We start from the raw sequence: 69,590 nt of genomic DNA on the forward strand, positions 1-69,590 counted from the left end.
AAGGTGTTCTTGTGTATAAGTTGATATTTTTCCCCACACTCCCTAATGATTTCTTTGAACTCTTTGTTTTGGGTGATTGTTAGTGTGTTGTCATTTTCTTCTATTACATTTGTCATGAAAGTGCACCTTTCTTTCATAATCTTCCTCTCTTCATCGAGTGATTGCTGGCAATTTTAAAGGGAACACTCTAGTCCTTAGGTTTCATAAAGCTTGAAGTATCTATGGGGGTTTGTTCCAAGATTATCTCTAGTAGTTTTGATCATGTTTAGTGGTCTAATCACATACAAACCTTTATCTTTGAGATAGGTAAATCCTAGATATTGTTTTACCCAATCTTTGGTCACTAGTTACTGATTATTTGTTGTTAACACATTATTAGTGTGCTTTTAATGGTGACTAGTGGAAAGCATGTGGACTTATTCTCTATTTGTTCCACAAGCCAATGCCCTCTTGCTACTTTTTTAATCAAAAACAAAGGTAATTAAATAGTTTTAGAAAAACTATCCAATCAAAGATTTTCAGAGCGGTTGGGCTTAGAATAATATACTAAGGTAAATTAACTAAATTTTTTAAATAAATCATTTAAAAATAAAAGAATGAATATTCATCAAAATAACTAATATTTAATTAATTTTTTGAATTCAAATTTAAGTACATACACCATGAACTACATGTCATTATGATCTTAAGAGCAACAAGTGGTATAAACATGTCTTGCCTATTGCAAGTCATTGTCGCATTAAGGTCGTGTAGTTTTTTTTCTATTTCAACGTTCACCTCTACTACAAAATTTATTTCATATCTTCTTTAGTTCATATTAGCCTTTCAATATGGTGGTTTAAGGCAAGACAATGATCACTCAATAAGTACATCTTCTGCATATAAGTCAATGTATATCACTTTGAAAACATGTGCATGTTTTCTATGTAACTTGGAACATAGAATGATCTCTTCAAATCCTTTTCAATTAAAAGTATGATCTTAGAGTTTCAACGTGTATTTCCCTCTTTCACTTTTCTTGGACATTTTTTGTTTCTAGGTTGACCTATGATCCCCTTGGTTAGGTTTCATCTTTCTATAGTTAACCCCAAATAGAGCAATGCTCCTTGAATCTCTACTTTCTTCTTTTTTCTCTTACTATATATATACACACACACCCCTTATGCATTTAGCCAAAAACACAAAAATATTATCGATTTTGGGTGAAATTACATTGGCCTCATAAAATTCATAAGCATATTCATTATTTTCTCTCTTTTAGCCAAGGTAAAAACCATTCAAAAACCAAAATAAAAACAAAAATTGATATTTGCATGAGAATGAGAACCCTCAAATCATAGAAGGATAAAATGTTAGGACGAGGCACTTGTAGAATTTTGTGTTGATAAAATGCATCTTATTGAGGCCTTCCTTCATGTTTTTTCAGCATGTTTGTACTTACCTCTTTTTGGGGGAGGGTTTTTCCCATGCGGTTTTCCCTCTTTCCCTGTTATTAGAGGTTGCATTTCTTTGCATTTGTACATAGGTACCTAACATGACCTAGTTGTTGGGACCCATTATGCATTTCATCGTAGCTTTTGTGAGTTTAAGTGCATTCTCCTAAGTTGCACTTAAGGGGGGGTGTTAGTGTAAATTATTATTATTTACACTTTATTTAAGTTTACTTAGGATAAATGCATGTATTTATTAGTTGTCATTTAGGAGTTTTTGACAACACAGGAGTTTGTTCCTACCTAGTCATACTTATCTTCTCACCTACGTGGAGGATAATCAACTTTTTGTGGACGTATGCTTAGTTGTCAACCTTATCTCCTAGCTCAACCTTATCTCTCTAGCTTGTTCTACAAGCTTCCTAGAGGCCTTTATAAATAAGCTCTCCCTTTGCATTTTTGTATAGAAACTTACATTTTATCTAAGAATACAATTTTCTTATTTTCAAACCAAACCCTTGCCTCTTCTTATCTTTTTCTTCTCTGTGATAGGTTTTCTACAAATACTGAACAAGCTACAACAGATTTGGCTCTGATACCATGTTGGATTTGAGCAAATATGCAAATCAAATCCACAAGCCCTCAAATCACTTGCACATAGAAAACCTATCACAAAGAAGAAAAAGATAAGAAGAGGCAAGGGTTGGTCTGAAAATAAGAAAATTGTATTCTCAGATAAAATGTAAGTTGCTATACAAAAATGCAAAGGGAGAGCTTATTTATAAAGGCCTCTAGGAAGCTTGTAGAACAAGTTAGAGAGAGCTAGGAGATAAGGTTGACAATTAAGCATACGTCCACAAAAGGTGGATTATCCTCCACGTAGGTGAGAAGATAAGTATGACTAGGTAGGAACAAACTCTCATGTTGTCAACAACTCCTAGATGAAAACTAATAAATAAATGAATTTATCCTAAGTAAACTTAAGTAAAGTGTAAATAATAATAATTTACACTAACAATGCATAGAAAGGAAAAACCATGCCATGTTCTTTTATTAAACCATTTGACACATTTGGTATCATGCATACAGGATTCTACAAAAATGTAAATTACATTGAACTCTTTCTAATAAGGTTTGCTATTGATACAAGTTCAAAAATATGAAAAGCATTTATACTAGCACTTGCACCTAAAGGAGGTGCAAGGGATATGTCGATAGGTGTTTGATTTGAAAGCGTAATAAATATTTACATAGAAAAAGTACAAGCATATCACCAAATATTTATGGGTATATAAGTCATTCTTTTTACATAATAGCATCCATTTTGAAAGAGCTAAAGTTATAGTAAGGTCCTATTATGACTTATGTATGTCCTAAGAAAACACAACGTTTAAATGCATGGGAACCTCCAAACAAAAATACCCCAAAATAAGAGATGGGAATTTTATCTTATCTCAATTATTGAAATCTAAGAGCATTTTCCTCACCTAAGCCTTGAACAAGCCAAAGGATTTCATCCTTAGATGCAATAAATTGAAGAAACTACTCAAATCTAAAAATTGGATACCAAAAAGATGGCCTAAATGATCATGAATGTTGATCTCTCTAAATATTGTTGTCTATTAGTGTCAGACACTTGGTCATTTACTAGGAAGAGTCAAATGGTCATTACTATGATCGAGGTACTCTATATAGGCTGAGTCATGTATATAAACTTGTATATACCGAGCTCTATAGGAGTCAAGCAAGTATATGGTCATCGAGTATTTTCAATGTAAGCTAAGTATAATGTTAACCGAGTAGTTTAATTATGTAGAAGCCAAGTTATACAGAAGGTACCAAGCATAATAGAGACCAAGTGACATCAACATATATAAAAAATGTTGAGTGTTAAAAACAAAAGTTTCCAGCAATGTAGAATTTGCATTCAAGTCATGAATGATGCAAACTTTGAGGTAAACCATTTTCAAGCCGATATGAATGTGATATTTAATACTTGTAGAGTTTGTTACAAATAATTTTACGTGTTTTATGACATGTATCACAGATCCCTATGTTCTTTGATGAATGAATCAAATGGAGATGCAAAAGAAGGAAGCAACTAGAAAAATCTTTATGGAATTTTTAAATAGGGTAGAACTTGACATATTTTTGTATAGATGAAAAAGTATGGTATGGTAAAGATACAAAGGAGTGAACAAAATATTCATATGATTCAAGTGTGATTGTGTGAACATTGCAAAAGAGGAAAAGTGTTTTGTTATTTCTTCACAGAGCAAGCAACCTAGTTAGAGTAGTGAAGGGGTAACAAAGTCTTATCCAAATAGAGAGAGGATCAGTTTGTAAATAGGAGATCCAATATCAGTTTATCAAAGAAAACTAATTGAGGATTAGGTACTGAATTAGTTCTAGTTAATTGAATCTAGGTAAATCTCTTAATAGAGTGGTCTTATTAGCTCTTTGTAAATATCCTAATAGAGTCCTTACTTTATTGTAAGTGTGAAATCCTCTAACAAGGTGAGATCTAATAGTCTCAAAATATTTTAATAGGGTATTCCCTTCTCAAGGTAGATCATTGATATGATCAAAAGTATAACCCTAAAAAGTTAACTTTATTACTACAGTAGTGAAGATTTGTCGGTGTGATCCCCACTCTAGTTTTACCTTCATTTTGAACTATTTCTAGGTAACCAAAATCTTTGTGTCATGTAATTTCTTTTCATGCATGTGATTGATAGATTAGATCTATATGTTATTACAATTTTATTATATAAGTTATGCATGCATAAGCAATTGGATATGATATGGTAAATATGGTGAATGCATTATAGAATTTTTAAAAAGGTTAAAGTGTTATAGATCTTGATTCACACCCCCACCCCCTCTCACCCTCCTCTTAGTATCTTGGTGTCTAATTAAGACTTCCAAAATTTGGTATTAGAGCCAAGTTATCCTAGAGAAGTTTAACAACTTGGAGTAAAGATCTTGGAGATGGAAACTTTCATATTGGACAAAACTATTGACAAGCAAGTGATTGACGTCAAGCACCTACTGCAAAAACTTGAGACAAGTAGACAAGATCTGAAGAAATCCCTGAACATGAGAAAGGAATTGTCTATTCAAGACAAACAGTTTTCTTATGAAGAAGTTTAAACTAAAGGACTGTTTGAACCAATAAATTCAAATGACATGACAACTGTAGATCTACTAGATAAGAATAGACTCCTGAATGAAGAATAAAAGGGGAACATGAGATTCAATCAGCAAGGCTATGTGAAGTGACTGAGCAGAAGAAGAAAGATGAGGAAGACAAGGTTGTTGTTGAGGAAGAAAAAAGGACAATGGAAACTAGACTTGAAGAAAGGATATCTGGTATACAAAAACTCACAAATACTCAACTTGACATGATGAATCAATTGGTGTTTACAAATCAAGAGTTGAATAGAAAGCATGTGGAAATAACACATTTGATATCACAAAAGGATCTATTGAAGAATGAACTAAAAATTGAAAAATAATATGTGGAAAGATTCAACAAGCCAAATGAAGCAATGAAATATTTTGAAGAACTTATGAGGTCATCTAGTAGCACTACTGGATCATGACATTCATCGACCGAGCAAGGAGAATCATCAAGGAATGGATAACTGAGAAATGCAAAGTCAAAGGAAAAACCAACATGTTATCACTGTGGAGAACTTGGTCATACTACAAATATTTTTCGTAGCAAAAATGGTATGCAAAATCCTAAACCTAAGTTTATTAGTTATTGTTTTCACTATAAGAAGCAAGAACATCAAATTTATGAGTGTAGGTTGAGAATGAAGAATGTATCTACTACACCTAGATTTGAGGGTTATTGCTACAACTATCAAAAGTATGGACATAGTGATGCAGTGAGAATCTAAGGGTACCCCTATTGGAGATAATATGGATCTCTGCAAACAACCACATAGTAGAAACACAACACAAAAACAAGATCTGATACCAAATCACAATACTTGTTTCATAAAACAATTGTTTACATGCAATATGCCTAGGTGGAAGGCCTTCTGAGTTAGGGCCAAATACAAAAGAAATTACAAAAATAGTTCTATAAGATCCCTTAAGATCCAACTCCACACTAATCCCAACTAATCCAAATCCACACTCTGGTAGAAAACTTCAAGGAAATCTTAACTTGTGCTTGCAAGTCCACCAAGAAATCTCCTTTTTTACCAAGCCTCAAGTACTAGCCCTTCTCAAAATTCACTCCAACACTTCATCCTCTTCTCCAAGCTGGATGATCTACTAATCTTCCTTAAGACTCCACAAAACACCCCTCCTTATACCAAACTAAGCCACAGATCAGCCTAGCTCATTACAATTAAAATAAACCCTTATATTAAATGACCATGCAAGCCCCAAGTTGGTTGCGACACAAATTAAATACATATAACAAAATTAAATGCCAAGGTCAACTCACACTAAAGACAACTCAGGCACCACAGAGACCAAGACATGACTGAGTGTCAGAAACCATGTCGAGTGTCAACATCCACCATACATAACCAATTTCCTTCACTGATCAAGCACCAATATGTGTTGAGTCCTCCAGAAGAAAATGAGTCCCTTAATTGATTGAGTTTCTCAAGAAACACTACTATCGAGCTCCTAGTGTAAACTGATCTCCCAGTATCTGTCGAGCATCTTCATTAACCGAGTCACTCAATTAACATAGCAACCAAACCAACTCAGTATTGATTGAGTTACCCTTCATTATTTGACCAAGTCCTCCAACTCCAAGGTCAAACCACACCAACATGCATGATTTCTAGCCAACCAAGGATGCTCCTACATTAGACATGTCAAGTTTGAAAATATGTTCTTAATAGCTAGAAGAACATATTATGGGATTCAGTACATAAATCCCAAATTGGTTCTTTACATAGATATCCTCCAAGTCCTCAACTTTTACACTCTTTCCCTTGATCTTCTTTTGCTTCTTCACATCCATTCTCAATGTACTACAAGTTCTACTTTCCATGTTGATCTTGAACCCTCTTAGAATCTACCAACTCAACTCAGCTTCCAAAACTCAGGTTTCTTCTACCGAGCTATTCACTCTACAAAGGAATCAGAAAATGCTTCCTTCCACCTTTCATTATTGTAAATACATTCTTGACACATTCATGCACAACCCTGCAATCATATTGCCAAGGTCTACCAAGCAACATATGAAAAATTTTCATGTCCACAATATCACACAACACTCGATCCTTATCCTTCCCAAGCTGGAAATCAATAAGGAATTCCTCTCTCACTTCCAAAGCATGCTCATCTTGCAACCAGCCAATCCTATAAGGATAAGGATGTCTCATTCTCTTCAAACCAAGTGTTTTTGAACCATCTCCCCAGTAATAGGGTTATCATTACTACCACCATCTACAATCACATTACAAACTTTACCACTAACAAGTCCTGAATACACTAGTCCTCTCACAAGAGTCCAATGTCCTCTAACCAACCAGTACTCACCAAGCCAAACAAGTCTCTCCTTTCTTAGGTTGATTGACATGATCCTCAACCTCATTCACAATAGCAACTCTTATATCACCAACCTTAGGACATTCATAAAATCTATACCCTACTTCTCCACATTTGTAGCAAGTACCCTTAAACTCATCTCTACCTATCCTCTTCTTATCAATGGATTTTGGTTCATCTTCTTCACTCAGTTTAGCTTTTGCCAAGCTATCCTACTTCTGCTTCCCTCCGGAATTACCTTGACTTTTCCTCTTCAACTTATCTTCTGCCTTTAGGGCATACTGATAAGCATCCTCAACCGAATCAATCTTCAACATACCAACCTCATCTTGGATATTGAATCTCAAACCCTTAATATACCAAGCTACCTTCTCCTTTGATAATTCTCTATGCCCAGAATGAATAGTTAACTTGTAGAACTCCTCGGTATAACCTTTCATAGTCATATCTTTTTGCTTCAAATGTTGCAACCTCTTGAACAACTCAAGTTCATAATCAGTAGGAATGAACTTAGCCTTCAACTTAGTTACCATCAACCTCCATCTAGTGATCTTCATTTCACCTTCCTCTTCTTTGTCTATTTGCAGTTCTTTCCACCAAAGAGCAACATGTCCTTTCAACTTAGTTTCTGTTAACCCTACTCTAAGTGGATCCTCAATATCCTCAAGCTCAAAGTAGTTTTCCAATTCACCAATCCAATTAATCAATTCTTCAGGAGTCAAAGTACCTAAGAAATTAGAAACCTCCATCTTATGCTTCAACTTCTAGGCCTAGCAAACTGACCAACACTAGTTCCAATAGGCCTTTCCACATGATTAGTTCTTTCCTCACCACTTGATCTAGCAACTTCAAAGTCTTTAGCAAGCTCTTCATAACCATCTTCAATACCTATAGCACTCACAATTTCAACAATCATGTCACTCTTCATCAATGCTATCTCAGATCAGAATTCTGCTTCAATCTTCTCTGAGATCCTTTCCTCCACAACATCACTAAGATCATCAATTTCCTTCGGGTCCAATCTTCATGGGGGCATCTTCCAAGATTTTTGCAAACCCTCTGTGAAAAATCCACAAATCCAAAAGATCAATCAACTCCACAAGATCAACCTTCTCTTCTAGCCTTCACCTAGGTCCTGGTGCAAATTGCCTCAACTTTGGTGCTCGGTCTACACATTCAGGAACAGTTGAGCTCTAATACCAACTGATGTAGAAAGAATCTGAGGGTGCTCTTACTGGAGGTAATCTAGATCCCTGCAAACAACCACACATTGGAAACACAACACAAATGCAAGATCTGATACCAAATCATAATACTTGATTCATAAAACAATTGTTTACATGCAATATGCCCAGTTGTAAGGCTTTCTGGGTTAGAGCAAAATAAAAAAGAAATTACAAAAATAGTTCTACAAGATCCCTTAAGATCCAACTCCACACTAATCCTAGCTAGTCCAGATCCAAACTCTGGCAGAAAACCTTAAGGAAATCTCAACTTGTGCCCACAAGCCCACCAAGAAATCACCTGGTTTACCAAGCCTTAGCTACTAGCCCTTCTCAAAATTCACTCTTGCACTTCATCCTCCTCTCCAAGCTGGATGATCTACTAATCTACCTTAAGACTTCACAAAACACCCCTACTTATACCCAACTAAGCCACAGATCGTCCTAGCCCATTACAATTGAAATAAACCCTTACATTGAATGCCCATGCAAGCCACAAGTTAGTTGCAACACAAATTAAATACATATAAAAAAATTAAATGCCAACGTTGGCTCACACTAAAGAAAACTTAGGCACCACATAGACCAAGACATGTCCAAGTGTCAGAAACCATGTCGTGTATCAGCATCCACCAATATGTGTCTAGTCCTCCAGAAGAAACCTAGCCCCTTCATTGACTGAGCTACTCGAGCAACACTATTGTCGAGGTCCTAGTGCAAACTGAGCTCCTAGTATTTGTTAATCATCTTCATTAATCTAGTCACTCGATTAACATAGCAATTAAACCAACTCGGTATCGATCGAGTTACCCTCCATTCTTTGACTGAGTCCTCCAACTCCAAGGTCAAACAACACCAACATGTAGGATTGCTAGCCAACCAAGGATGCTCCTACATCACATAGAGTATATGAATGCGAATCATAGACAAAACCCTACTAGACTAATCAAAGGCAGAACCATGCACCTAAAAATGTGTGTTCCAAATGTCACAAGTTTGGACATTCAAGCAAATATTGTAGAACTCAAGTACCAACAGAAATTCACAACAATGCCAAGGGCAAAGGAAAAGTGGACATTGATCAAATAAGGAAGGAGATGGACTAAACATGTAAGAAAAAGACAAACAATGGAAGCAGTGGAACAAATGGTGTTAAGGTGACCCAATTTAATGGAGAAGTTGGATCACATCATCTCAAACTAAGTGAGAAAGGTATGTTTGGAACTATATATCTAATGATACATCTTACATCAATTCCTAACATAAAATGTGCTAAAGTTCATATTTGCATAAGTAAATACACAACATATTTATGAAAGAATCAATGCAAAATAATTGTGTACACGGACAATGTCGAACATCAGTAAAACTATTGATATTGACCAAGCATTGAAATATGGATCGAGTACTTCAAAAGCTAAACTGGTGTAGAGCTCGAGCTAGATGGATACCAAGTTGTATAGTGAAGACCTAGTTTGAAGGCATAATATCGACCAAGATAGCTGGCTTCCACCTACCTGAGTACACAACATTGATGGAAACCCTAAATCAAGCAAAAGGAAGTATATATCAAAATTTGAAGGCATTATTTCACACCATGCATATAGAATTTGAAGAACACAAAAGTGATTTAAGTGAAAAGAGATTTAAGGTAATTCAAGAGAAAATCTAAGACAATAAGATTGATCGAGTGAAGATATAAGTCATGACGAGTGATTCAGAGGATAGAAAGTTTATGAACCCTAACAAAGAGAAAATGGAAGCTTCATCATCCGCAAGGAGGAGTCAAGGATAGAGGTTAGTAAGATTCAATTAGTGAAGAGTGACGCTTGTCCTCCACCCATATTTTATGCTATTCTTGAGATTGTAATGAGAGGTGACTCAATGGATGTGCTATCCTCAATACCACCCAAGATAATCATGATACACGATGTGTGTAGCTACTACATGTGTAAGATTGGAAAAGTAGGAGATTATGAAATACATGCAGCATATGAAAAACCATGCAATCAAGGATTTTTTAAGGAAGAGTTCAAAATTGTTGAAAAGAAAGGGTTAACTTATTCCCTAGAATCCCCAAGGAATTTCAAAATTGAATGGATCAAGATTGTGTTGAGCAAGATCCATGACATGAAATTTTGGCTACACAATGGACCAGTTGAAATATCTAAGAACATGATTCATGAGGTTATTGGCTATCCTACATTGGATAAGAAGAAGATAATGAGAATTTTGAGTTGAGAAGAAGTTGAAGCAACTAGCAAGAATGAATGAGGGATGTCCATCACAAACATTCCCAATCCATTGATCATATTTGCAATGAGTTATTTCTCACAAATTCTATCAATCTTGCAAAATGAACAGTGTGCCATGTATGGCAGTGGACCAAGCATGGAAGATTGTAATAAAAGATCATGAATATGATCTGTCGAGCTGCAAAAGCTACAATTAGCAAAAAACCTAACAACTATTAGGAAGGCAAAGAACTCAATGTGTAAGTTTAGTTCACTTATCATGTGTATTTTATTTTACATTCAGAAGTATTTTCCTGGTATTGGAAACATTATTTGGGAACAAAGAAAACTTGTAACAAGACAAATTAATGAGTATATAATTCAGTTAGGAGAGAATTTTGAGAATGTTATGGATACATATTTTGAGGAATTATGATAGAGAATGAGATAGGATGAGAATACTAGAAGATATGGTAATGAAATATTATAATGATCTATATTTCTTGGTAGACACAAACAACACATATGTGCAGGCAATTAAGCCAAGAAAGGCATGGCTAACAACATTTGACTATGAGATTGATAGTGAGCTTGTGAATGCGAACATTGTTGCATTATTGAAAAAAGACATTGACAATGAAGCATAACCTTTTGGGGAATATGAAGAAGTTAAGGCTAGAATTACTACGAACATCAAAATAGCTTCTTAGGAAAATAAAAGAAAGAAAATGATTGAAGACCTAAAGGCAAAGCTAGGCACCCAAGGCAAGAGCAAGGAACCTTTGTAGATAACTCAAGGACTTGGAGAAGATAAAGAGGGTAGTGGTGATGAGGAAGATGGAGGAGTTGAGGGTAAATCCTTAGTGGTTGTCACGCCACCTAGAAAAAAGGCTAAAAGAACTACAAAGAAGTCAGTGGTGACACCCCTCTCTCCTCCACCACCTACCAAAGCAAGGACTAGGGCAGTAGCTAGTGTCAAGCAGAATGCAAAACAAAAAGTAGTAGAGACTACTTAGCCTAGTGGATCAAAACCAAAGAGAAGAAGATTGGTCAAAGGACCACCCATAGGGAGAAAAAAATCTATTGATAAGGTGTATGCCAACCTTAGAGAATCTTTAGCATTATCCAGTTTTAGATTAGTGAAATATGACACATTGGATAATACTGGTAGAACAAAAGTTGAGGTTGTGATAAATATTATTTTCAATCATAAGTTATCTCAAAATGAAGTAGAGAAGAAGATATGTACAGATTTGTATGATAGACTTGAAAGAAGGTGGAAGCAAGAAGAAGTAGAAGAGTAGTCAAGGTTATGCCTGATCTATCACAAGATCATAAATACAGGAACAAATTTGTTCCTAAGTATAGAATTTTTATGATATTGCAAGGTAAAACTGATGTTGTAATTCAACAAAATGAGTTGCTCTAGAAGAGTATTTTTGGTCTCACAACGAAAATAAAAGACCATGAGACAGTTACTATGCTGGATAATGAAAGTGATGAGATGTGTTTAGGAGGGTGGAGTCTGCAAGGCAGCATGTCACAAATGCATGTTAACACCCCTGACACTCCAGAAAGGCCCTCGGATTCAGACAAGGAGGAGCAAGAAGAACCTGATAAGGATACTAGTATAGACATTTATACCAAAGGTCAAGAAGGACCAACAGTGTCAGAACATCACATTGAGGAAAATAAGGAGGAAAATAAAATAGAGCCCAATGCTACTATTGTTGTCTCTAGCACTGATGTACAGACAAAACCAAGTGGTGATACCCCCTCACCATTTCCCAAAGCAATTTCGAGCAGCAGCACTTCTACACCTTGAGCAAAGAAATCACTAAAGGATCTCTCTCCTGATATTGAAGTTAGTCTGGATAAAGTTATTGAGATGCCACTATTGGATTTGGCAAATCTCACTCTTGAGAAAAGAATTTTTCTATAAGAAGTTTTAGCAAAGAAGAAGAGACAGAAAGAACTGAGGAGAGAACATTAACAAAAGTAAGTATTGCATTATGTTAAATATATTTTTGTTAAGGCCTTTGATATTCATAATTTTTATGGGCAAGCCCCAATAATTTCTCAAATTGTAAGTATTGTTGAGAAAATAAATGTTGGTGATATTGAATCTAATGACAAGTTGATGGATTGGTCTACAAAGAAATTTGAAAATAACGTTGTCGATAAAGTTTCTACAACAATTGCCAAGCAAAAAGTACAACTGCAGGAACATGTGCGGAGGACAACTAAACTAATTCAAAGAGTACAACATTTGTACACTATTTTATGTGATGTGCCAAGATTCACAAGTGATCTTCAGGCCAACATCCAGCAAATTCAGGCTAACACAAAGACAACAAGAAACACCATTTTGTAGCCAGTTGAATCTAGCACCCAAAACTATAATAAGTTATTGAATGCTCAAGGAAAATTGGTTGAGCTACAGGTTGCTAACAGCAGCATGAGATCACAATTGATCTCTATTCAACAAAGTTGATACCTCATTTGGAGGTCATGCAAATAGAAGTCAAAACATCCCAAGATCTTATCAATGAAGATTATAATCTTTCAGTGACTGATAGTTTAATTGATTTGGCAACTAGGCTACAATTGCAAAATCACACTATGGAATCAACAAAGACCATTTGGGATCATGGACTTGCTATGATCACCCAAATACACAAACCTTTTATTGAAAAATATTGTTTGATTCCACCCATTCAACCCCAGCAACACCCATAAGTGATAAAAACAAGTGGGGATGTAATGATGATTACATCTCTTGAATGGAGAAAAGATGAAAAGAAAAAAGGGGAATGTAACAGAGTTAGAAGACTATCAGAGTTCAAAGTTCAAAAGAGTTCATAATGCAAAAAACAATCAAAGTATGACATTGAAGCAATCAGACTACTTAGAATCATGTGTATATATATTGTTCAATTGCTTATTTGGCATAAGTCAAATTTTTTGAAGTTCTATTTTTGAACTAAGTCATAGGCTTAGGGGGAGTACTCATTTTAATATTGTAATGATGTAATCATGACAAAGTATTTTTTTCCACTAATGTCAAAGGGGCAGATTGTTGGTCTCTCTAAACATTGTTGTTTATTAGTGTCCAACACTTAGTCATTTACTAGGCAGAGTTAGATGGTTATCACTGTGACTGGGCTACTCAATATAGGCTGAGTCATGTATATAAAATTGTATATACCGAGCTCTATAGGAGCCAAGCAAGTATATGTCACCGAGTATTTTCAATGTAAGATGAGTATAATGTCAATCGAGCATTTTAAGTATGTTGAAGTTGATTCATACAGATGGTACTAAGTATAATAGAGACTAAGTGATTGCAACATATGCAATGAATATCGAGTGTAAGAAACAGTAACTATCAAGCAATGCAAAATTTACATTTAAGTCAGGAATGATGCAAACTTTAAGGTAAACCATTTTCACGCTGACATGAACATGATATTTAATACTTGTAAAGTTTGTTACAAAAAGTTTTATGTGTTTTATGATGTGTATCACAGATCCCTATGTTTTGTGATGAATGAATTAGATGGAAAGGCAAAACAAGCAAGCATCTAGAAAAATCTTTATGAAATCTTTAAATAGGGCAGAATTGGACCTATTTTGATATAGATGACAGAGGATGGTATGGTAAAGATACGAAGGAGTGAACAAGCTATTCATACAATTCAAGTGTGAATGTGTGATCATTGCAAAAGTGGCAAAATGTTCTATTATTTCTTAACAGAGCAAGAGCAAGCGACCTAGTTAGAGCAATGAAGGGGCAACAAAGTCTTATCCGATCAGAGAGAGGATCAATTTGCAAAGAGGATATCCAATATTAGCTTATCAAAGAAAACCAAGTATCAAAAACTAAACCAGTTGCAGTTAATTGAATCAGACTAAATCTCTTAACAAGGTGGTCTTAACAAATCTTTGTAAATCTCTTAACAGAGTCCTTACTTTACTGTAAGTGTGAAATCCTCTAACAAGGTAAGATCTGACAGTCTCAAAAGCTTTTAACGGGGCAAATCCCTCATAGGGTAGATCATTGATATTGTCAAACATTGTAACCCTAAAAAGTTAACTTTATTACTGCAGTGGTGAAGATTTTTGGGTGTCATTCCCACCCCAGTTTTACCTTCATTCTGAAGTGTTTATGGGCAACCATAGTCTTTGTGTCATGTGATTACTTTTCATGTATGTGATTGATAGATTAGATCTATATATTATTATAGTTTGATTATATAAGTTATGCATGCATAAGCAATTGGATATGAGATGGTAATGTGGTGAATGCATTATAGAATTGTTAAAAAGGATTAAGTGTTACAGATCCTGATTCACCTCCAATCATCGCCACCCCCTCCCCACCTCCGCCCCCTCACACCCCAGTATCTTGGTGTCCAATTACGACTTCCAACACATGAAAGAGGCTAAGTGCTCCTTCTATAATTTCTTTTTTGTGTCATCTGTAAGAATTTGGTATAGCTCTAATACCATGTGAGAATTTGCCTAAGGGCAAAATTCACCCAAGAACTACGAACTCAAACACAAGCACAACTGTAGACCAAAAATGGATATGATTAATTAATCAGAGTATGTCCTAATACATTGCTCTATTTAGTATATGATGTGATGTACTCACTAAGAGTGCCTATATATAAAGGCCTCTTAGGAAACACCTAGAATGTCTCTAGAAAGAACCAAGAGATAAGATAAGCATTATGACAACTACGCACATGTCGTATCCATCATTCTAGATGAGTGGATAAGAATGACAATGTTGTAGACACCATGTACTTAATTAGTGTGCTAACTCCTGTGTTGTAGACACCATGTGTATAAAAAAGGTGCGAACTCCTATGTTGTCAACATGACAACTCACAAGAGTACGCATACTCCTAGGTGGCTAATAAATAAATAATAAAAATATGCATTAACCTAAGTATACTTAAGTAAGTGTAAATAGTAAATATTTATTTACACCAACACCCTCCCTTAAGTGCAACTTAGGGGAATGCCCTTAAGCTTACAAACACTAGGATGAAGTGCAAGATGGGTCCTGGCTACTAAGCCATGTTAGATACCCATGTACATAATGAAAATGCAATGCAATCTCTCTTAAAGCGGGGAAAGAGGGAAAACCTCATGGGAAAAACCCTCCCCCAAAAAGAGAGATGAAAAGGGATGCATGGATGGATGGAGTAATCAAGACCCCCCATTACGACATACATCTAGTATATACAAGAGAAAAAAGGAGAAGGACAAAACCCCCTAAGAGGAAAAAGTCCCCCCCGAAAAGGAGAAGGACGAGGTAGTCCCCCCCCTAAAGGTAGTGCGTCGATCAATGAGTAATGCTCCGACGTAGAAGTTGATCCATGACTTTTGAATGATGTTCCTCCCCTTTGGAAGAAACAAATGGAAGGGTACAAAGGAATCTCTATGATGAACGGTACCTATGAAACCTATTCAAGTGTCCCTGTGTTGATGTTGATGATGTCTTCCTCCAGAACTGCTGAGAAGAAGTGCAGATCGAACAAGGAGTGATGGAGAACCTATTTCAAGGAACCAACAGTCTTCTCAAATGAAAAAGAAACCTCCTGCAAATGTTGTACATAAGTATCCACAATCATATCAGCCCAGAAAGATTGATGTAGAGAATGGACATGAGGGTCAGAGTGAGCCCTCGCAACAACTATAGAAGGATCGTCCTCAGCAAAGAGAAGTGGTAAATCATCAAAGAAGTCTTCCAAATCGGTTGTGTGTGACTCCAAGAATAGAGCTGAAATGTATGGCAAGAAGTCATCACCTGAGGCTGGAAGACCATGTGTACCCTATTGTGCTAAAGTACATGAATCTGTCACTGTGGCAAAGGATGAAGTATCCACCTCAAAAAGAAGACGAATGTCATCAATAATGTCTCCCAAATCTTCAATGTGAGACTCCATGAACAGGCATGCAATGGTGGGAAGGAAGTCATCGCATGAAGGTAATGTAGGAAGACATAAATGGTCCTATTGCACTAAATCCAAAGCATCTTTGGTTGTAACAGGATCAGTAGGAGCAACATGAGCTAGAGGTATGATCTCATCTGAAGAGGAGTCAGCTACAACTAAAGGTAGAAAATCTTCTGGGAATGGAGGAATGTTTGGATCTCCATAGGTCTCCCAAAGATGCATCCAAAAAACATATGGATCAAATGACTTAATGTTGGACATTGTATCCAGAATGTCATACTCCATAAAGAAAAAGAGAGTACGCCAAATGATGGCAATCTAGTCAGGATGATACTCAAGATCTAGCGCATAGGGCAGTGCATTGTGCTGACTGAGATATCCGACAACAAGTTGACTCCATTCCAGATAGTTGTCTAGGGCCAAAGAAATTAAATCTAACTCTTCCATGATGGACCAATCAATGTAACCTCCAAAAAACAAGAATAATGAATGAAAGAAACCAACCCCCCCCCCCCCAATGTATGATTTAGGCACTTGATAGCCACTTGCCAATTTAGGGCCTATTTCTGAAAGCAGTATTTCTATCTACAGAACCTATAATCTAATTGCAAATCTGGAAAGTAGACAAAAAAAAATGCACTTAAAAAAAACAGAACCTAATTTGGAGTCCAAATGAGCCCGTACTAAGCATTTTAAGTGGCAAAAATCAGAATTTGTGAGTTGCAGAAAAATTCAAGAATAGAGATCTCAAACCACCTACACCAATGTGTAGATCACGAAATTCTACCCCAAAACAAAAAATATTGCTTGTAAAAAGGAGTCCATATGAGGGATATATTGTTGTTTGAAAATCGTTGTTGCTATTATTTTTTCTGAATCGCCGCCACACCTCCAAAAAATAAATGGCTCTAGATTTTGCCTCAAATGTCCAATTTGGATGAAACAAAATCTGATTTGAGAGTTTTTGGACCTTCTGAATTTGATGCAAATATCTAATTTGCACTAGCAAGCTCCAATCTTCACCTGCAAAAAACTCTCCTATGGCCCTATGGCCAAAAAATTTCAGAAACTAATGCAGATCCGAAAAAAATACTAGAGATGCAAATGAAAAAAATGCAAATCTGAAAATTAAATGTACAAATTTGAAATGATCATACCAATGCTGCAAATCAGTCCTTCGGGCACCGATTTGCAAAAAAAAATTGCCTCACAATCGACTTTGGCCTAGGATAGGCAGCTTTATAGCCAATTTTCATCGAATCAGCATTATGGATGCAATGGCGAGGTCAGATCTGGCTCTAGACACTCCCAATTTCTATAATACTCCAAATTCGCGCTAAGGTGCTGAAGCAACAATGGTCTCGAATAACTGTGATGAGAAAATCTCCAAGCTCTGATACCATGTAAGAATTTGGTATAACTCTGATACTATGTAAGAATTTGCGTATGGGCAAAATTCACCCAGGAACTAAGAACTCAAACACAAGCACAACTATAGACCAAAAATGATCAATTAATCAGAGTATGTCCTAATACATTGTTGTGTTCAGTATGTGATGTGATGTACACACTAGAAGTGCCTGTATATAAAAGCCTCTCAAGAAACACCTAGAATGTCTCTAGAAAGAACCGAGAGATAAGATAAGCATCACGACAACTAAGCACATGCCTTATCCATCATTCTAGATGAGTGGACAAGAATGACAAGGTTGTAGACACAATGTGTTTAATTAGTGTGCTAACTCCTATGTTGTAGACACCATGTGCATAAAAGAGGTGCGAACTCCTATGTTGTCAACATGACAACTCACAAGAGTACGCATACTCCTGGGTAGCTAATAAATAAATAATAAAAATATGTATTAACCAAAGTAAACTTAAATAAGTGTAAATAGTAAATACTTATTTACACCAACACCATCCATATATTTAGTTTTAATTTTTAAATTTTATCTTTATTTTCCCCCAAAGTATTAAAACAATTCTACATAAATATTTTTAAAATTAATATTATTTAATCACCCCAAAAATAGAAGTGATCGGACTCAACTCCAAAAACTATTATTATATATAATCTATATTAAACACAAAATGAGGACATGATAATGTTATTCCAATACATTAACATTTCATTTTGATGTGACCTGCTCGACTCTAGAACTTGTCCCTTTTAATATTATCTCTATTAGCTTACTCACAAAGTTTGGGTGCTTTCATTCTTTTTCCTATGCATCTCTATCTTGAACTTTCAGATTCCTCTAATGGTGAATAAAGAAAAGATTACATTAATCCAATTATTTAAAGGGGTAAAAGTTTAGTCCTAGCTAGTAGCATTCAAATTAGACAATCAACTACCACAACACGTGTTCAATGACGGGTAGCACTACTCTTAAGAACAACAAATATTTGATGTAGTGAAGAACCTAGAAGCCATGTGGATTCAGACTATGTGAGAAGATATTAGTGTCTACGAGTGACAAAAATTATGTCAATGGGACTCAAGAATGCATTAGTTAATGGTAGAAACTTCTAAAGAGAATGTCATGCAAAAGCAATATATAGGAATGAATGCACCAAAAACGAAATGAACCAGTGTAATATCCACCATAAGTGGTAAAGAAGCAAAAACAAATAGTGATATGAGTGCAACAAAATCCACCAATAGTAAGGACTAGAAACAGTAAGAATAAAATCCAAATTTCAACGAAGATCTCTGTCAAGGCCCAAAAATGAAAAAATAATGGTATTATTGTTGATCACTGTGATAAGAAAGGAACATGACTATAATAAAAGCTGACTACACAAAATTGAATAGTTCTAAAGGCAACATGTTAGGGATCCTAGTTGGCAATAGGTTGGTGGTTCAAGATAACAAATGGGAAGGGAGCTAAGGCTCGGAGAGGACAGTCAATCTCAGACCTCATTACTTGTAAGCATCCTATCCACCCTATAGGCTCTAAAGTATTTATGAGTTTATGGAAAGCTTGGGAGATCATTAAAGATAATGTTACTAATGATAGTTTTTGTCTTTGCAGAAAGAAAGTGTTTGGTGACAGGCCTATATGGTGGAATCTTGATCATAATAGTAAAATGCTAGCTGCACTTCAAGGGTGCTTTGATAAAAAGTGGAGCCAGCTTGGTATTGACTGCTTTAAAGATATTTTAAAAATTTGTCAGTTAAGTGATTGGCCTTCTCTTAGCAGTGCTAAACGCATTAGTCCTCCTAATTGGAGAACATATTTTGTGTTAAAAGGAGCTTGAAAGAATTTTAGTTTCCCTATTTGCTAATTTTTTTTATGGAAATGGACAATACGAATTTAAATGGATAGATAGCTCTCATTTTTAGTAAGATTAAAGCTATATATATATATATATAATCAATTAGCTTACTTTAAGATTAAATGGATACATAGATCGCATTTAAGTGAGATTGAAGGTAAATATGTCTACAGTCAATTTGCTAACAAATCTGGCAATGTTGATTACATTAGTAACTGTTGGAATATTCAGATTCACTATAAGAATTGGTAATACTAATAACTTTTCAAGATGCTTTCATCCAAATGCTTAAGAGCCTAAAAAGGCTTACTTCGGCTGGTTACTATTAGTACAAAAGGCTCACATACAAGGTGCAGCATGTTGATACTAAACTATGCCCCGTCAGCATGAAGCCGAGTCTATCAGTCACATTTTTTCCAAATGTTCATTTTTTGCCAAAAAAATATGGAATATTTTCTGCAATGGCTCTATATAAATGGGGTCTAAATAATCAGAATTTTTTTACTGGAAATGTGGAAAATAGTGGGAAAATAAAAAATCTTTTTTGGTTGTCTTTCAACTGAAATATTATGGTTTATATAGAAGGCACAAAATGAAGTATTTAACAAGGATAGGAGGATTCTTACTAAGCCTTTTAAAAGACTCGTCATAATACATGTTGACACGTAGGTTACAATTACAGTGGGAAAATCAAATGCTAAAATCCTCAAATTTCCTGAGGATGGAATAGTAACCGTGATCAGGCTAAAAGTTAGATTAAGGTCGTACTTGGTCCTATAACAACATTACTAATCCAACATTTCACAAGGAGTTATTTGGAGTATCACAAGATGTGCAATGAAGTAGCTGAACCAAGCAAGACAGGCAAAGAGGAGCACCTTGGTACCAAAATATTTTCCAACTCGCTTAGGAGCTCCGAGGGGATGTTAGATCTACATATAGCACTTCTGTGATCTCCCCTCATTTGTGTTATTAGAATTGAGAGAGATATAGTGAAACAAAGGCTTTACGCCTCTTCGGTTAAGTGATCTCTGGAACTATTTGGTTGTTTTTAAAATGCTTTTTCTCTCTCTCTCTCTATATATATATATATCTGGAACTATTTGGTTGTTTTTAAAATGCTTTTTCTCTATATTAATTTTATATATATATATATATATATATATATATATATATATCTGGAACTATTTGGTTGTTTTTAAAATGCTTTTTCTCTATATTAATTTTATATATATATATATATATATATATATATATATATATCTGGAACTATTTGGTTGTTTTTAAAATGCTTTTTCTCTATATATATATATATATATATGCAAACATGGTTATCTCAATCAAATCAGATTATAATCAATGGACTTGGCAAAACTATGGATCCAAAAATTAGCATGATGCAATGATCAGTGCTAATAAACTGTCACTGCTACAAACTATTTTAAAACACTCACTATTCAGCAATGCTCTGAGCTATATCACCATGGTGGTGTTTGCATTAATTTACTCAGCAACTACAAAATTAAATTAGTAAATTAACCATCAAAATAATGTCATTTTGCATGATATTTCCTCATACTTTCACACTTATTGAACAAGGATCAATTGTTTTGTTTACAATTCAATCAAAATAAAAATATCTCTCAGCCCAACTGTAAATATTAACACATTTGATAAGCTAACATTAAAAAAAAAAAAAGTTATCAAAAAGGCAAAAAAAAAAAAAAAAATGTTAGTTATAAGGATCAAATTTATCAGATCTCCACAATTCATTTGAATTTATTATTTAATGCAAGTTCTGACTTTGATTTTGTATGTATTTTTAGCATCCAAAACGTTGTTGCTAAAAATACATGCACAATCAAAGCCAGAAGTTCTTACATTAAGGATACTATAAATTATGAACTTCAAACAGATGCTCTCCTTAGGACAATTTCAATGAGATGAGGGGTTTACAAAAATCGATTCTGAAACAACATTTTAGTCCACAATTAAATGCATGTTAATTTTGTTTCTTACCAAATCCCTCATATTTGCCTTAATGAATACTAATAAGCTGGAAATTTTCCATAAACCAATTCAAAAACTAAATTGCTAGGAATTTTGTGTAAACACACTTACATGATTTTCATTAAATTTTTGCACATAAGTTTTAGGCTACATACGTCATTTAAATCTCAATAAATGTAATATTTAATAAATCTTTCTTCATATTTCCAAGCTTTACATTAAAGCTAGATAGATCTGTAGACTAATGGGAAATGTCAGGTGCAAGTCATGGGGTTACCTCTATCTTGACATATAGGCCAAGAACATCTCAAAAGGGGGAATTTACTAAATCTAATGGACACTAGTTGAATCATGTTCATCTCTAAAATGTAAAATCATCACATGATCCAATGTTCACCAATCAGACGATGCACCATTTTGTGAAAGCAGGGGCCATATTTTTAATGCTAATCTGTAAATAGCAAAGGCCACATTTTGGACTATTTCAAGATTTCAAAGAATAGATGATTTCAAGAATCCTTGTTGCAAATACATCTTGGAATATTGTTTAGGGCCACTAATCCCATGAAATTGATTTTAACTAATTATCAGTAGTGATCTATTTATTACCTTGCAAACCAAAAACAGAGGACGCCACAAATATAGAAAAGATTTTAGACAAAATATGTAAAGTTTAAACATGTGTTAAGCATGTGGTATGCGATGGGTCAGAGTTTCAGCTCCCATTTTCAACCACAATTGAAATCGTAATTCATAAACCATAGCTTCTCCACATTTATAGGATTAGATTTCAAATTTGCATTTTGGTAATTTGAAAACATGCATTGGATAACCTCCACCTTTATAAGTTTAGTAGTAAGCACCAGCATGTGACCATACTAGAAAATCTATATTCTACTCATAAAGTGATGCTCTGAATATTTCAGCGAGCTGGGACTTCCTGGAAACCATCACCACCAAAATATATTTGTAGTGCAAATTGAAATTCATTTTAATTTACAAATTCTTTTCTTGTACTTGCAGCTATCAACAACAATCAGCTAAAAAGATTCCCTGAATGGAGTTCAAATGACACACGTCTCAATGATAACCTGATCAAGATACTAAAAATTAACATCCTTGTATAATATTAATTAGCTATGTGGTAAATAGGAAGCTGAAATGGTAGTAACCTCACGTTTGCAGGAATCTAATCAGCAACTATATCCACAAGTCTCAATTTTTTACTACTTAATTACATTTATTTTATTTTTCCTCATATTTATTCATCAACACTGGTAAATATGCCTTAATTCAAATTAAGTGCTTAATTTCTATACCAAATTGAAGAGAACAAAAGGATAATAACTGCATAAACAACTAATTAAATTCCCAAGCAGCAAAAATAATGCTCTACTATAGACCTCATAAAAAAAAAGGCTAATTACCTCATAAACGGTTAAATAAATTCCCAAAACAAAACAAAAAATGCTCAATGACCACAACTTTTACTCCAAGCTCATATTCATCTTAACAAATTCAATTTATTGCTCATATTTACATCTAGTCATACTGATCGGCTAGAGAAAAAAGAAAATACAATTAAAATACCTTGCTTGAAATAATTGAAAAGGAGTCCAAAATTCAACTAATTAAAATTCTTGTAATAATTAAACTTCTTGGTATGTAGATTTTTTTGTTTCCAGATTTCAGCCTTGTCATGATTGATTGAGTTTATGAATCAACTCATATTCAACAGCATGGTGACTACAACATGCAAAATTTGTCTGCGGGGTCATAACTCTACAAGTTGTCCAATGTATGAAACAAAATAATCCACAACAGTGACTTCAACTGTGAACATGAAGAGATTTACAATAAGGTTAATGATGTTGTAGATTTTGTAATCATGAAGCCCAAATTAAGCCCTCCATGATGCACACCATTTTCATGTGTTTTACATCTTAGATTTGGATATCATTAACCAAACATAAATTGAAAGGGCAACTAAAATCATAATCTTCACATCACAGAGACATTTTTGAAATTTTGACCAAAAAAGGGGACAGGGTGGGGATGTTTCTTACCCATCCCTGCCTCCCCAAAACATTCCTTATAAGGGACAAGATCATTTTGACCATGGGATGTGTCCCTGGGGAGCATAGATGCAACATATGCTCTCTGATTAACATCTTTAAACTAACAAAAAAAAGATTAAATGAGAAATTCGTACATTTCAATAAGTCCAAAAATGAAAAGAATGATATAACAATAATTAAATCACCAATCAATTGCTAACACAAAAAAGTCACTTCAAAAGTAGCAAAATTGAATAGGTTTCAAAAGGCAACTCTTAACTAGTTATCTTTTGTCAAAAGACAGTCATATCCAAGCAATTATATATGCTTCTTTCAGCTCAGAAATTTTCTTTTTATAAGAACATTAAATCCTAGTTTCAAAACTGAACCATTTCGATATATTTTTTCCCTATTAAATTTAACGTTTTCATGTATTAATAGCAATAGAAGAGTAAATGCATGAATCTAGCAGAGAAACCTACTCCCATTTCAATATAATTTTTCCCTATTAAATTTAACGTTTTCATGTATTAATAGCAATAAAAGAGTAAATGCATGAATCTAACAGAGAAACCTACTCCTGATTTAATCTCCGTAAATGAAATTGCAGCTCTGTTCTTCTACCACAAATTCAATGCCTTTGATGCCTCTATTTCAGCTTTCAAACCCTCCTATATTGTAGTGAGAATGTGGAAATAGACTCCAAATACAGTGAAAAACACATGCAGCAGCAAACTATACCCAGAACAGAATCTTTCCTTCCCAGAACTGTGCGTGCAGCAAGCAAAATCATAGAATTTGATTTCCCATACTCTGCTCATCTCCTTCACTTCTCAAATCAGCGCCCCACTTCTCTTACATAATATGGATCATCGTCTGCCTTTGGAAGGAATTGAATGAAATCATCATCCCGCAAGGAATGCATCGCTTAGTAGGTTGACAAGGGATTGAAGCCTGGCTGAAGCTTGTGCAAGTTAGCAATAAAAGAAATGGGGAGATGGAAGTTGTCATTCTTAGAAACCCTTCACCACTCCTGCTCCACAGATGACGCCCAAGCACTGGCATATCATGTAGAACACTGCTTGTGGCAATGAAAGCTTTTTCACCAGGAACAACCCGAATGTCACAGCCGGATCAATGTGCCCACCAGCCCAGAAACCCATCATCATCATTCCACAACACCTGCAAAACCCTTAAATCAAAACCCACAAGACCTTGAATCGAAACCCTCAAAACCCACAAGACCCTTGAATCAAGCCCGAAAAGCCCTTAGATCAAAACCCAAAAGACCTTTAATCAAAACTCGGAAAGCTCTTACATAGAAACCCAGAAGACCATGTAGGAAACCCCTTTCAATGTACCTGAAATTCCAGCTGTGCAGTAAACAAGAGCTAAGATCATTCTTCTGAATGCTCAGACAATGCCCTGAATTTCTACAGTTGAACACATATCATTTGACCTTTTGACGCCCATAACAGTGAGGATGGTGATGTAGAGGAAGAGGAAGGTTGCCATGAATTGTGCAATTCCTGCCCTCCAGAAAGACCATGAGTTGAACTCCCATGGCTCAAATAGGGGTGCAGGCACTGGTTCTGTGTAGTCCTTTCCACTTGTCTCGACAGTTGTTCCCAGTGGCTGCCACTCTTGAGTACCTGTTTTCTTTAAGCTTAACATCCTACTCCTTTACTTCCATTTCTACTCTCTTCTCTGCTCAAATAAATACCGCGTGAAATGCCTGAATTGGATTGAAAAGCGAAGGCAATACCACAACTTAAAAGAGAAAGCTGATGACTGGTTGATACTAATTGCCAAGGACTATATGATAAATGATGATGGGAAGCCCGCTATAGTCAGCCAGTCTCCAGAATTAATGGCCCACATCTTGCCAAATATGCCCGTGATTCAAAATTAATTTTTATCTGTGAGGCAAATTCCGGTCACAATTTACAATTATTTCCTGGTGTGAGACAATTCCCAGCTAGAGGCAACTCCAGAAGGAAAGCCTATCGGCTAATTACAACTCTTTCATTAATTATGCCCAACTTTGAAAGAGTTGGAATAAAGTTCTCTCCAGGCTGAGTTTTGTATCTCTGTATTTGTTGATCCATGACTATCCTAAGGAGTGAAAGCTGTATAACATTACATCAATACATCAGATCCTGAAGAGAAAAATATCATCAATTAATGTCCAAAACTTTGAGCTATAACAAAAGCAAAATTAGAGAAATGAAAAATGAAAAATAATACATTCTACAGAGGAATCTGAAAGGAAGAGTCTTTCTATAAACTACATGAGTAAAGTCATTAATGGGTACAGTGAGATTTAAACATTGATTTCTTTGTTACTAATTATTTATAATTGATAACAATGATTAGTCTTGGATAATGATTCTTGGAGAAGCCAGTAGCCATTATCAATTTATGGATATTTTGTTGTCAAGCTACCCCAAACGTGCTGGAGGACATTACTAGCAATTCTCCAAAGTGAGACATGATCCAGATATAGATGTTTTAAATGGATTCATTGGTAGGGCCTCCAACTATAACCCATATCTTATTTACACAGACTAATGCCCTTGGTGACCTTTTAAGTTTTATGGGAGAGTTCGATGCATGCAGAGAACCACAAAAGCATACTCCAACACATGCTTGGTACAAGTATGATGTTCCAAATCCTATTTGTGTCAATGTTTATGATGTGGTCTTTCCTGCATCACACCTCCATGGTTTAGACATTGGTTTTTGGGATCCTTTGATGTGCGTTTTCAGGTACATAGATGTGCAGAATGGAAGACAGACAGGAGAATGATAGGGAGAAAAGATTGTGCTTTCAACAAAATTTGAAAATGAAAAAGAGCTGCTAGCATTTACATGCAAACTGTTGACAAAAGAAACAGCAATTGCAGGTGTCTCGGCCACCATGCAGGGAGAGAGTAGTAGAGAGATTTTGGCTCAGTTTTTAAAGAAATTGCAAATCAGCTCTGTAATTATTGATCCATGACTATCAGGTCTTAAGAAGTTCAATACATTAGATATTGAAGGAGAAATATGAATGATTTATATCCAAGAACTTGAGCTAGAACAAAGGCAGAATTAGAAAAATTAAAAACAGAGAACCATACATCCAACCGATAAATCTATGGAACGATCTTTCTTAAGCTATTTAAGTCAAGTCAATAACACTGTGGGAAGTTACATATGTAGTTTGATGATGATAAGAAGACTCTTTAATTTTCTTTAAACTAAATGAGTTGCAGGATCTAATAAAATCTATCAATCCAATACTGTAACACACAGCATGTTTCTTTTTGCTTCAAAATCCAGTGGATAGTATATCAAATACTGAAGGAATAAAAGATTAAAAAGACAAAGAATGAAAGTTCAAAATTTATCAAAGACAGTATAAAGTTTGTCAAAAAGTCAGATAAGTTTGAGGAAAAATCACTGTATTCAGCAGTCAATTAAGGTGGAATCTAGAAGAGTGTGGAATTTTTAGTGGGGATAACCAATGGGAAATCAAGATACAAGGTTCAGATATGACTGTCAACTATGTTTATTTCGAGTGAGCAGGGAGCGCCATTCTTATCTGAATTATTTTCTAAAAAAAATATTAGGTAAATCAATGCCATGTTAAACTCAACCAGTAGATGTCAATGCATTGAAAACTATGACTTCTAGATATGAGACAAAGTGCACATGTATATTACTCAAAAAATAATTCCAGAGATAATTTGACTGACCTGCCTCTGCTGAAAAGAGGGCACCATATGCAATGCCTCTTGGGACAGACAACCTGATGTAAAGAGGGCCATGTGGTGTTCTCTTTGCCTTCAAGATGCAAGAACTGTACATTTAACATTTCTATCGGATCAGTATACAAGGGTATTCATCAAAGATTGGTTCAGAAAGCATACCCCTATTTAAATGGCAAATCAGCTATATCCAAAATCCATAAACATTCACCAAATATTTAATGAGTATATAAATTCAAGATCAAACTTCTCTTCAGAGAGAAATCAATTATTTGACAATATTAAAGAAATCAGGGTTAGGGTAACTGGAAATATCGAAGCAAAGCACTGCTAAAGGATACATCTCGAAACAAAAGTAGGACTTGATAGTGCACCCTAAGTGAACAAGAAAAGGAAAACTTGTGTCAATACTGACTTCACAAGGAGTTTTTAAGTTTCTTGGTAGTTAATAAATATATGCATAGCTTAAACATATTGGTAAAAAAAGAATTGTCAAACAGAAAGGAGAAAGATATTGGTAAGTAGGAGACACTCTACACAGCAAGTCAAATTGTGATATCACTATCAAGATTCACCTGTATAGTTTTTGAGTCAGACACACTGACCCATGTGTCATGAGTAGCGGTTTACAAGAACCCATCTCTCATGAAAATGAATGGGGTTGCAAGCAAAGTGGGCTTAACCTTGGAGTCCATAATTAAGCACACTTGAGCTGTAGTACTGAGATAGTGACCCTCCGTGAAGTCTGGTGCTTCACCATGAGCATCACCTAGATGCAATGAGTATTAAGTGTTTCATTCATTCACATAAGAGATGTGTTCTTGTGAACCACTACTAGTGAAACATAAGTCAATGAGTTTGACTAGAAAATGACACAGTTGAATCCTGATAGCAATATCACAAGTAAGGGATTATCAGGATAGATTATACAGCAATTTATCACTCTCATTCAAGATACCCAAACAGAATTTGCAGTTGCAATAAAGAATTCAATGGAAATAGTAATACTAATTTCCATGTTCCATCAAAAGATTACAAATGGATTATGACTATTCAGACTGCTCGCACATGATTATCTCAATAGATTTATCATTAATGGAAATGCCCTTTCCAGAAAAAGGTCTGGGATGCAATTCATCAAACAATCTTATCAGATTGTGCATCAGAAACTCATACTCTGAGATTCACAGAGTCACAATATCCAGCTAGCCCGTTGACTGATTAACATACATACATACAGTATCATACTTCTGAATTAGGCTTTGTATACTTTATTTGAAATATATATTTCTATTGTGCAAAAGCATATTTGGCAATATGTTATCAATATTATCTGTCTACAATCATTAACCATATAGGATGGAAAGTAATTGCAATACGGGAGAGTGGTGAGGCCTTACTAGATACACCACCACATGAAGCATGAAGCCAAGAGGGGCAAGAGATTTCTCTCTTGGGCCTGGGTTAAGGGCACCCTTTTGTAATCCTTCTACCGATTCGTATGGGAAAATTATTGTGATGGCTAAAAAAAGGATCCTTAAACATATGAGGTGAGTAAGATAGAGTGATGGAAGGGAAAGGTTCTACTGGGTACGCCAACCCCATGAAGTATGGAGCTTAGGGGTACAGTGCTTCCGCTCTTCAGCCTAGGGCAAAGACAAAGAGGACAGCTCATCATTTCTTTCTTATTTTATTTCTCATTATGGTTAGGCCATGAGAATTAAGTGCTAAAGTATGTTTCTTCCATAATCGTAAATGTGCATTATATTCATATTGTTACCTAATCTCTAGGTTAGGATTTAATTTGGTTTCCAGGTCTGGTTGGGTGTGGCTGTAATAGGTGGTTGGCTTGTCAGGGGTAATTTCTATATATGTAATTTCTCTTTTTTCATTAATTTACAGCTATTATAATCGAATTTTATATATTTCTTTCTTCTTTTATTGCATAGTCTCTTTTGTATATTTGATTTTTTCTTTTAATTTTACATTTCTTTAGCTTCTTTGTTTTTGCTCATTTGGTTTTATTCATTTTGATACTCTTTTATTTCGTCTTTGTGATTGTGTTATCTCATAGATTTCCTTTTTCCTTTGGCTTTCTCTTCTATTAAATTTTTAGCGTTGTGGCTTCCTTTGTTCATGTGTCTTTCATTTCCCACTTCCATTCCCCTCTTGGTTTATTTTTATTTTTATTTCATTATTTTTCATTTGGGTTTGGTGTTATGTCTCATCAACTCTCTCTCCTCCCCTTCCCCCCTCCCTTCTATTTTTTCAGCTGGTTGGATCTACATTCTACCTTTTCATGTTCTCTTTTCTCTCTAGCATCTTGATGATGGATCATGTAGTATAATCCGAAACGTTGATGTAAAAAACTGTACACAATCAAATCCAGAAATTTGTGAGCACATTAGCATGGATTGTGGAAATCTAATAGATCTCATATTATAATCGATCTAAAAACAATCTCTAGGTTAGGATTGTATATCTCTCATATTATCAATTTCTAAAGCTTAAGGCAGAAAATATGGTTAGTTTTTCACTTACCTATATTATGTGATACATGAACAAAACTTTCCTAACACACTCTTCGCAGGAGTACAAATAAGCGTAACTAAAACTAATTTTCTGCTTGATTAAAGGTTAAATTAAGGTTTCCCCAATTTTGGGATATTAGAAGTCATATCAGAACATAGTCTTACCATCCTATGAAATAAACTATGAAACCTTTAAGATTAACAAGCAAGTTAGCATTCAAAGGTTAATCATGCATCATAAATATCAAAATCACAAACAAAACACAATTTACTGACATTATAGGAAGAGAACTCATTGTCTCAAGTTTACACTAAAATATAGAAATTACTTTTACAGAAATCAGAAAAGATTGCTAAAAAATGTGTATTTATACACCACTTTTGTGACTTCTTAAATGGTGTCAACAATGACTTTGCTACAGAACAACAAAGGATACAAGCTTCTCAGTGACACAGTTTTGCCACAATCTTATTAAGTAGCATTGCATCCATGAATGTAACATTAAATATATTAATTGAATATGCATCACCAGTATTATTCAAACAAATGAATTTGCTCATATAGGTATATGCTTCCCACAATGTATATTCTTTGCCTTAAAACTTTACATGTATTTACACATCATGGGCTCTATGACTTGCATCTATTTGGCAATGTATTTGTTTCATGCTTCAAATGTATTTATGTGCATTAAATGTATTGTGAGATAACTCTGTGTGTGCTTCATGTCTTCATGCATTAATGTGTATACTTCATGTATGTTTCAAGTGTAAACTCCATGTGTGGCTCTACTTTTGGGTTGATCTATAATAGGAGAAATAAACTAGAGTGAATTGAAATATATGAGTTTATATTTTAGACCATAAATGAGACAAGCTATTGTGCAAACCTAGTTGCTTCTCTCAAAGGGAAGAGAGAAAACCTGTTAAAAAATATAAACTTTGCATTTCATGAATCTCGGTTATTGGATTCAAATTTGCATGTTGAGATGATAATCAAAATTGTGTGACAGAAATTATTCACATTAAGAGATTCGTATAAATATGTTATTGCTTGAGAACAGCCAATTTTAGGAAAGGGTTGACTGTGATGTCCCCTGTCTGAAATGAGAAATTAATAATAATAATAAATCATAAAATTCAGAGAAAGAAGGAAAGAAATAAATATGATAAGATAATTATGATACCATCACAGTTATTATCGCGAGATAAGAAACAAACCTTGTAATTAACATTCATAGTTGAGGATTCTGGCACAAGTTTTCGGGACGGCAGCAAGTGGTGGACAGAGTAGGTAGGGGTGTTGTATAGTATACGTATGAAATGCTAGTTATGAAACAATGTTTCAGCAGAACATAACAAATTAAATACTCAAATATAGAAAAATTTCAACATGAACTAGAACCATTGAACATTCAACATATTAACTTATTACATACCCAATAGAACATTCAAAAAACAAAATTCAAATAGACATTCAAGTACTCATCCCAGCGGCAGCATGGTTGCGGAATGGTGGAGGTGGGAGTACTTGGGTACTCAAGTACCCGGTGCGGGGATGTCTCGGGGACGAGTACTCTGAGGTTTGGGAGGGGGTGCGAGTCCCCGTGTTACACTGGTAATTACCATTATATCAAGGAAGTAACTTATAAACTATGTTACTGATTCAGATGCGAGTTTGAGACGGGGTTCGAAATTCGTGAAAAAAAATTTGGGGGTGGATTCAAATTTGTTTTGGGTTGATCCTACAAAAACATGTTTTTTCTCAAAATATGTGTATGATGGATATGTATATATATGCAGCAGAAAATAAGTCCATACAACACCATGCTAATAGTAAAGCAATGTTGCAAAATACACCACCATATATACTAATGCATTAGTCCAAATGACCTTTTTAGCGGTCTACTTTAGGGTTGGAGGGTCGGATTGACTAAATAGACCAAACAGCAACTTTTAAAAAGTTAAAAAAACTCCATTTTTTGGCCAAATTCAGCCTAGGTCCAGCTAAAGATTTGCAAATTCAGGATAAAACAGAAAAATTTGTGCCGGGATCATCTAACAGAATTTGGGCAGACTTTGAAGGTCTGTGGCAGACTTTTGGAAGAATGTGACAAGGACCAGACTTTTGCAAGAACTAGACCAGACTTTGGGGTTGGCAGGGAAGAAAAATTGGTAACATAGCTTAAAGACAATGGAATAAGCAATGATAGTGACTTCATTGTATTTACAAGCAGCAATTGACATTAATCATAAAGGCAATGATCAAGTATACACAGCAATAATAAATGGCACTGCTAACCCACTAATGGGCCTTTGGGGGTTCATCCGCCTCTCAAGGCAAGGGCTTCAATTCAGTGGAGTAAATCAGAGGCTAGATGAGTCAAAATCAATTTTGATGGGGCCTCTAAAGGAAACCCAGGTGCTTCCAGGCTAGGATGTGCTGCCCATGATTTAACTGGAAATATTCTTGTAATAGAGACAGAGAAACTGGCAGGGACGAATAGTGAAGCAGAGGTCCAAGCTGCATTGCATGCAATGAATTTGGCAACCAAGTTACATGTGAAGTGATTGCATCGGAAGGGGATCCACAAGTGACAGTAATGCAATCATCAATGAAAAAGCCCAAGTCTGGAGAGTGGATAAAGTTATCAAAATCATTTGAAGTAAACTTGACAGCTGATGCCTTCAGAAATTTCGAAATACCCCACATTCATAGAGAGAGCAATGCACTAGCGGATTCACTCCCCAAATTGGTGGTGATGTTTGCAGACAAGTTTGGATCAAACTTGGTGAAATTTTGATGAGGATGACTGTTACATTTTGTGGCCCCCGCCAAATATTTGAATTTTAAATATTTGCCCACCCAACAGTTTATTTCTGCAAGCCCGCAAGTCCCCCATCGTTGGATCGAGAAATATCTACGGTTGGCGCTATCTCGTTATGGGAAGTTGCGCATCGTTTTGCCATAGCGACATAGCACCTTTTGGCCGCATGGCCGATGGGTCCTCCTTTTCCTTGCTGTTTCTCCAGCACCGGCTTTTGATAGATCCCCGGAGGGCGCTATGGCGCTATCAGAAAATCTGTGTTCCTCACTGTTAGCGACATAGCGCCCAGACGAAAAGTGTTACTGCGGCGACATCAGTTGTCAAGTGGGTCCCAAGTATGCCCCGTCGGATATCAGTGATGAATTTTGGCGCACGTTGGCAGTGGTCAATTTTGTCATTGGCTGAGGTATGACTGTGTAGAATGTGAGCCCTGCTTCCCTTGGCGGGCCGCAAGCGAGGGCTTGTCAGACAAGTTGGCACGTGGCCAGTTCTCATTGGTTGGTACACTGATAGATTGGATCCATGTTGCTCTCCGCCAAATCTCAGAAAATCAACGATGGGCGCTATCTCGCTATGGGAAGTTGCTCGGAGGATATCCATAGCGACATAGCGCCCTGGCGACGCGTGGCACAGATGATATCATGGGCCCTCCCCTTCTCCAAAGTAATACTACGGCTCGTCCTCGGTGGCAATTGTCAGGTGGGTCTGCATTTCGCAAGGCCGAGGTTATCGTGTGGGCGGCAAAGTGACGGCACCGGAGGGCGCTATGGTGCTATTGGGAAATTTGTTCTTCTCGCCGTTAGCGACATAGCGCCCGGCCGGTAAAAGAGCATGGTGGGACCTCAGGCAACGTGAAAAGTGACTGCGATCGAAGGAGGTTTTTTGATTCATTGCCAGCTGTGCAGATCTTTTGATGTCAGCAGTAGCCTGGACCCACGCCCCTCTCAAACGCACGAAGGTTTCCTCACCCTTGGATCAATGGTGGGCGCTATCTCGCTATGGAAAGCTGCGAGGATATTACCCATAGCAACATAGGGCCTCAGCGACACGTAGCGAGGTGGACCCATGTTCTCTTGTGAACCGCAAGGATGATGCCAGATTGTGCCAGGTGGTTGCCAAGGTGCTGACGTTGGTTCGTGGGCCCAGAAGTTTTAAGGGCAAAGCGCAGTAATTCGGCGAGTCCTCACGATCGTCAGATCTGTCTGGATCCACGGCGGGCGCTATCTCGCTATGGGAAATTGCTCGGAGGATATGCATAGCGACATAGCACCTCGTCAACACGTATCCCGGTGGCTCAAGCAACATTGACAGTTAATGACAGCGGTTAGAATAATTGCCGCGGTCAGGGTTGAGCTGGCTCGATTAGTTAAAAGACATTGTCAACTCGGGGAGACTTTGCAGGGTGGCAAAAAGATAAAAGACTGTTGGTCCACATGGCTCATCCCGGTGCCAAGATAGGTTGATTTGCTGACCTTGCTGATTCATGAGACAGAAACAGGGGAAATCAAGGGTTTTGCACGAATCTGATCTTCATGATCAATTTCAACCACCCTAGAGTAAATGCGAAACAAAGAACACTCTACCACCCCGATCTAATCTATCTACTTGGTCAGAGCACAGTTATGGTGCCGTTTCTATCTTCTCAGGGCCCTGTTCCAACCAAGATCAGAAATCATTGCATCTGGATCTGTACCCAGATCAGATTTTCTCCATGATTGTTCCCTGCAAGACTTAATGGCAGGTAGTTGCGAAGTAACCACAATTAGAGGACATCTCAGTTATGCTTGCACTATAAAGGCAAAATTTTATGAATTTTATAGGGTGGACCTTTTCTCTGTTATTGCTCTGCAAATTTTTAGTGTAAATTCCCCTGTGCCTCTGAATTGCATGACATTCTATTCTATCTCCTTCAGCCATTAATGTGCAAGTGCAAGAATTATTTGCCTCTCATTGATGTTTTGTAGAGATCTATGATCTGCATGACTATATCTCCTTGGCCTATGAATGATAATATAAGTGAATCTCTCTTTCCTTGTGTCATTCGTCTTGGTTTTCCGATCTGCATGTGATTATTAGATTAAAGCAAGTATGAACGTGTATATCTTTAGTTTCATTATGGTTCAATAGTGCATATATGGGCTTTGGTGCGTTACCTCTTTAGATTAGATTAGGTAGATTTGCTTTCATGCTCTCCTTCTCCCTTTTCCTCTCCAAGAGTAGTTAGGTGTATCCTGATAGTAAGAGGAAGCCGGCCTTCTCCGGAGACTCAACCTCACAGTTCAAGTCCCACAGCTTGGAGGTTGTTTCCATGTTTCACAAGGTCGTCCTTAGGTAACAACTTTGGACAAGGGTGCAGACTTCAGTGACAACAGTTTTTGGCACGCCCGGTGGGACAAAAAACATTTCAGAAAATTTCAAGCCTACTGGTGTCAAAAGGGAAGATTTCAAGAGCAATACTGAGGAGATAGTATTGGCTTCGGTGTTTAAGCCTTCAAGAGGCTCATTCTTCAAAGTACTTGGCGACTCTGAGCTTCAAATACATATCTGGTTCCAGACCAAAGTTGCAGTGATTCATGCCCAGAGCTGAAACAAGGGCATCTTCTAGAGGTAAGTTTCAGTATCAAGAGCTTTCATTTTCAAACCCTAGAAGAAGGAAGACTAGAATATTTTTATCACCAGTTAGGAGTGCAATAGTAACAAATACACCTACAAGATCTATCTCTACTCCTCCTGCTGTTAGATCTCAACCTAGACTGCCATCAGTACATATCAATAGATCACTTGTCTATATGGTGTTGCCTAGAGCTCATACTTTTGCCACCTTTAATGGTGGGAGCCCTCTCTTATTAGCCCAAAGACACGACATACCAGTAGCTGCCCTCAAAAGTATACCAGAGTTCACTGGTGAAACTTCTATCTCTCCCTCAGAACACATTCAAGAGGTTGCAAATGTCTGCAATATCCATGGTATTACAGAGGATGATGTTGCAGTTAGGCTCCTAGCTTTATCTTTGAAGGGAAAAGCACTACAATGATATAGAGGTTTAGCTCATAGTTCTATAACAGATTGGGATGGATTAGGAGCAGGATTGTGCAAACATTTTGAGGATAAAAGTGACTATTTGTCACTTTTAGAGCAGTTGACTACTATAAAAAGAGCCCCTCATGAATGTATGACTGATTTTAATTATAGATTTCAAAAGACATGGGATAGAATACCTACTTCAGTGAAGCCTACCCCTGGTAATGCCTTCTTGCATTACCTTAGAGCTTTTAACAGTGATATTGCCACTACAATCCAAACTATGGGAGGAGATACCTTTCCTAATGCTTATGACATAGCAATAAAATCAGAGAACATCCTAATACAAGGAGGTAAGCTAGCTCCAAGGCCTCCTATGCCTTTCTTCCCTGATGTTCCAAATCATCAACCAGCAATGGCTCCCCTTCCCACAACTTCTACATCACAATCCCTTGTCCCAGTCCCTCAAGCTTCCACATCTTCAAATGGGATAGATGAAATCAAAGAGATAATGCAATCTCTGATGTAGAACATGGATAAAAGAGAAAAGAACCTAGAAAAAAGATTGCAAGATTATGGGAAGAAGCTGGAGGATAACTCCTCTATGATGCAGAATGTAAGCAACAAGGTGGTGACTTTAGAAAGACAGCAAGCTCAAGGTAGTCAGCCTCATCAATTGCAATATCAAACTCCAAGCAGTGGTAGGCCTCCAAATCCTAATCATTGGAACAATTCTTTTGATCAGAGTAGGCAGGGTGGCCACGCTTCAACCTCAAATGTAAACCAAAGTAGGGCCATAGTCCCTCAAAACAATATGGCTCAAGATCAAGATTTTTGTCCCTCCTGTAACTACTCCTATGCCCGTTGCATGTGTCAAAAGGCTGAATCTTTTATGGCTTTGACAGTTCAAGAACCTGCAGCAAAACAATCATACAAGGAGGACCAATTTAAAGATGCCTCAGATATGCAAAGACAGGGCGATTGCTCTTTTATGAATCATCAGATAGAGGAGCATTGTAATGTAAACCAGGATTCCATTGCTCATAACACTAGAAGCAAAAGAAGAGCTATGGAAGAAGTCATCCCTCCTCCTCCCAATCAGGCCTCAACTTCAAATGCGATATCTCATGAACAAGCAGCAAATAATCAATCAAGTACCTTTCAGCAGCAAAGGCAAAATCATGGCAGAAAGGATGCAAGTGATCCTTAGGTTATTCCATCTCAACCTCATACAATTGCGGCTCCCAAGGGTTCTACCAAAACACCTGCTATGCCATTCAGTATGGTAGAGCAAATGAAGAAGACAAATGTGAATATCTCCATGTGGGATGTTGTTGCTACTATACCCATGCAAAAGAGGTTGCTGCAGCAAGAATTGGAAAGAATTGAACCAAAGGATCAGACACTCAGCATGGAAAGTGCCACAAGCCTAGTACAACCATCAAGGGAGGTAGAAACAAGTAAAAAAGTTAGACCTCCTCCATTCTATGTTTCTCTAATTATAGGAGGCAAACTAGTCCATAATTGCATGATCGATTCAGGGGCTAGCAGTTCAGTGATGCCTAGGTGTGTTGCTGATGCTTTAGGAATGAAATATGAGCCCATTGTTAGGGATGTATTACAGTTGGATGGTAGTATTGTCAAGACTGTAGGGATCCTTAGGAATGTGGAGATGGCCTTACATGCATGCCCTGGTTGTACTGTAACCCAAGATATCTCTGTTGCTGAGGTCAAGCCATATTTTGCCATCTGTCTGTCAAGAGACTTTAATGCCCAAATAGGTGGTTTCATATCTTCTGATTGGTCATATATGTCTTTTAAGACAAGATATGGAGCCAATGGTTCGATCAGAGCAGAGCCTATAGCCCTCCATCACACTGAATCTTACACCCCCAACCCCATCGACATGAATTGCCCTATTCTAGAGATGGATGAGAATGACATAGCGAATGAGCCCACCACTCCCCTAGCAGAGATACCTGATTTTTTCTTATCTGAATGGGCTAATGCGTATCAATTTGACCCTATGTCAGAAACCCTTGAGACAGGTCTCAGTACATATTGTATATTGGAGAAAGATGCTCTAGTTCCCAATCTTGTGGAGACTAAAGAAGATATGAGTGGGATATGGAGTATGTACTTTGATGGCTCAAGGAATAAGAATGGATCAGGGGCTGGTGTGATGTTAATTTCTCCTGCACAAGCAAGGTACTACTTCTCCTTTAGGCTCCAGTTCAGTTGCACTAATAATGTAGCCGAGTATGAATCCTTGATTCAAGGTCTCCTACTTGCTCAAAAAAGAGGAATTCAAGCCTTAAGAGTGTATGGAGACAGTGAGTTGGTGGTTAATCAAGTGAGAAATCATAATATCACCAAGCATGGTTTGCTCAAATCTTATAAACATAGGGTATGGGATTTGCTTGAAGGTTTTAATGCATTTAATATTCAAAGCATCCCTAGAAAAGAAAACAGACATGCTAATAGACTTGCAGTAATAGGTGCATCTTATGATGTGCCAAAGAATCTTGAGGAAAAGAAGGAGCAACAAATCAGAGTGGTAGTAAGGCCAGCTATCCCTGATAACACCATCCATTGGCAAGTGTTTGAATCTGATGAGAAAATTGTCAGCTTCTTGCAGAATGAAGCAGAGTTTTCAGGCAGGAACCAGTTGAGACTACAGGATCAGTATGGTGATCAGATCATTCATCTCAGTTCTAAAAAATTGCCTAAGGGTCTCATTACTCTAGAGAGTGTTTTTAATCCTGATGATCAAGCAAGAGGCAGAGTCATGAACCTAGCTGCTGAAAAGGATGATCACATTCCAATCATGGTTGCTGATGGAAAATCCTTGAACATGGGTAAGGTATGTTCTGAAATTGAGCAAGAGAACTTTATTCATCTATGTCAAGAATTTAATGATGTATTTGCTTGGACATATGATGATTTAAAGGGCTTTGACCCAAGGTTGTTTCAGCATACCATAGATTTAATTAATGATGTAAAACCAATAAGACAAAAACAGAGACCAGTGAATCCCAAGATTGAACCCCTAATGAGAAAAGAGCTATCCAAGTTGATTGAGGCCAATATAATTTTTCCCATCAAACACTCATCATGGGTAGCAAACCTTGTCCCTGTTAGGAAGAAGAATGGGGAGATTAGACTGTGTGTGGACTTTAGGGACCTTAACCAAGCGTCCCTTAAAGATCACCATCCTCTCCCTTCTATGGAGGAGATTTTGTCCAAGGTCAGTGGTTCAAAGAGATTTTCATTTTTTAATGGATTTTCTGGCTACAATCAAGTGCTGGTTAAAGAGTCTGATAGGTACAAGACTGCATTTACCACTAAATGGGGTACCTATGCTTATTGTAAGATGCCATTTGGGCTAACCAATGCAGGTGCTACATTTTAGAAGGCAATGGAGATGGCCTTCAAAAGATTGATTGACCAGTTTGTCTTAGTTTATCTTGATGATATCACTATGTATTCAAAAAATGTAGAAGATCATTTTGATCATCTAAGACGGATATTCCTAAGATGCAGAGAGTTTGGGGTTTCCCTTAACCCAAGCAAGTGTCTTTGCTACTAACCAAGGAAAATTATTAGGACATATTGTATCTGAGGATGGCTTAACTATTGATCTAGAGAGAACAAAAGCAATACTTGCCCTTCCTCTTCCTAAACACAAGAAAGGGCTGCAAAGTTTCTTACATAGGATAAATTTTGTGAGAAGATTTATCCCTAATCTTGCTACCATGGTGAAACCTCTTATAGCTATGCTAAAGAAAGGTATGGTCTTTGCATGGACCAAGGAAGGGAAGGAAAGTTTTGAAAAGATCAACACAGCCATAGCCTCAACCCCTACTCTCATGAATCCAAATTTTGAGAAAGATTTCATCCTTTATACCCTAGGTGGTGAGTCAAGCATTTCTGCTGTCCTGACTCAAAGAAATGATAAAGGAGACGAGCAGCCCATAGCTTTCTTTAGTGAAGGGCTTAAAGAATATGAAGATAAATACAGCTATGTAGAGTAGCAAGCCCTTGCAGTCATCAGAGCTTTAAAGAAATTTAGACACCTCCTGTCTCATAATAAGATTCATTTGTTAGTACCCCATACCAGTGTGAAAGACTTCCTTTTGAGCAAAGATATTAGTGGGAAAAGAGCTGGCTGGATTACTAAAATAATGGAATATAATGTTGACATTCAGATTACCAAGCTGGTAAGAGGGACGGGATTGTGTAAACAGATACTATCATCTCAGGAACCTGATGAGGAAGCTGCTATGATATTAACAGTATGATATTAACAGAGCAACAAGAGGCAAGAAATGGTGACCCAAGGAATTGGATGGATGATATGATGAATTTCTTATAAGGCATTGGATACCCTCGAGGATTAAATAGAACTAAAAGGAGACAGTATAGATTATAGTGAATTCCTTATATCATAGTTGACGGTGTCCTCTTTAGAAAAGAATTTAATGGAGCCCTATTGAGATGCCTCGATACAGACCAGGCTGAAAGAATGATCAAAGAACTTCATGATGGTCCTGATGGTGGCCACTTCTCAGCAAGGACAACTGCAATGAAGATCATGAGGGCTGGTTATTACTGGCCATCTCTGTTCTATGACTGTCATAGGTATGTGAGGAAGTGTGAAAAATGTGTCTTCTTCTCTGGCAAACAAAGACTTGCAGCTCTTCCCCTTCATCCCATCCAAGTGGACCAGCCTTTTGCCCAATGGGGATTGGATTTCATAGGCCCTATCAACCCTCCTTCCAGTTCTGGTCACAAATGGATTTTAGCTACTACAGATTACTTCACTAGGTGGACAGAGGCAGTTGCATTGAAGGAGGCCACTGAATCTTCAGTTGTTGAGTTCCTTGATGTAATTGTGACTAGGTTTGGTGCCCCTTCAACCATTATTTCGGATAATACAAAGTCTTCTGATGGAGCTCGGATTTGTGCATGGGCAGTGGACCATAATATCTATTTGAGCACATCCTCAGATTATTATCCTCAGGGTAATGGTTTGGCTGAGTCCTCCAACAAGAACCTGATCAAGATCATGAAAAGGACAATAGAAGATAACCAGAGGTGTTGACATAAAAAATTGAAGACTGCATTGTGGGCTGACAAAATAACGCCTAAAAGGTCAATAGGGAATTCACCATTTGTGTTAGTCTATGGCAGAGAAGCAAGGCTTCCAATCTCATCGGAGTTCCCATCCCTAGAGCTAGCTCATCAGCTGGAGTTGATTGAAGATGACGCCATGACAGTAAGAATGGCAGAGCTGATGGAACTGGAAAAGAAGAGAAATAAAGCCATGTAGACCCTAGAGACACACCAGTAGCAAGTAAAAAAGAGTTTTGACAAGAAGGCTAGGGTAAGAATCTTCAGGGAGGGAGATTTGGTTCTGAAATTGGATGCAGATAAGGCAAAACCAGGAAGACACTCAAAGTTTGATGCATTATGAAGTGGTCCCTATCTGATTGAAAGTTGTAAGCAGGCCTGGTGGAGAGATTCTGCCTATCCCAGTCAATGGGATCTATCTCAAGCCATGTTTCTGAGGGTTTGAGATTCCATGTACATAGTTAGCATAGTTTCGTTTCCAATTTGTTCCCTACTTTTTCAAGAAGTGCACAAGCACAAGATTTGTCTCAATGAGACAACAAGTTTTAAAATTTTGAAGGTTGCAGATGAAGGTTTCGTCTCTGGTTCCAGTTGCAGAGACAAGGGTTTCAGGGTTTTCCTCTCAGAGGTAGGGTTAGTGTTTCACAGTGTACGCAGGATCCACATCTTTTTGACTCTGTAGCCCAATGGATGCTTCAGGCCATTGGTCGTATGCATAGCAGGCTAGCATCCCCTATGAGTCGCCAAAAATGTTACATTTCGTGCCCCCCGCCAAATATTTGAATTTTAAATATTTGCCCGCCCAACAGTTTATTTCTGCAGGCCCGCAAGTCCCCCATCGTTGGATCGAGAAATATCTACGGTTGGCACTATCTCGTTATGGGAAGTTGCGTGTCGTTTTGCCATAGCGACATAGCGCCTTTTGGTCACGTGGCCGGTGGGTCCTCCTTTTCCTTGTTGTTTCTCTGACACCGGGTTTTGATAGATCCCCGAAGGGCACTATGGCGCTATCGGAAAATGTGTGTTCCTCGCCGTTAGCGACATAGCGCCCAGACAAAAAGTGTTACTGCGGCGACATCAGTTGTCAGGTGGGTCCCAAGTATGCCCTGTCGGATATCAGTGATGAATTTTGGCGCACGTTGGCAATGGTCAATTTTGTCATTGGCTGAGGTATGACTGTGTAGAATGTGAGCCCTGCTTCCCTTGGCGGGCCGCAAGCGAGGGCTTGTCAGACAGGTTGGCACGTGGCCAGTTCTCATTTGTTGGTACACTGATAGATCGAATCCATGTTGCTCGCCGCCAGATCTCAGAAAATCAACGATGGGCGCTATCTTGCTATGGGAAGTTGCTCGGAGGATATCCATAGCGACATAGCGCCCTGGCGACGCATAGCACAAATGATATCATGGGCCCCCCCCTTCTCCAAAGTAATACTACAGCTCGTCCTCGGTGGCAATTGTCAGGTGGGTCTGCATTTCACAAGGCCGAGGTTATCGTATGGGCGGCAAAGTGACGGCACCGGAGGGCGCTATGGCGCTATCGGGAAATTTGTTCTTCTCGCCGTTAGCGACAGTGCCCGGTCGGTAAAAGAGCATGGTGGGACCTCAAGCAACGTGGAAAGTGACTGCGATCGAAGGAGGTTTTTTGATTCGTTCCCAGCTGTACAAATCTTTTGATGTCAACAGTAGCCTAGACCCACGCCCCTCTCAAACGCACGAAGGTTTCCTCACCCTTGGATCAATCTGGATCAATGGTGGGCGCTATGTCGCTATGGAAAGTTGCGAGGATATTACCCATAGCGACATAGCGCCTCAACGACACGTAGCGAGGTGGACCCGTGTTCTCTTGTGAACCGCAGGGATGATGCTAGATTGTGCCAAGTGGTTGCCAAGTGTGCCGACGTTGGTTCGTGGGCCCAGAAGTTTTAAGGGCAAAGCGCAATAATTCGGCGAGTCTTCATGATCGTCAAATCTGTCTGGATCCACGACAAGCGCTATCTCACTATGGGAAATTGCTCGGAGGATATGCATAGCGACATAGCGCCTCGTCGACACGTGTCCCGGTGGCTCAGCAACATTGACAGTTAATGACAGCAGTTAGAATATTTGCTGCGGTCAGGGTTGAGTTGGCTCGGTTAGTTAAAAGACATGGTCAACTCAGGGAGACTTTGTAGGGTGGCGAAAAGATAAAAGACTGTTGGTCCACATGGCTCATCCCGGTGCCAAGATAGGTTGATTTTCTGACCTTGCTGATTCATGAGACAGAAATAGGGGAAATAAAGGGTTTTGCACGAATCTGATCTTCATGATCGATTTCAACCACCCTGGAGTAAATGCGAAACAAAGAAGAACACTCTACCACCCCGATCTAATCTATCTACCTGGTCAGAGCACAGTTATGGCGCCGTTTCTGCCTTCTCGGGGCCCTGTTCCAACCAAGATCAGATATCATTGCATCTGGATCTGTACCCAGATCAGATTTTCTCCATGATTATTCCCTACAAGACTTAATGGCAGGTAGTTGCGAAGTAACCACAGTTAGAGGACATCTCAGTTATGCCTGCACTATAAAGGCAAAATTTTATGAATTTTGTAGGGTGGACCTTTTCTCTGTTTTCTCTGTTATTGCTCTACAAATTTTCAGTGTAAATTCCCTTGTGCCTCTGAACTGCATGACATTTTGTTCTATCTCCTTCAGCCATTAATGTGGAAGTGCAAGAATTATTTGCCTCTCATTGATGTTTTGTAGAGATCTATGATCTGCATGACTGTATCTCCTTGGCCTATGAATGATAATATAAGTGAATCTCTCTTTCCTTGTGTCATTCGTCTTGGTTTTCTGCACTACATGTGATTATTAGAGTAAAGCAAGTCTGAACGTGTATATCCTTAGTTTCATTCTGGTTCAATAGTGCATATATGCGCAGAGAATGGTCTGAACACTCTATTTTGGTGCGTCACCTCTTTAGATTAGATTAGGAAGATTTGCTTTCATGCTCTCCCTTTTCCTCTCCAAGAGTAGTTAGGTGCATCCTGATAGTAAGAGGAAGCCGGCCTTCTCCGGAGACTCAACCTCACAGTTCAAGTCCCACAGCTTGGAGGTTGTTTCCATGTTTCACGAGGTCGTCCTTAGGTAACAACTTTGGACAAGGGTGCAGACTTCAGTGACAACAATGACATAAGAGGGCAAGGTAGCATCAATGACATTTATGAATGCAAGGTTGGTGCATTGTGGTGGCTTGGTGGCTGACATTGCACATGAAACCGGATGATGCAGTGAATGCTAGGTATTGTTTTGGGGCAATTTCATCCTTTTTTATCATGTTATGTTTCAAAGCCTTGAAACAACAGATGGTTTTTTAGGGTCCTGTTTTGGAGGAGCGTTTGAAGATTGTAGTCACCTCAAGTAACCCTTTCTTCCTCATTCTGATCTGGGCATTGTTGAGAGTTGATTTTTTAATTTTGAAATATAAATATTTCCTCCCTGTTTTGTGCATGGAGCATCCGCTTTGGAACAAGAGCAGAGATGAAAAAGGGTGGTGGAGAGGGATGTTTGACCAAAGTGGAAAGTGGGCTTGGAGGATATTTTGGCATGTGCAGTGTCGAGGCAAGGGCTTATTTTATTGCTGCTTATGGCCATTGGATTGGTTTTCCTAGTGTGTCTCACCATGTGCACCCCTTTCTTCTGTGCAAGGCACATGGGATCATTCTGGACTTACATTGTGGACTATGTCCACGACTAGGAGCTGATCATCGCAGCAGGTATACCCAGGGACCAGATGAATTTAAATCTTTTCAAATTCAAGCTAGCGGGGGCGTGGACAGAAAAGAAGCTGCAGGAGAGGGTCAATGGTTGTGGTTTCCATGGGTGTTGATGTGGTGTTGCTCGTGGGTGAGGAAGAGGGCACAGTCATGGACGTGGCTGTATGCACTATGCACTGAACAGGGCTGGCTCATGACCTTTCTTTTTCTGACCTACAATTTTTCTCTCAAGTTCTGGATGTCACCTTTTTTTTTTGTCTGGTTTTTTTTATGTTTGGTACTGACAGCAAGAACGTATAGTCTATGTCTTTGGATGGCATGTATGCCACCTCGGCAGTTTCTCTGTATGTAGGGTTTGGGTGGCGAGAAAGTATAGTCTGAATTTTGATGTGCTTAACACCCAAGTAGTCTCTCTGTATTTTGCAAGGGTTTGGGGGACTAACTGTTGATAGCTCTTGAAAACTAGTTTCGTACAGGGATTATGTCCACAGTTCATGGACAATGTTATATGTTAATTACTCTAAGACTTTATATTAATCATTAAAATATATATAATTTACCGACCAAAAATAAATAAATGATGTCGCTAATGTTAAAAATATATATCGATATCATAATGCATAGTAATAGACTGTTTGGTTGATGCACATATCTTGAAAAGGCTATTAATCAATAATATGACAATGACAAAGATACATAGGAGGCAAATATGTAGAAATGGCAGAAAACTATTATACAATCAACAAGCTATTTCTTTGTCATCACCCAAAACAAGAACGGGGATTGTCATTCAATATTGACTTCATCAGATGGGCAAATTATCTTTACACACATTTATCAAATCAATCTCCTATCATATTCAGGACAGATTTCCTTATATCACTGCACTTACTAGCTGGTTGGTCAAAGAATTCAAACAAATGGTAAGGATCAATGATGTGGGTGATGAGCGATTTGTATAAATTATAAGGTGATCCGATTTATGGATAATTTAATAACCAACAGCAAGAATTGAGATTAATTGGTATACTAATTGATGTCATAAAAAACCAATTCCCTTTTGAAGTTTCTAGCAATCAAAAAAAGTAATCTTCATAACGGAATGTGATATCTAGTACTTAATTAAACACTAATCAAAGAGGTGTGATGAAGAGATACAACCATTCAATCCAAATGATATAAACAGTACCAACCCGAAGTTAAATGGGGGACAAAAGAAACAGATCATGGAATTAGGAAAAGGAAGAAAAGAGAGACTGCAGTAATAATAATAAATTTTTCACAGCTCATATCAATAATCTCAATCTCTGGTATGGCTGTTTTGACACATGTTCATGATATGTTGTTGTGACTACTTATTAAATTAGGTACTTCAGATAATACATGTATATGACTGGTAAACATACTGATATACAGTATCATACTTCTGAATCAGGCTTTGTATACTTTATCTCCAATATATATTTATATTTTGTAAAAGCATATTTATCAATATAATTATCTATCTTATCTGTCTACAATAATAAACTGTATGGGATGGAACGTAATTGAAATAATGGGGAACAGTGAGGCACCACTAGATACACCACCCATTGAAGCACGAGGCCAAGAGGGATGAGAGATGTCACTCTTGGGCTTGGGTTGAAAGCGCCCTATTGTAATCCTTCCACCAACTCATATGGGAGAATTATTGTGATAGCTAAGGAAAGGATACTTGACCATATGAGGTGAGTAAGACAGAGTAATGGAGGGAATGGTGTAAAGGTTCTGCTAGGTACACCAACCCGTGAAACATGGGGCCAAGGAGGATGGAGTTTCAACTCTTGGACCTAGGGCAGAGACAGAGTGCATTTCATTATGTCTTTCTTATCTCATTCATCATTATGGTTAGGCCATAGTTAGGTGCTATAAGTAAGTTTCTTCCATAATCTTAACTATGCATGACATTCTTACCTAATATCTAAGTTAGGATTGTATATCTATTGTATTATTAATTTAGGGCAGACAATATAGCTAGTTTGTCTTTTATATATATAATATATGAACGAAATTTTCCCAACACTATCTTTGCAGGAGTACAAATCAAGGAAATGTACTCTCTAAACCTAATTTTCTACTTGATTAAGATTGAATTAGGGTTTTCACAAATTTGGGACTTTACAAGGTCTGGTAAAGCATTTGCTTTGTATCATTCATGCTTTAATACATGATTAAAATACATAGAAGTTTATGTATCAAGATTTCAAACATGCGAACGGTGCCCCAACTGCACCCAACAGGAATTGAATGTCGTGGAGTCTTTGAGAAGAGAGTACACTGACTTCCAACCCTACCAGGAAGCTTGATTGTTTTGAAAAGAAACCAATTATTTTGGTGTTTACTATGGCCTTCATTTATGAGTATCACAACTGCAAACATGGAATGTTTCTTTGGAGAAAATATATCCTTCTCTAACAGTATAGATTATTAAATTTAACATCTCTCATACAACTTTATTATAATCAACTCTATACTTCTGTCTTTACTTAGGGAGCCAGCTATATAAGATTTTTTCCTACGGTACACATCTATCCATTATTGAATTAGTTCAACTAATCTCTATTCCATTTTTCTCCTGAAACATAAATTGTGTTTAGTATATTTAGTGAAATTCCAAGTGAACCTGTGTTAACAAACAAACAATCAAATCAAGGTCTGACATTGAATTGACAGTTCTTTTCTATTTTAAAGACTAGCATTATACAAGGAAGGAGAGCAATAGTTCCTTACATGTGGTATTCCATCATGCGCTAATGTTCCCTCAAGGTCACCAATCATTTTGGCAGCTTGATTTCCACACTTCTTTGTATGCCCATCTTAATGATTTTATGGTCAAAATTGACCGCCCATATCAAAGTTCGCAGGAACAGCAACATCACTGTTCAAAGCTAACAAGTTAAGTGTAATACCTGATTACATTGCTATCAACTTCTGTCCCATGGCTACCACATGATGTTGAAGCTGAAATATTTCCATAAGAAATAACAGTTCTTCTGTAACAGTTTCCCTTGTTCTAGTGCCATATATCATATATAATGGATTGTTATCATTCTGCCATGTTACATGATGCTGTAATGTTCCCTTGTCCTGGTGTCATTAATCATATGCACTGGATCATTATCATTCTGCAAATTGTAATGTACTTAGATGGAGATCCCTTTTGTATGTCATCTACCACTGAATTTTGAAACAGTTGATGCATTCATGTATGTCTAAAAAGAGAATTGGAAATGGGGATGTCATTCTTGTGATCATGTTAGTACATAAAAAGCCATCTTTGATCTGTAGACTATTATTGAGTCCGAGTGTTTCTTGCTTGCGGTCGTGTGCCCTCTTCTATTTGTGCCGACCATGACCTCGACCTCGACCTCATCTTTCTTTCTGTCCATGACTATCACTCAGTCCGCGACCTCGTCCACTACTTCCGTGGTTTCTTATGGCTCCCGTAACCAGTAATTTTGTGGGGTATGGTCAGTTCTACCCGTGTCTGATCGATTGGTTTGCTGGAGTGGGTTCTTGCGGATCATCCTACTATTTTCGACTGGTGCTCGACTGGTGTTTGACCCATGTTTGATTTTCACACCCTGTGGTATTTCTGCTTGCCTCTCTCTGCAGGATCTTAGATACGCTGAAGGCTTAACAATATTGCAGAATACAGGGTGGCTTCTTCGTACGACTCTTGGCAGAGTGTGGGTGGTCTGTTGCAGCGTCTATGTGTTTGCGAGTCAAGGTTTGAGGTGTGATTGTTGTATATACTCTACGACTGCAGTCTCCTCTTCACAGTGGGTTTGCGGGGGTCTTTGTGAGACTTTGGCAGATTGTAGATTCTTCAGAGGGTTTACGGGTGTGGATGCTTGCTTCATTATACCACAAAAACGGTGTTTGTACATCTTGCTCTTTGCCGGCTCTACGACTTTCCTTACCCACTACTGGTGTGATCTCCTATGGGCTGTATTGCCTCCGACTGGTGTACTCTTGCTGGGCCATAGGTTTTGATTGCTTCCAACTTTACTGTGCATTCGGATCTGTGCACCAAGCTGCTACTGTAGGTGGATTGTTGTTGTGAATCCGGCTGGCCATAGGGTTTTTATACGGCTCCAAATAGTGCCTACAGGTGATAATCAAACCATCACATACCACCGCTTATGTGATCGGGTTTTGAAACTAGAAAATGATAACATTCTGTTGAAAGAACAAGTGTCTGAATTGACAGCAGAAATTGCGAGCCTCAAACAATCCATGGAATCGAACACCATGAAGATTCAACATTTTTCGGACACTTTCATCTCTGAAACAGCTGGGTTAAAATCCAACATAGAGGTTGTCATTGAATAGTTGGCCGGGATCAACAAAATCAAAGAACAGCAAACCGAGATGGCAACCATACACTCTTCTCTGATTGCGGAAACGGAACAAAAGGTGAAATCATGGGCTTCACTTTGCACCAATACTGATACTACTACCCCGAGACTGAGTATAGACAAGATTGTTGACGAGAGGGTGCGATAGGCACATGAGCTCAACTTGCGTGTTCGTGGTCTTACACCCACTTCTGACCCTACTGCTATTGGACATTCCTTTCTTTTTGATCAACTTGGTATCACAAACATTACCTTGGATAGATGTTGGTTTGCTACGGGGGACATCCTTTTTATCAGATTCTTCTCTTTTCCAGATAGGCTTCATGCCCTTAGAGCGAAGAGAAAGTTATTTTCTCTCCCCTCAAAAATTTATCTGAACGAAGATCTTACTAAGGCACAGGTTACAAAACTCAAACGGGCTTGGGGAATTGTGGCAGATGCTAGGCGTGCTAGGAAATGGGCTGTTATTAGGAATCTTAGAGCAGTGCTTACTGATTCTCCTCCTACTGGTTGGATAGAGAGGACAACCTCCAAACCGGCATGACAATCCCGACAGCAGTCTGACAAGAGGAGACCTCCTTCTCTTCTTGTCAACTGTTGGAATGGTAATGGCTCTTTATGGTCATTACCCGGTCTTTTTCAGGATGCGCTGGGGTCCTCAGATATTTTGATCGTTACTGAGACTCACGAGAGCCCTATGCGCCCTCTTCTAGGTTATCTTGGTTATCAATGGCTATCAGTTTGCAGGGATGAGGTCCGGACTTCTGGTGGGGTCCGTGGGTCTGGGGGTGTTGCTTGTTTGGTTTGAGATGATATCTTCAGTGTCACTTCAATTGTTCACTCTGACGCCTATGCCACATTTATGTGGGTCCGGATTGGTTGGCGGAAATATCGACAAAGAGATATTATTATTGTTGTTTGTTATTTTCCACCGGCCTCCTCTCCTTATGCCATTCATGACCCGGGGAATGGAGATCCCTATTGTGACCTTCAGGAGAGTATTTAACAGTACGAGGCTTTGGGTGATATTATTATTCTTGGAGACTTCAATGCTTGAACCAAGGATCTTTAGATTCCTTTACATGGCTCTAATTTGAACTGCACTTCTGAGTTAGATCCGACTACTATGGGCTTGCAGCGCACCTCAGAGGATGTTCTTGGACCGCTCTCAGTTTATGGCTGTCCCCTCCTCCAGCTCTGTGACTCTTATGGGTTGTTGATTCTGAACGGTTTATCCTTCCTGGATCAAACCTCTTTACCTACTGGCTGCTGGTAGGGGCTGTCTACATTGTGTGAGCGAATGACTATGCGGAAACCATTCTGTGTCCTCTGCTAGGTGGCGGCCTCGGCTGCAACAGCAGGGTCCAACCCTATTCCTATGAGCTACTAGACAACACTTATACAACCTAGATAGGGCGGTTGCTGTGGTGGTGCGAGTGTGGTTGACTATGTCATTTCCTCTCATTCCTCCATTTCTTCCATTTGCAGTTTCACCATTGCACGTCTCCCCTTAGCTGATCATGCTCTTGTTAGCATTTTTGTTTGCGTTTCACCCTATATGTCCCCCACCTTCGCTCTGCCCGGCTGGTACCGTCTCCCTCCCTACTTGCTTTCATTTCCTTGAGAGTGATGGTGAGCTTTTTACGTATCACCTTAGGAGATTTTTGACACCTGCTAGCTTTAATGAGTCGCTTGCTGCCTCTAACATGTTTGATTCGCTCGCCTCTGCCATCTGGGATACCACTCTCCTTTCTATTCCCTGATGGAACTCAGAAATTTTGGGCATTTTCTTGAGATGCATTTGTTAATCATTTCAGGGTTGGCTGATGGAAAGAGTACTCCCAGGGCAAATCTTGTATGCTGATAATCATACTGTTAAGGAAATGTACAAATAATGCGGCCGACAGTCAAACGAAACAGAGGATATATTCTCACCAAAGTATATGACATGGGGATTGTGCCAGGATATAAATAGCAAGTTGTGGAATCAGAAATGATGCACATGAATTCTCTATCAGAAGGTTCAAAGAGATGGGTGGCTTTACAATGGAAGTGCACATACAGAAGAAGCCAATTGCTCTACATGATGCCTGAACCAATGATGTAAGAAGAAAGGACATGGTTACAGGTTTAGATCACTTGAAGAAAAGTAATCTTCATCTTGGAAGAAAAGAGTACAAGAATAAAGATACATTACAGCTACATAGGGAGGGATTGGAACTCATTGTCCTAGGTCAAATTGCAGTAGTTCTACTTATGGATGAAAACCAATTGCAGAACAAGGACAGTAACAATGAAATCACTGTGGATCAAAGGATTTTAACATTTCAAAATATTTTACAATCTCGGGCAGAAGAACTCCTCAAAATTCAGAAGCTTGCAAATTCAGGCTCTCTTGAAAATTCTTCAATACCCCTTATTATAGTAGCAACAGAAGATGCAATTCCATTTCTTCAATTATATTTTGAAAATCATGATTATTTTGGCCTTGAAGAGGAACAGGTATGGTTTGTAACACAAGGGAGTTTGCCTTGTGTTGGCAGCTTGAGTGATAGAGAGGAATACAAAATCCTTATGGAGTCATCTTGGAAAATAATTGAGGCACCAAACGGGCATGGGAACATTGTCAGATCTTTATTGGAACAAGGATTTCTTGAGTGGTTGACAGATAAAGGCATACAATACATACAGATATGCACCATAAATGAGCTTACAGTGATTGGCGATCCTATATTCCTTGGGGATATGCATAAACAAGGAACAGATGTAGGAGTTAATCTTTTTGCTCAAGAATTTCATGGTCAATCTGAACAAGCTGCAAATATTATATGGAGCTTAAACCATATAGTTTGCAATACCAGAGCGGAGAAAATGGCTATATTTCGATCTCAGAGGAAAGTGGTGCAATACCACAGCTTTTCACGACAGGGTTGCAAAAAGAGAACGCCTGCCTCACTACTATCTTATACATGAGTTATTTGTAGAAACTAAGAAACTGTATCAAATGGAATAATACTATAAGGAGAAGCTGGGCAACGAATTCATGTAAAAAGTACATATAATCAAAGACAAGTCTGTAAAATGGAATATGAAAACAAATAGTCTTGCCTGGAGATATACTCAGTATCAATGGATTGTATTTCATTGTTTAGTCATACAAATCACTCGACGTCTATAGGCTGCAAATCGACAATATTACTTCAGATACGATCTCTTCCTGAGTGGGTATTTTTTCTTTTTCAGAGGATCACGTGCATGTCATGGAGGCTCCAGCGTTCACTTTTCACCAACCCGCATCTAATTTTGCATGAGTACTAATGTTTTATGTTTTGTTTTGCAGGGCTGAGTTCGTGGGAGAATGTAGGAACTTTCCTGCGGTAGTGATATTCATATGAATGATGTTTTTCAACCCACGTCAAGGAGCGCATCAAACTTATATATTGAAGTTTGAGTTTTTGCGTGGTGAACAAACCTGGGCTTAAAAGGCTGCATCATATGAGCATGCAAGAGGATAATGGAGCATTACATCTTCAGTGCCCAGAGATTTTGCATAACATCAACCTCGCAGGAGTTGCAGGGATTTATGAATCTGAATCGGAAAGATGCAGACACGGGACCCATGATTTTGTGTGTCATGTTGTGGATGAGAAAACGCCAAGCCCTGACAGCAAGGATAAAAGGAGTCCACGCATTTTGGATTTTAAAATATTTTGAATAATGATAAGAGAGCTTGCGTTAGCGATGCAATCCTTTATTAGGATGAATTTTGAAAACAAAACTAATCCTAATAAAGTTCGGTAGCATCCAAAATTATCAGTCATATTATAATTATGTTAATTATTTCAGTTTTGAGTTATGATGAGGCACGTTGCTTGGAAAGCAACCGATGCCCTTCAAACATTTATAAAATATATGTAAAGTGAAGCCAAATAGGGGGTGATATGACTTTTCAAGAAACAAAAACTTTGCATATTTTGAAGTATACATATTATTAAATTTCTTCAAAGGGAGATTGCTGAAGTTTTGAGCAAAGCAGATGAAGATTGAAAATTATTGAGCATAAACACTGAAATTGTCTAAGATCGAGCTGTGTTGAATAGAGCATCAAAAGCCTGAGTGTCTTCAATAAAAGCTGTCCAACAATAAAAATCAGTAAGAGTTTTATTTGTTTTGGAGTTGGAATATATATAACTCGTCCTTTATGATTTTGTTGTTTATTTGTTTATAATTTACCGTTTTGATAGGTACATTAAATTGTTCATTGCTATTCAAATTTGATAAATACAAATATTGCAAACTATAAACTTTTCCTTTATTTGTATCTATTGTGTCCACATGAGGGTTAAAGCATGATAGACTAATCTGAATACACCAAAGTGTAACAATTTGCAGCATCATAATAATTGAATTATCAACAAATATAATATCATCAATATCATGTAGTAGTATGTAAGAAATATATGTTCGACTCTATTACCCATTAAAATTTGGCACTGATCATTAATCTGTTCGTGATTTTCAATTCATATGCTGGCAACTCTTTAGCCTCTTTCCTTTAAGAGTTTGAAACTTATTTGTAATAGTGATTCGTTTTAAAATTTTCCTTTCAGCGCATAAAATTCTAATAAAGTAATCAAAGTTTGAAGAATAATAACCATTAATCATTATCCAGAAGATTTCCTCGAGTACTTGCCACTTGAGGAATTTATTTTTGCATTATAATTCACTGTAAATTATCTTGGATCCGAGTTTTTGCTATCCAAGATTTGGGTGAATAGGCCTTGGTCTAGCGGAGCCAAAAGCGCAAAGAATTCAAATCGAATAGATTAATCTTGTCAAAGTTGGCCAAAAATCGATTAGATACCCAGCATCGAGCAGACAAGGCTCATAGGTTTCTAATCAGGGATTTTGATAACCAACATTCCCCACCGTTCCCCTTCCTCTCTCAAAGTTAAGCGTCAAAATACCTGTCATATGAATAAATGGTTTGATGCTGATTGCAAAGCTTTCCATCGCTTTGTTCATGTCGCCTTTGAGGCTCAATCTCCTGCCTTCACCCATCTGTGTCGTTCATACCTCTGTTTTCTTTGTCGTAAGAAACGTTTTTTTGCCTCCATTCAGTGCAAAACCCTTCGCTCCACACTTATTCAAAATCCCCAGATTATTTGGCGTACCCTTTTCCCTCGTTGCTCCCCCCGTCCTCCACTCTCGACTACTGCTCTCTGACCTCCCATATCACTAGGCTTTACAACATTCCTGGGCAGCCACCTCTCCACTCCACTCCACCTCCTTACTGCCGCTTGTTCACCTACTCTAGTATTATGGAGGCCATCAAATCTTTGAGATGCAGCAAAGCAGCAAATGAAGAGGGTATCCAGGTAGAACTTTTCAAACTTGGTGCTTCAGTTCTTAGATCTTACCTTCCTGCACTCTTTAATAGAGTGGTTTGCACTGGGTTTCCTAATTCCTGGTTTAGACATACGGTTTACCCTATTCACAAGTCTAGGCCTACTTCCGATCCAAGTAACTATAGAACTATTATGATAGGACATACTTTTGCCAGACTTTATGCCACTGCTCTGAACACCATGTTATCTAGTGAGCTTGATAGAAGAGGTTGTAGGGCTAAAGGGCAAGTTGGTTTTTGGGCAAACTATCAAACTATGGATCATGTGTTTACACTGTGGGCTATCATTGAGGAGGCTAGACATCGCTCTCAAAAGGTCTATTGTTGTTTTGTGGACTTCCATAAGGCCTTTAATTATGTTCCTAGGTTGGCTTCATTTCAGCGGCTTCATGAGATTGGGATCTCAAATATGTTACAGACTGCTATTATGAGGCTTTATGAGAGGGTAACTGGTAGGCTTAGGACTCTGGAGGGATTTTTTAATCCGATTCAGAGCACTATTGGGGTGAAGCAAGGTTGTCCTCTTTCTCCTACATTGTTTGGTTTGTATATTGATGAGTTGGAGGATTTCCTTCTAAAATCCTCCCAACCGGGAGATGTGTGTTATTTGTATCAGGTCTTGATCTCCATTCTCCTCTTTGCTGATGATGTAGTTCTCTTGGCTTCTTCTCCTGACAGCTTACAGAGACTCCTTGATGGTCTGGCTTCTTTTTGTGTTCAGCCTTATGGTTTTCTCTAAGCTCATTTAGAGTTGGTTCTCATTGCCTCAGGGTTTGAACTGACCACCATATGGATCGAGCTGATAGGTTATGTCAGTTATGTACTTTGGCGGAGGTTGAGACTAAGATCCACTTCATATTTCGTTGTCCTCTTTACTATGAGATTAGAGGGAGATTTTATTGCCTTTTCAGAGACTGTTCTTCTCTTTCGATGTTCTTCAACTATATTGATCAGCGGTGTCTTGCACTTTTTCTTCAGGAAGCCACTCATCTTCAAGAGATTACCCTACAGTCTTTTATTCCTCAGAGGCGTACTTCAAATCAGCTCATTACTGCTTTTTTCTCTCCCTCGTCTCCTCCACGAGGTTTGAAAAGGCCTTCCACTACTTCTCATTCCAGATCAATCAGACATTGTACCAATCTCTCCAAGCAGCGACAGTCCTATAGCGGTTCTTCACGGCATTCTAAGGCTATGGATAGTTCATGGGTGTACCTCTCTATTACTGATTTCTTTGTGGCAAGGAAGGACCCTTAGTCCTTACCTTGTCTTCTTTATTGTTTGTCTCTTGCTTTTGTTTCTTCTCAGTCACCGTTTGGTGCTTCTGCTTTGGTCGGCTCTTCTGTTGTATGCTCAGTCCCATAAACCATTTTGGTTTTTCATGGACATTAATATTATTATCTTATCTTATCTGCCACGTCACATGATGTGTTGTGTCAACACAAAACATTCCCAACCATGAAAAAGAGAATAGAAAGCCGAATCAAAACATAAACTAAAGTTCAAAACATTCCAATGCATTGAATTTCTCTCCATAAATTATACCAATTGCAAGTGTGTCATTTAAGGAAATGATCATAACAATAGTAAGACTAGATGAACTTGCCATTCTCCTGCATTAGTCATGTTTTTCTATTACAGCTTGATATCTCTTTTGTTGTTTCTTTAGCAAACAAATGCAAGATATTGCCCTAGTTCAATTCGATTTGCTTTTTTTCATTTCTGATGTCAGAATATATATCTGTAATCAATTTTCCATCTTAGAATCCAATGCATTCTGTTTCCATTGTTTTCGGTTGGCTATATTCTCCAGCTGCAGTAATTCCCTCTCAAGGGTTTTAATATTTGCAGACACTTCTAGAACTCCAGCCCTCTTCCAGAAAGAATCCCTAAGGAATAAAAAAGATTGAAGCAAAATATAAAATAAGGATTCAGAAAATACAGGAACACATTAAAATAATCTCACTTTCAAGTAAGTCTCTTATGACACTATAATAGATTATGCATAACTTTGTAACATCTTTATCAGGGAAGACATAGCATCAAATAGAATATTAGAATGTGGAACAGAGTCCCCTTCTATATACCCAAGGTGTGTCCCTTATAGCTGCACGAATGTTTCACAACCATACAAGACCGGTCTCCACCATGTGATTCCCAATACCCACTTTCCTTAGACTAGATCAAATTCAAAGTCTAAGACACCTCTTTGAGACCTAACAAGACACAAACTTTAAGCCAAGGTTTTCAAGGATGAAATAGGGCTTCTTCCAACCTTAGATGTAGTCTCCAAATGTTTTCATACACAAGTCCCCCCAATATGTAGTTCGGAAAATCAACTATGTACTTCGGAAATCAACCATATACTTTGGAAATCAACTTCCTCGCCTAAAACTCCAAATAGGGCTACAAGGAAAAACTAAGGATTTGTGAAGGCAACCTTCTTGGAATTCCACCATAGAAAGTCTTAAACACCTTCAAACATTCCAATCCTGAAATCAACAACCCCTACCAAGTTAGGAATCTTGACCAATCTCCCAACTCAAGTTGTTTGCAAAACTCTCCTAGGCCTAATAGGCTAATTAGGTGTCTTTCCAAAGCAAGTACAAAAAATTCAAAGCATCTTCCAACCAATCCTATTGAAATACTTCAAGGACATGTCAAAACATCTAAGTCCAAGTTCCTATGGTTCTATTCCACCCCTGGGCCAAGTTGTGCCTCAAAAACCCAAAACTAGACAGTCACATTTAGATTAGTGTTTTCTCCCAACATCTTTTGCTTCCTGGTCTGAGACCCAAATAATACTAATGTACATTCTCTCCCCCTTCTTTCCACCGAGGCTTATCTTCTTCCCATGGTGGAATCTCTAGGAAAGAGATTTTTTCTCTCAAAACCCTAGTTAGGGCCTCCTTGCGACCAACAAGCAATCAAAATTCAATTTCTCTTAACCAATATGACTTCACAACCTCAAACCACTTGCAAATCCTTCATAAGAACACTCTACAACTTTTCCAATCCTTCGGAATTGCATATGAATCCATACAATTCCGTACAAGTAGTTTCTCGAGCAGTTTTAATAGGGAAACAGCAGAATTTTATTGATTTGAAACAATGATTACATTAGATTCTTCTCTTCTATGTTGAGAAAGGTTTCTCAACCTTATTTATGCTTATTTATGTCATTCCCAAACAATTCCAACTGATAAAGGTGATTGTGAACGTTGGGATTCGAACATTGCATTTTTGCACAAAAGTAACATTATGCAACATTCACAACTTTGACAACTTCTTGCAGAAGTTGTCAAATGTCTCCAAACTTTACTAAACTTTAATCCTAGACCCTACCTAGGATTTTAAGAGTTTTAATCAATAAATAATCATTATTTAACCTTCTAGACTATCTTGTCCTCATTCTACCTAGATATTGCCCATAAAAAAATGACTAAGGTAGACAATCAGGTTTATAACACACCTAATGTCTCCTTGCCTTACAACTTGGACATTATTTCTAGCATTGGATTCCAGATCCAAATCCTATCCTAACCCTTTGTGTTTGATCCTCCTGATGCGCTTGCAATGGTAGGTATTGCAAGTGCTCCTGCACCAGAATGTCATCTGCCTTTGTTTGCCAAGAAGCTGACACTAGGACCCGCTTGCAATCAAGATGTGACATGCTAAGTTTATACAATAAATTAATTGACTTAATCCCATATTATAGAGGAAAGCCTGAAATCAAAGCGTATAGTTCACAATCAGAGAGAATGCCCGTGCTCAATACAGAAGGTAAGGTTGGAATTATAAACCATGTTTTATTGAAGCTACGAAGGAAAAAAAAAGAGTGCAACAGCAGGTACTTTAAACCAATGTATACACAGTCCAGTTAAGGTTTCATTGCTATTTTATACCCCACATTGCCTGCCGATAATGACAAACAAAACGGACTACCCGCCATTCTGAAACCACTTTGTTCTTAAATCCCTGTGGAAGTACCACATTTGCTGACCATCCGATGACGACCAGGCCACTGCTGGCTGTCTCATCGGGACCAACCGGCTCAAGTATTAAAGCCGCACAGATAACTCAATTATATATAAAATCTGCACACACATTATATGAATCCTTGCATAATTTGGAATTAAAAAATATTATGTTTTTCCCCTAAATTGGATACAGCCCTAGAATTGTGCATTTCATCTAGTTATTATGATATATTTATATATAAGAAAATCTCTTTCTACTATACTGTACGATCGGAAGAATTCATTCAAACTCTTATCCAACTACAAGATATCAAACAGCTTTTATTTTAAAAGCGTTTTATGGCGTTATGGTTCTCTATTCGACAGTTTAGTGTGAAATGAAGGAAACGCATCTAAAAATCTATGGAATTATTTCAAAAAAGGATTAGCTCTTGCGCACTTCATGGTATCTGAAAAGGAGATACCTATAAGCAACCTAGAATCCTATGAACAATATCTGAAGAGCGATAGAATAAGAACTGAACTTGTCTTAAGAAATTTAATTCGTTGGCACAATTTCAACTTACCTGACCATTAGGTTCTTTTGGGTGAACAATCTCAAGTATTGTACCCAATGTCTTGTAGTTCAAATAGTGGTCTTCAGAAATAGACTTTCCTTCCCCGCTACTGTTATCTGAGATTCTGCGTCTGCCAAAGGACATAACCATAGCTTTCTGTCTTTCACCATCGAGACCCGGCCGTGATTGGAGTTCGAACTCGGTTTCTATTTGACTGAATTGAAGAGTTTCCGAGGTATGCTTATCAATAATCATGATTCCCCTCTGCTTGAAAACCATCCTTCTCGATTGACCACTTTAGACTTTCTTGCCCCTTTCTTGCTTTACAAAGCAGAAAACCCTAATTACAGTATTTTAGAACCCAAGTTCCAGAAATTTTAAGCCTGAAATCCCATTTTCTTGCTAATCAGAATTCAAAGCATTTGTTTTTTAATCTCTGGATCGATCATAATGGGATTTTCTGTTTTTCCAACCACAAAAAACGAGTTGACCGAATCTCTCCGACGGAAATCACGGAGCATTTACATTTCTTCCTCCAAATCTTGGATGCTAAAATCTCCATCGCCTAGAAAAATGTTGGGTCCTTCCGAATATCTCTGTTAAATGAATATGAAAGCTGGCTTACAACATCAATACGGCAATAGTTAGTCTACGTTAGACCCCCTTCGTCGTGAAAGAGAAAACCATCGAGAAGAAATGCCATGCCCCCTCCATGTTCAGGTGTATAGGTTCAAGGCATTGTCAAAAAATAATTTGATGACCTTGCCATTCTGCTATGAACCCCTATTAAAAAGCGTCCCTAACTAACGGGTCGAGGGAAAACAGGAAGGCTCTTTTTAATCTATTTGCAATTCTTGACAAACTCTGATAAAACTAGAGTTCAATTGCGGATACAATTGACTCTCATCAATTAAGACGTGGAAGAAAACCAGAAGCCTAATGGTAGGAAAGAAAGGTCTTTAGGTGCTCCTAGTGGTATTGACACTAATTGGGTTTCTTGCTGAGATCGGCTTGATCTCTCACATGTCAAAATTTCACTTTTAGCCCTTTTTTGAAAGGACGCCGCTATCATTCCCACGGTATGCACCATTGATGGAGTTTCAAAATTGAGTCTAAATACAAAATCTACCATTATTAGTCCCTGCCTTTTACGAAGGCAGTGAACTTATGTTTTTTTTACCTCAAATTAATTTATGCCAAAAATCGAATGCATGATTTGATACTTTCTAAAGTTTGATTTCAAAAATCAATTATAGAATACAAATTCTGAATTTTTGATTTGTCAAAGAATAAATTTCCAGTGTTCGACATTTTTAAGCCGATAGGCTTTTTTATTGTGGCACACAATGCTCTGATAGTTGTCTTACATCTAAAAACTATCAAATGTTGGCCAGAATTCACATTTGGATGGCCAGAATTCTCATTTGGAACACAGTAGCCTGATAGTTGTCTTACATCTGAAAACTGTCAAATGTTGGCCGGAATTCACATTTGGATGGCCGGAATTCTCATTTGGAAAATACAAATGTTGACCGGAATTCAGATTTGAATGGCCGGAATTCTTATTTGGAAAATACAAAATAATAAGCTTATGGATCCCAGAAGTAACCTGCTTCAATGAAAACGATGGTTGTAAAGAGCAGAAGTAATAAAATATAAATGCAACCCAACCTGATGCTGAGAGTAACTTTAAATCTATGATCCATGCAATTGCTTGGAAATCAACCCACCGCATTACGAAATGGAAGATACATATAACCTTGAAATTCTACACAATGGCAAGCCGAGAACATCTGGGATACTCAACACATAATCTCGCTATCAAGCAGAGAATGGCGTCTGATACAGAAATACTTGAATAAATGACCATAATATCAGTCTTGAGAAGGAAGATGGTGATTGCATTTCAATTCAGTAAAGTGAATCCTGCTTGCTTCGATAATTATTAGAGCTTTATTGAAAACTAATTTAAAATGTTTTGAATATTTCAAAAGCCATCTTCTTCACTTGAGAAATATTTATTTATTTCCGTTTGTTTTTAATGTATTTTCTATGTTGTTTTTTAGAATTGTTTTTGTGTTTGATCATTAGATTACATTGGATTCTTTTATCTTTAATTAATTAAGAACTCGTATATCTATATTTATAAAGTTTACGTCGAAAATGTCAAAAGTTGGGTATGTACAATATATTTGTTTCTATGAGATTGTATTAGATTTGTTTATTTAAAAATTAGAAATGACTTTTATATGTGTTTCCATTATCTAAACTATGCAACTATCTTATTTTTTGGAAAGAGCCTAGAAATTAGAAATGACATCTACATTAATATGTGCGCCCACTAAAACGCGATTCACGTTGGAATTTTAAAATATCCAATATGTGGTTGGAATTATATGGAAATTATTTGCAGGTGCGGCCCATCCATAATCTAATGCACGTCCCAGTAAATGTGGCATGATCTTTATCAACTACCATCCACCACCCCCTCCAATGCGAATGAGTAGGGACTAGGTACAATGCATGCAAGTGGTTTCCTCCTTCTCTTCTACATGCAGAAATTAATTTTCCACAATTCTCTAAGTTAATCTCTTGCCTTTGTGAAATCTATTTTGGGTTTCTATATTAAGCATTTGCTTAACAACTCCTTGCAAATGATTTCAATTTAAAAGCGGGCATTTTTGTTCTTAAGGAAATGTACTTTGCACAGAGAGGAGAAAGCAAATGAAGATTTGAAAAAGGTAAGATATTTCCATTATAGCTATAACTTTTATAATAAATTTGCAGACCTGGGTGAAGGCCATGTTGCTTTGTTGTGCCTCGATGCTCATTTGGTTATCTCTATTTTGCAATTCTATGAGCAGTTGGGCTATCAATACAAAGACATATAGTATAATGTATTGCTGGTGTATGCTTTCTACTCATGATGTAATAAAATCATAACTAGTTCATTTAGTTGTTGCTCTATTTGAATTTTGCTTGAAGCAATACCACTGTGTTGCTCTTCTTTATTGTTAACCTGTATATGCAAGGTCTGACCAACATATTTCAGCTAGCTACCATCCAATCCAATCATAGTGATCTATTTAACAATCTGTATCCTATGAAAGAAAGAAAGCAAAGGAGAAATAGAGTTTTCTTAGCAAGTAATTCTCCAACCTTGTGACTTTTCCAAATGATGGATAAGAAGATTGCTACATTGGATAGTTAGCTACATTTTCATGACTTGTTAGGGATAACTGGTTGTTAATATATCTCGAGTTCTAATTTTCCCATCTTATATGTGATATGAATCCTCTGTAATTAAACGTTATGTATAAATCTCAGCCAAATGTTGACTTATTCGTTCCTGGATTAATTGTCAAATCATCCGTTACCTTGAATGTATTTTTGCGTTTTTGTTGTTTTTGCCTTGTGCATCTTTGAATTTTAGTAAATTGTCATCCATCGTTCCTATTCTATCAGAGAATTGTTTTATGAATGCCTTTTTTGATGTGTTTATAGCAACTATTGCGAGGAGACGATTGTCTTCATGTGGTTTCTGTTGTCTCATTCATTGGAAAGAGATCTATTTTTTCAACTACTTTATATTTTTCTTATGCTTGTCAGAATCATTTTCAGTTATTGCAATGCCCCTATTGAGAAAAATAACTTCCTTTTTTTCCTTGGCACATGTCGTAGCTAGTGGCTAACTAGCCGACTGGAGTATTCATGTACATTCGATAAATAAATAAAGCTTCAGCTATGTGTATTTCATAGGGTAACTTGTGAGTGGAGAACATTAATCAAGCAAAAAGGAGCCTCTTAAGTCAAACTCTACAATTAGACTAAAAAATATATTAGTAGCAATGTGATATTAGCTAAAAGCCATCTCCATAAAAGAAACATGAGACTAATGACCAGATTTGCAAACTGAAACAAAGATTCAAATGAATTTGATTTTGATTTGATGACCATCTATTGGATACACGAGCTAAGAAGGACCACCTATTTAGGAAAAAATCAAGCCACGTTACTCTCCTTTCTCCCAACCCATATCGGCCACTATTGAATAATTAAAAATGAAAATGGATAGAAAGCACATTGTGGTAAGAAGATTTTAGCATGAAATTCCCTCCAAACCATTTCTAAAGATACGATTGAATAAAATTACCAAGCTTCTTCCCAAATGCATGTTGTAGCTATGGTGCCATTTTAATTATTTGTTAACTACTCTAGTGAATAGTATATGTTTCTATTCTATTAAATTATTAGAATGGAAAATTTAGATAATCTTTTAAAATGCTTCTACGTTGTATATGGAGAAATACTGGCAATTCAAAGTTTCTAATTCCAAACATATATCATGTATATGAATGACTCAATCACATTACTTACTATGTGTATGAATTATTGTCAGATGTTTGCAATTTGCTGATTTATATTTTATTTGCAGAACTCAAAGAGCTGACACAACAGTCATAGGAAGGACTCAATCACATTACTTATCTGGCTTCCATTTATCCAAGTTCCATTTCTTCTTTTCCACCTTCCTTTATGCTTTGGTTTGATCTGCTCTTTCTGCTTCTACATTGTATATTAATTTGAAGAAACTATATAATGGTTAAATTCACAATTGATCCATAATCCAAATATTGAATATTTTACATTATTTATCATTTATGTTTTCAATGATATTAGGGTTTATGTTGGCTTATTTGATTTCTTTTTTCATATGTTATTCAAAACTTCATTCTCATTTGATTTTTACATGATATCTTCATTTTCGTTTGTCTTCAACATGATAGCTTCATTTTTTATTTCACTTCTACATGATATTTGTATTGTTCAAACCTGAAATGAGGCTGACATCAATCTATGGTTTCCAAACTATATGCTTTCATAAACAGTTCAGTTGATCTCATATGTTCTGATCGTTGAAGCCTTCCATTTACTACTTGCACCCAATTGGAAAGAAAGAAAGTATTGATTTAAAAGCAAGCAGTAGTTTTCAAAGACCCTAAGTCAGTTCAGTTTGTGTTCTTTGAGGACTACATAAAGATAGTTAGTGCAATTCTACAATTATCTTCTTTATCTGTCAACTTACCAATGTCTTCATTTAGTGGGAAGGAAATAGTGGAACATAGGTCTATGTAATAGTGAGTGAGTTTCCACAATCCATGTGAATTTTTGAATAACTGCTTCTAGAATTGATTGTGTGAGAATTTTGTGATGAAAAAAAATCTCACACAATCAAATTCCAGATGCAGTACTTTAAGAATTTAGGAACTCTAATTGATGTTAAAGTAATTTTATCCACACATTTATTATGTTTGGGATATTTGTTAATATTATTGTGAATTTAAACTTTGTTCATAAATATTAATGACTTAAGTTAAATTTCTATAATCAATTGATCACCTTGACATGAAAATATTCGAAACAACAAGATATATTTAATTTGGTTTAGATGTTTGATTAGTAAAGATTAATGTAGATTTTTTTCCTTAAATTTCTATGTCTTACATATACTTCTATTCACAGAATGGCAGGCAATGAACCAGTTAACCCCCCTTCACCCACTATTATAGAAATTTCAACTGACGAATCTAAGGAAACTAGTCCATCAATAGTTCCAGCCTCCATGTCTGTGGATTCGAGAGGGCTACCCACAACTAATATTATGTCACTTATAGATATGATTCAGAATAGTTGTGAAGAAATACACGACTCCATATTGGATACTGGTCTTCATTGAGATTACAACCATTGAAAATGTGCACGAAACCTTTCACAATCTTTGCGAAAAAATTGAGGCACTTTCCAATCTTTTAAAGGAGTTGTACTACGACCACTATTACAATGAAGGAAATGTTGCAACGATTAAACGTACCTTCCAAAGACTTTTCTAACTTTATTTAGTCATATATGACAACATTGTATTGACCTCAAAATAAGCTTGAGAATATCTTGACAATTGGTTTTTGATGGCTGAAGCCTTCCATTTACTACTTGCATCCAATTGGAAAGAAAAAAAGTATTGATTTAAAAGCAAGCAGTAGTTTTCAGAGACCCTAAGTCAGTTCAGTTTGTGTTCTTTGAGGACTGCATAAAGATAGTTAGTGCAATTCTACAATTATCTTATTTATCTGTCAACCTACCAATGTCTTCATTTAGCAGGAAGGAAATAGTGGAACATAGGTTTATGTAATAGTGAGTGAGTTTCCACAATCCATGTGAATTTTTGAATTACTGCTTCTGGAATTGATTGCATGAGAATTTTGTGATGAAAAAAATCTCACATAATCAAATTCTAGATGCAATACTTTAAAAATTTAGGAACTCTAATTGATGTTAAAGTAATTATATCCACACATTTATTATGTTTAGGATATTTGTTAATATTATTGTGAATTTAAACTTTGTTCATAAATATTAATGACTTAAGTTAAATCTCTATAATCAATTAATCACCTTGACATGAAAATATTTGGAACAACAAGATATATTTAATTTGGTAAAGATTAATGTAGATTTTTTTCCTTAAATTGCTATGTCTTACATATACTTCTATTCACATAATGGTAGGCAATGAACTAGTTAACCCCCCTTCATCCACTATTATAGAAATTTCAACTGAAAAATCTGAGGAAACCAGTCCATTGATAGTTCTAGCCTCCATGTCTGTGGATTCGAGAGGGCTACCCACAACTAATATTATGTCACTTGCAGATATGATTCAGAACAATTGTGAAGAAATACACGAATCCATATTGGATACTGGTCTTCATTCAAATAATGTGCAACCTATCGAGATTACAACCATTGAAAGTGTGCATGAAACTTTTCACAGTCTTTGCAAAAAAATTGAGGCACTTTCCAATCTTTTAAAGGAGTTGTACTATGACCACTATTACAATGAAGGAAATGTTGCAACGATTAAACGTACCTTCCAAAGGCTTTTCTAACTTTATTTAGTCATATATGACAACATTATATCGACCTCAGAATAAGCTCGAGAATATCTCGACAACTGGAAGCATGTGAGAAACCATATTTTGTGTTAGTTGTCATAGGTTTCAACATTCTCTCTTACAATAAGCTTGTCAATATCTCGATAATTGATGATCTACCTTAGAATAAGTTTGAGAATATCTCGAGAACTGGAAGCATGTGAGAAACCATATTTTGTGTTAGTTGTCATAGGTTTCAACATTCTCTCTTACAATAAACTTGTCAATATCTCGACAATTGAGACCTGTTTACTATGGGTTTTGTAAACATCCCTATCTCTTTTGTCAATGTTTGCATTTCTCAATAGAGTTTAGTGAATTTTATAGACATTGTTATCTATTGTATCAATGTTGAGTTATCCCAATTATTCATGAAAAATGTTCATTGATGTTCATGAAAAAACAAGTCTTATTCTCAAAACATGCTATACATATATTCTACTATATACATGAGCTATTGTTAAAAAATGACAACATAGATATGATTCAATTATTCATAAGGAGGTGACTAAAATAACACTTAACTACATCCTCAATACCATTGGAAATGCTTATAAGTAGAAGAAAAATGAAAAAAATTCTAAAGCATTAATGATTCAAAACCCATAAATGTCATACAACATTTTAATGTATTCACAAGACCACATGGAAATCCATTGTTGCATCAACTTCTTCTCCCTCTTATTTTGGAGATTATTGTATCCCTTCTTTTGTTCCATTTGGAAATCTAAATCCATATTTTTTTAACCAAACATCTCCCCTTGATTATGTATATCAACTACCTTTGTAACTAGCATATTAATTATTAAGATGATAGTTTGTCTGTACATTCTTTTTTACAATAAGTCCTTTTCACTTATGATATTATGACCCAAAACTAATTTTGTAGTTGATCTGCAATTGAAAACTTAATTCTTCTACTAGTTTTACAACAATAATAACACAATGTCCATGGAACAAAGTCACGATGAAATAATTAGCAATCAAGATGATGCACCAAGATTGGACACCATGGATCTACAATTGAGCCTAGATGTCATAACCAAGATACATAGTGGACAAATCATCAGTGAACCAATTTTACAAATTGTTGCTATTTCCAAATTTGGTGGCATGGATGAGAGCAATATATGATACAAATTATATGTATCGGATGGTTTCCATAGTCAAAAAGCATCAATACCAACTAGATACAATCATTTTATACTCAACAGAGATATGGAGGTTGGAACAATGATTTGGTTAATAAAGTATAGTAGCCCACATATAAGCACAAATAGGTTAGTACACCATTTTTTTATTATGTTACTATCATATCATTATGCAATATATGATTTATTATTGGATTTATCCTCAATTAGCAATGATAATTGTAACACATTTGTAGGTGGATAGTCATTGGTGATCTTCAGATCATAACCACACAAAAGGAGATATTTGGCACACCTATTCCTATTGATCCAGATAAATCTGACAACAAACAAAAAGAAATGATGAATGTTTCAGGTACATCAAATCAGTTCAACATTTTTACACCACCACTACCAATGCCACGTCGGAAGATACTATTTGGTATACAATCCTCATTAAACAATCTTGAGTCACCAACTATAATTACACCTATAAGGAATCTGAATCCTTTATCAACCTAGGTGGACCATAAAAGGTCATGTCACAACAAAGAGTGAAATAGTACACTACAAGAACCCTCAAGGAGTAGGCCAACTTTTCAACTTTGACCTTATAGATGTCGAAGGAATAGAAACAAGAGTAACTTGTTTCAATGATGCAAGCAATGCACACTACAACAAAGTTCGTGTAGGTGCAATTTATACACTTTCAGGTGGAACCATTAATAATGCTAACAAAAATTATAACAGGCTGAATAGTGGGTTAGAAATCACTCTCACTACTGACTCAAAGATCGTCCATTGTGAGGATGGCTCATCAATTGTAAAGGTATAATTCAATTTTACACCTATCAGTGAAATAGCCAAAAAAAGAAATAATACATACATTGATGTAATAGGAATGATCACATCAGTGTATTCTATGTCAACAATAAGAAGAATAGATGGTACAGAGACTCTACGACGTACAATAACATTGTTAGACATGTCTGAGAAAACTATAGATTTAACTCTCTAGGGACCAAGAGCTGAAAAGATGGGTAGTCAACTACATTAGAGGTATGAACAAAAAAAAATAATTGTGCTTGCAAGTAAAAAATGTCGAGTTTCTGAATATAATGGTAAGGTTCTCAACACATCCAACACTACAACATTGGAAATAGACCCTGAATTACAACAAACTTCAGATTTAAAGGAATGGTTCAACAAAGTAGGTCAAAACTTGCTACCAGCTACAGTAAGGCCAGATGCCCTATGAATGACCATTTCAGATATTGAAGAAAAGAGCAAAATGACAACTGATTCTACTGAATGCATGTTGAGAGCACTGGTATTACACATCAAAGGAGACAAGATGTCTTATCCAACATGTTCCAACCAATCAAATGGGCGAGAATGTAAAAAGGCTATGACTCAAGATAATGAAGGAAAGTGGTTTTGTTCAAAGTGTAATGTGACTAAAACTGATTATAATCACAAGTATATTCTACAAGTAAAGCTACAAGATCATACAAACTCAATGTGGGTAGTTGCATTTGATGAAGGGGCAGTACAATTGATGAAAATATCAGCAAAAGATTTGTACACCTTACAATTCTCAACTCCTCAAGGAAATGAAAGTGAACAAATCATAAGAGATGTGAGTAACAGGGAATACATTTTTACCTTGTCCTACAAAAATGAGATGTATGATAATGAATCTCGACTAAAGGCAAGCATCACAGGGGTTCAGGAAGTCAACTTCTCTACTGAAAGTTCTATCATGCTTGCGAAAATGAAGAACATGATTCCTAATACAATAATTATGGAATGATGTAAGTTTAGCTAGAGATAGACATGTCTTTGAATGCCTCCTCTATTGGTAGTTTTTGTTCACCTTGCTATGTTTTTCTATTTCAAAAAACACTATTGCTTTTAGTTTAAGCAACTCATTTTTGTAGTGCTCAATATGGTATCGAAATTTTCATGTATACAATGTGGAATAAGTGTACAGTTTAAATTATTTGCATTAAAATTTTCTACTTGAACAACTATCTCCCCATTATTTTTGTGTGCCTTTTATCAATTTCTTTATTTTATAATTAGTTATAATTACAAGGTTTTATTTCTATTTATATTATGTGTAAATGAAAAAGGAACATGTAAAACCTCTTTCATGTCAGACACAAATACAATTACAAGGTGTAATAATGTAACTGCGATGTGTACACAAACATCTACCTATCACCTCATGTATATAGAATTTAGAATTTAACCTACATTTTTCAATTGTAAGAACAACCATTGCTTTTAGTCTGCCAAAATAAAGTCTTTCTCAGAGTAATATCGTAAATAAGTTTTTAGGTGTACCATGTTGAATTCATTAGATAGTT

The 69,590-nt window shown here is 37.0% G+C and overlaps 1 protein-coding gene and 1 pseudogene across 5 annotated transcripts; both read right to left on the minus strand.

Annotated features, from left to right (window-relative positions):
- Positions 1-24,210: 24,210 nt before the first annotated feature.
- Positions 24,211-60,177, minus strand: LOC149550278 (uncharacterized). 5 transcript variants are annotated; one of them, XM_089793359.1, is made up of 4 exons: positions 59,106-60,177; positions 27,469-27,572; positions 25,090-25,857; positions 24,211-24,910 (listed from the first exon to the last, which is right to left on the minus strand). In XM_089793359.1, the coding sequence occupies exons 1-3, from the start codon at positions 59,373-59,375 to the stop codon at positions 25,839-25,841; spliced, it is 393 nt and encodes a 130-aa protein (XP_089649485.1). In that variant the 5' UTR covers positions 59,376-60,177; the 3' UTR covers positions 24,211-24,910; positions 25,090-25,838. The 5 variants fall into 5 exon arrangements, with proteins under 5 accessions (XP_089649485.1, XP_089649483.1, XP_089649484.1 ...); XM_089793357.1 differs by lacking the exon at positions 27,469-27,572 and having other exon boundaries at positions 59,106-60,101; XM_089793358.1 differs by lacking the exon at positions 27,469-27,572 and having other exon boundaries at positions 24,211-24,920; positions 59,106-60,101.
- LOC149550279 (putative aquaporin PIP1-4 pseudogene) lies at positions 24,742-25,402 on the minus strand (annotated as a pseudogene).
- Positions 60,178-69,590: the final 9,413 nt, after the last annotated feature.

This window comes from Cupressus sempervirens, chromosome 7 (assembly GCF_028749045.1).
Source record: "Cupressus sempervirens isolate cs-2001-9-10 chromosome 7, ASM2874904v1, whole genome shotgun sequence".
Taxonomy (NCBI): Eukaryota; Viridiplantae; Streptophyta; class Pinopsida; order Cupressales; family Cupressaceae; genus Cupressus; species Cupressus sempervirens.

Excerpts from the sequence above, each read along its gene's own strand:
- LOC149550278 (XM_089793357.1), bottom strand. The coding sequence starts at position 59,375 with ATGGTTTTCAAGCAGAGGGGAATCATGATTATTGATAAGCATACCTCG. Across the intron at positions 25,858-59,105 it reads CAAAAGAACCTAATGGTCAG|CTTTCACTCCTTAGGATAGT; the intron begins GTAAGTTGAAAT and ends AATGTTATACAG.